Here is a 72089-nt window from a genome sequence, read left to right as displayed (position 1 = left end):
ATATTCAATCAAGAGAAATTTTTGTGTCTAGGGATGTTGTCTTTTATGAACATGTTTTTCCATACCAAAGGGTTCAAGATACTAACAATGAAACTAATAGTCCTAACATTAATGATCAAGTTTTGTTTGCTGAAGATCAATCAAGCCATCCATCGCAAGCCATTCTTGCACCTTGTGATAATACACCTTGTGATAATGTTGAAAATATCAGTGATAATAATTGTGAGTCACAAATTGAGGTTTCAGAAGAAGATTGTTCCCATATAAACCAAAACCTCAATGAAAATCATGATATAGAACAAAGTTCTGAATCAGATCCATCTGTCCGAATAAGCACAAGAATGAAAAAACCACCTGAGTATTTAAAGGATTATCATTGTAATCTTAATGTTTCTAGTACATCTTCAAGAGTTAAATATCCTTTGAATTATGTTTTTTCTTATAGCAATTTATCACCTTCTTACAAATCTTTGGTTATGTCTCTTTCTTCACATGTTGAGCCAAACACTTATTCTGAAGTCATGAAACATGACTGTTGGAGAAAGGCTATACAATGTGAGATATCTGCTTTAGAGTCAAATCAAACTTGGGAGACCGCTCTTCTGCCTAAGAACAAAGTTTCGATAGGTTGCAAATAGGTATTCAAAATAAAATATAAGGCTGATGGGACAATTGAAAGGTATAAAGCAAGGTTAGTGGCAAAGGGATATACACAAACAAAAGGCATTGACTACCTTGATACTTTCTCTCCAGTAGCAAAGATGCCCACCATAAGGTTGCTTCTATCCTTAACTTCTATTTATAATTGGGAATTGAAACAATTAGACATAAACAATGTCTTTTTACATGGAGATTTGAACGAAGATGTATACATGGTTGCTTCTCCTGGATTGACTTCTATGTTGATCAAGAGTGATCAAGTGCTTTGAAGAATTCAAATTGTGCTTTGAAGAATCCAAATCCTTTGTGCTTGATGCAAGGTTGTGTTGCTGTTGTGTTTTTGGAGGGATCTGGGTAGTTTTATATGTAATCCACTTCTTTGTTGAATCTAAAGCTGATGTGTTTTAAATCCTTTTTAAATAAAGTGTTTTTCAAACTAAGTGAAAAACAACCTGTTGTTTTGTCGAATCAACCGGTTGTTTTACTCTTAGGAGTTTTTGAAAAGGTTGAAAACTGTCTAAGTTTGGTTGACTTAACTGCCAAACCAAACAATCGGTTGTTTCGTGATTTCAGCCGATTGTTTCTTTGAAAATCATAACAGAATTTTGTGTTGATGGTTGAATGAGCTTTAAATGATTTCCAACTGAATACGCTCCTTCATTAAATTCTTTGACCAATCTTTGGAAAATATAAATAGTTTGTTTATGTTTTCAAACAAGTAAGAAAACAAATTTGAGTTTTTCAGTTGTGAAATAGTTGATTCAAGATTTGAACATTCACATCAATGCTTTGGGTTTTTCTAAGAGAGTGGAATAGGATTGCATTTGTATTGATTTCAGATTGTTCTGTAAACAAGTGTAATCTCTTCTCAACCTTCTGTATTTCTGGTGTTGTGTTGCCAATGAGTGTTGTGTGCTCTTGAGGTGGTCAAGATCAATACTCTTGGTGTGTGAATTGCCAAAGTGAGTGTGTTTCTTGAAGGGTTCAAGGTCACTGCTTTGGTGGATTGTGTGTTGTAATCTGGTTTGATTACTTAGTGGAATACCCAGTGGTTTTCTGGGGACTGGATGTAGCTCTTGGTTTAAGAATGAACCAGTATAAACTGTTGGTGTATCTTTCTCTTATCCTTAAACTCATTTACATTATGTTTTTAGTTTTTACTGGTATAAACAACCGATTGTTTCGCAGAAACAACCGATTATTTTTTTGCTGCTTTGCTGTTTTATTGATCTTGTTCTTGGCTAACCTGATTTCTGTTATGGATTCATACAAAGAATTTTGTTAAAGCCTAAAATTTTTCAAAAACCCCTCTTAAACAATTCACCCCCCTCTCGTTTAAGGCCATATATTCTAACAATTGGCATCAAGAGCTTGGTACTTGAAATATATTCAAGTTTGATCCTAAAATCTTTTTTCTATGGCTGGAAAACTACTTTTTGAGGAGGGTGCTTCAATTAAAAAACCACATTTGTTTTGTGGTTTGAATTATAAGTATTGGGAAGTTAGAATGAAAATCTTTGTTGAATCTATTGATCAAGGAATTTGGGATGCAATTGAAAATGACCTTTCATTCCTAAGATTAAAAAGAGTGGATCTTTTATTAAGAAACCTTGGTCCTAATGGACTAATGAAGAAAGTGAAAAGGCCAAGTTTGATTGCATTGCCAAGAATATCATAACCTCTACTTTGGATTCTAAAGAATTTTTTCAGGATCTCAAAATGTGAATCTGCTAAGGAGATGTGGGATACACTTAAGGCAACTCATGAGAGTATCACTGAAATAAAGAAAGCAAAGATAAGAAGTCAAGCAAGAAGAAAAAGGAGGCAAAATCAAATTTGTGTTTTATGGTAAAAAAGGAGGATGATTCAACAGTGAAAGTAGTGTAAGTTCTTTTGTTTCTTTAAATGCTGAAAACTATAGTCAATTACTTCAAGCCTTTAAAGAAACTCATGAAGAAACTAACCGATTGGCTCTCTTGAATAATCGGTTGAAGGGAATGAACAACTGGCTTGAAGACAGAGTTAAATCACTGGAAGAAGAGTTGGAAAATTCAAAAACAGATTTTGAAAATCTTGAAATTCTTTACAAAAAATCTTCTTGCAAGTGTGACTCTTTTGTTTGTGAACATTGTGAAAACCTTGAAAATAAAGTTCATTATCTTGTTAGAACTGTGGATAAGCTTTCAAAGGGTAAATCCAACTTTGAGAATGTCTTGACATCTCAAAATTGTGTTTTTGTAAAAACAGGATTAGGTTTTAATCCACAGAACAAGCAAGATAAGTTTTCAAAGTCTTTTTCAAAACTGCCAGGAAAACAACCGATTGTTAAGTCGAAACAACCGGTTGTTACATGCTTTTATTGCATGAAAAGAGGCCACTTAGTTAGATTCTTAAAATCAGGAAATATTTAGTTCCTAAAGGTATTTTACAATGGATTCCCAAAGGTTGTGAGGTTTCAAATGATAAAGATAAATCAAAAGGACCCACATTTGTAAGGGGACCAAATCTTGTTGCTTGAATTCATTTTAATGCAGGGATAATAGAGAAACATGAAGTCCTGAGTTATCTGATCAAGTCCTTGGAAGAAAATAAGTGTGACTGGAACTGAATTAAGGGTGTGTACCAGTACAAGATGTCTTGAAAGGCAAAAAGAAGCATTCTTGATCACAAACAATGACTCATTGAAGGAACTTCATAAAAGGATAAGACCTTCCATATCTCTGTTTTTCAATTTATAAATTCATATCAAATTCTTCATCTACATAAGAGAAATTCATCTGTTTTAAACTCTTTTCAGTTTCTGTTTAAAATACAAATATTGTTGTTGCTGCAGAAAAACAACCGATTGTTTCCTTGAAACAACCGATTGTTTCTTCTCTGACAGCACTGTGAAGAATTGATTTAACTTCTTCATGCATTCTATCTTTTGTAGATTCAAATCTTAATGAGTCTTTAAGTCAATAAAGCAGTCTTGAAAGCCTGATTTGGTTCTGAAGGAAGTTACATCTTATCATAAAGGAATATATTCCATATCTTGGAAATTCAAGATCCTTTATGTCTAGTCAAAAGTCACATGTGTTGACCATGTGTTTTTCTGCTCTATGCTGACGTTTTCTGTGCAAGGCTTGGACCAGTTTTCTACCTTGAAGATTGAAACCCACTACCACCAAAGGATCAAAGAGGGATTCTGCTTTGCTATAAAATCTGTTGCAGCTGTTTTCTTTCACAAAAATAACCCATTGGTTCATCTCTTGTTACATCTCTTTCTCTCCTTGTGTGTGTTCCTTTTTCTCATTCTGCTTCCATGGATTCCACTCCACCTACATAAAAAGGATTAAAACTAGGGTTGTTAGAACAGGAGGACGTCTTGAGGGCTGGTTTTCAGGAGATAATGAATTGATTGAGAGGTATCGCTTTGAAACAAGTATAAAAGTGATAAACAACCTAAAAGTTGTCTCCTTTGATTGGTTGAAAAGCCAAAAGCTGGACAATGTGAGGAGGCTTCTCAAAGAACAATTGTTGAAGAGGTTCTTGGAGATGAAGGGGAACATATATCCGGATCTATCTTTAACTTCTATTTATAATTGGGAATTGAAACAATTAGACATAAACAATGCCTTTTTACATGGAGATTTGAAAGAAGATGTATACATGGTTGCTTCTTCTGGATTGACTTCTATGTTGATCAAGAGTGATCAAGTGCTTTGAAGAATTCAAATTGTGCTTTGAAGAATCCAAATCCTTTGTGTTTGATGCAAGGCTGTGTTGTTGTTGTGTTTTGGGAGGGATCTGGGTAGTTTTATATGTAATCCACTCCTTTGTTGAATTTAAAGCTGATGCGTTTTAAATCCTTTTTAAATAAAGTGTTTTTCAAACTAAGTGAAAAACAACCTGTTGTTTTGTCGAATCAACCGGTTGTTTTACTCTTAGGAGTTTTTGAAAAGGTTGAAAACTGTTTAAGTTTGGTTGACTTAACTGCCAAACCAAACAATCGGTTGTTTCGTGGTTTCAACCGATTGTTTCTTTGAAAATCCTAACAGAATTTTGTTTTGATGGTTGAATGAGCTTTAAATGATTTCCAACTGAATACGCTCCTTCATTAAATGCTTTAACCAATCTTTGGAAAATATAAATAGTTTGTTTATGTTTTCAAACAAGTAAGAAAACAAATTTGAGTTTTTCAGTTGTGAAATAGTTGATTCAAGATTTGAACATTCACATCAATGCTTTGGGTTTTCTAAGAGAGTGGAATAGGATTGCATTTGTATTGATTTCAGATTGTTCTGTAAACAAGTGTAATCTCTTCTCAACCTTCTGTATTTTTGGTGTTGTGTTGCCAATGAGTGTTGTGTGCTCTTGAGGTGGTCAAGATCAATACTCTTGGTGTGTGAATTGCCAAAGTGAGTGTGTTTCTTGAAGGGTTCAAGGTCACTGCTTTGGGTGGATTGTGTGTTGTAATCTGGTTTGATTACTTAGTGGAATACCCAGTGGTTTCTTGGGACTGGATGTTGCTCTTGGTTTAAGAGTGAACCAGTATAAATTGTTGGTGTATCTTTCTCTTATCCTTAAACTCATTTACATTCTGTTTTTAGTTTTTACTGGTATAAACAACCGATTGTTTCGCAGAAACAACCGATTGTTTTTCTGCTGCTTTGCTGTTTTATTGATCTTGTTCTTGGCTAACCTGATTTCTGTTATGGATTCATACAAAGAATTTTGTTAAAGCCTAAAAAGTTTCTAAAAACCCTCTTAAACAATTCACCCCCATCTCGTTTAAGGCCATATATTCTAACATTCTATTCCACCAGGAAAAGTTTGTAAACTAAAAAACGCTTTATATGGCCTTAAGCAAGCCAAGAGAGAGTGGTTTGCCAAACTGTCATCATTTTTACTTTCTATGGGATATACTCAATCTATGAATGATCATTGCTTGTTCATTAATTCTTTTGAATGATCTTTTACAACATTATTGGTATATGTGGATGATATAATATTGGCAGGAAATGGTAAAGAAGAGATTGCTCGAATCAAACAAGCCTTGAATCAAACATTCAAGATTAAAGATTTTGGGAATTTAAGATATTTTCTTGGTCTAGAAGTAGCAAGAAGCAAGACAAGAATAATGGTAAATCAAAGAAAATATGCATTGGGATTATTAATAGATGCAGATCTTTTAGCCTGCAAACCTGCACCCATTCCTATTGATAATCATGAGAAATTCTCTTCTACTGGAAGTGTTCCTTTCATAGATATTCAAGCCTACAGAAGATTGATTGGAAGACTTATGTATCTCACTAATACCCGACCTGGCATAACATTTTCTGTGCAACAACTTTCTCAGTTTCTTGTTAAGCCTACAATTGCTCATTATAATGCAGCGATTAGAATTCTCAGATATATCAAAGGGGCTCCAAGTCTTGGTCTATTTTTCTCTTCCACTACCTTTGTTCATCTCAAAGCCTTTTATGATAGTGATTGGGGCACCTGCAGTGATTCAAGATAACCAGTGACTGGTTTTAGTGTGTATCTTTGGAATTCTCTCATATCTTGGAAATCAAAGAAGCAAGGAATAATATCAAAGAGTTCTTGTGAAGCTGAATACAGGGCAATGGCGACTGTTACATGTGAAATTCAATGGATAACTTATCTTCTTCAAGTTTTCAAAGTTCCTTTTGAGCAACCATCTCTTTTATACTATGACAATGACTCAGCAAGATACATTGCAGCAAATCCAGTGTTTCACGAGCGTACAAAACATATAAAAATAAATCGTCACGTGGTCCAGGAAAAATTAAAGAAGGGTCTCATCCATTTGCTTCCCATTTCCACCACAGAGCAACTGACTGATATTTATACCAAAGCTTTAAGTCCTCAATCTTTTAAGAATATTTGTTCCAAGCTGGGTCTCGTCAATATTTGCTCCCCAGCTTGTGGCGGGGTATTAAAGGATACAAATACCAAAGTTATAGAAAGATCCTAATATTAATTGGGTGTCTTTTAATTATTGATTATTTCCCTCTTTAGTTAAACCTAGAATGAATGTACTACTTGTATATATTCAGATCATTTGTTTTGATTTAAATAAAAAGAAAAAAGAGATATTCATTCTCATATCCTTTACCTTCTTTTTATTCTTTTGTTCATCTTTGTTCTCTTTTATTCATCTCTGTTCTATTTCATAATATGGTATCAGAGCTCTAATTAGAGCTCTGGTTGCTACATTTATCTATGGGTGAAGTTATTGATCCCTCACAAGATCTTTGTTCACCTTACCATGTTAGTTCATCATATAATTCATCCTTGAATAGAGTTTACTCTCTCATTACACAACAAGAGAGGCAAGTTTTTGGTGATCAATCCAAAGCAATGATTGCTACTAGCAAAGGAGGTTATAAAAACAATGCTACGACCTATGGCATGGTTGATGGATATGGAAGAGGATATACTTCCAAAATTTGCAGTTATTGTGGAAAGACAGGGCATACCATTGATACATGCTATAAAAAACGTGGTTTTTCACCTCATTTCAAATTTAAAAATCAAAACCATCATCAGAGTCATGCAGCCTTTCACAATACAAATTTTAACAATAATGAGCAGAATCATGAAGGTTCAAAGTCAGAAGTGGAGTCTCAACAAATTGGTTTTACTCCTGAGCAGTATCAAACATTGTTAGTTCTTTTACAATAGGTCAAATCCAGTGACAATGTTTCTAGTCAAGTCTTTGTTATTCATTCCAACATGACAACACAAACTGGTAATAACTTTATTTCTTCTTTTAGTTCTTGGATTATTGATAGTGGTGTTACTGATCACATTTGTTCATCCTTAACTTACTTTACTTCATATCATCAAATTGATCCTATTTATCTCAAATTACCAAATGGAAATCAAGTCATTGCCAATTGTTCTGGAAGTGTTTTTCTCAATCAAAATCATGTCATAAACAATGTTTTGTATATTCCTTGATTCACTTTTAATCTTCTTTCAGTAACAAAATTGATTGATAGACTATCTTGTGTTCTTACCTTTGATTCTAATGGTTGTCACATTCAAGACAAAAACTCCTTGAAAATAATTGGTTATGCTAAGATGCAAGATAGACTTTATATACTCAGGATCCCATCTTACCAGAAATTTCAAATTAAACCCCTTGAATCAACATATGTTCGATTTCAACGTGCTCAAGTTTTTTGGTATTAACACTCGTATTGGTAAAGTTTTGCGTCCTCTTCCTGTTAGATGGGAGTTTCCTTCACCAGGCTGGATTAAAATTAACACTAATGGGGCTGCTAGGGGAGATCCTAGTTTTGCTACTTGTGGAGGTATTTTCCGTTGAAGTATGGGAGAATTTATTGGAGTTTTTTTATGCGTTTCTTGAAGTTCAGACTGCTCTGGTTGTTGAGTTTCATGGTGTTATACATGATATGGAGGAATCTCAAAAGATGGGGCTTAATAATGTCTGGCTGAAATGTGATTCTACTTTGGTTTGTGTTGCGTTCACTACTCCTTGGATGCTTCATAATCAATGGAATATTTGTCTTAATTACTGTGGGAAAATAAAATTAGATTCAAGATTACTCATATTTTTCGTGAAGAGAATGCGTGTGTTGATATGCTTCGTAATCAATGGAATACTTATCTTAATTACCGTGGGAAAATTAGGTTTAAGGTTACTCATATTTTTTGTGAAAAGTTGACTAATTTTGGATTTATTCATAGAGAATCTTTTCATTGGTATAATAGACTTCCATTTATTCTGTTCTTAGAGTTCTTTATGAATAGGTAAAGTCTACCTATGTATCGTTTTTGTTAACATGAGTTTTAGTCTAATCCTCCATATCTTTTGTATTTTCTTTTTTTTTTTAATAATATTTTTTTCATGTGATGGCAAATGATTATTGTTACTTGAGGTGTCAGGCTAACTGAGATCTAAAGTTGCATAATGATGCCCAACATGAAAGCTTTTATTTTTATTTTTAAAGTTATTTTGAATAAAAGAGAAAATATTTTTTTTTAGAAATTAATGAGATGCAGTTTGATAGTAGATTGAGCATTTGATAATTTCACCTATGAAAAAAAAAAAAACCTCTGATAGGTGCAGGAAGACACATCCCTCAGATTCTTCGTGAATGGAAATGGTCACAACATCTTCATTATTTTATACCTCTACTATCAAGGTTTTTTTTTTCATGTATCTTCACGTGGTATTAAAAAAAACAATTCTAAAATATTCACATTTTAGATTTTTAAAGTCAAGAAGTTTGAAAATATATTTTGGATGCAACAATATAGAATATACTTCTAAATTTAAAATATTCTCGATATATACTTATGAATCTATAAATATATTTTACATTAATTTAAAATATATCTTTAGATTGTTTAATTTGAAAATATATTTGAGATTCTATAATCTATAATTTATTTTAAAGTTATACTAGAATATATTTTTTAATTAGGCAATCTAATTCAAAATGTATTTTTGAATTAAACAATGTAGAGTGTATTTTTAAATTATGCAAAATAATCCAAAATAATTTTTAATTACACAATAAAAAATATATTTTAGATTATTAAATTTAAAATGCATTTTCTAATTATGCAACCTTATTACAAATTTTAAATCTAAAATATTTTTATAGATTCGTAATCTGAAAATATATTTCAAATTTAATAATCCAGAGACATATTTGATATTGTAAAATACAAAATGTTTCTTAATTATATAATTTAAAATATATTTTCAGATTTATAAATATATTTGAGAATATATTTTTTGAATTATTGATTACACCTATGAACAACAATTTTGACCTTTTCCGTATCCATGGAAAAAATGTATGATAGTGATGAAAGAAATTGCTTCGTGACTGGGTCGCACCTGAGAATGAGGATATAAGATCATAAAGCAATGGCAGCAACCAATAAAATAAGATATTTTCTAATATATTTTTATTAGGACAGCATCTTAGCAAAGATAACATATTTAAGATCTAATAGTGTGACTATTCGTCCAATATGATCTTTAGTGAAAATAAACTTTAATCAAATTCTACTTATTTTTAATTTAATTGACAGTTTGAGCTGAATTTTTGGACAGTGGTAAATTATATCATTAAAAAAAACTATATACAGTTGAAAATTTTAAATTAATAAATGATTGAAAACTTTTCATAAATTAAATTTAATAAAGTTAGTGTTATAGTGATGTATTAAAACAAAAGTATAAAAAAAGTATTAGAAGTAATATAACATAGTGGAACTCAAAAGAATAATTAAAATAATAACTTTTCCATTAAAAATATTAAGGAGAAACGATGGCACAAGGATCCCAATTGAAAACAATCTATCTTTCTTTTACTTTCCTAATTTGAATGATCTCACTTCTTCATTTTATTATCATTACTTCTCTCTTTAGTTTCTGGAATTGGGCAAAATGACTTTAATACATTCAGGTCCTTTTGATCTTATTCTAATTAGGTTTGTTAGTATGAATTTGTTCCTAATATATTTCAAATTAGAATATAAAAGAAGATCAGAAAGTTAAGCGAAAATGTTAGAACTATAATATGAACATAGGATACAAAACTAAATGAGTCTAATTGAATATATTTATCACATAAGTAGAAGTTAATTCAATTAGAGAATATTTGTATCTTGAAAAGGAATCTAAATTAGAATAAGATATTTCATTCTCAACAAAATTTAATTTAGCATGTGATTAGTTATCTTGAAAAGTTTTCTTGATGTTAATTTTTTCCAATCTTCGTTAGTATTGTGTTCTTGTTCTTTGTCTTAATTCTTGCTATTCTCTTCCTCGGTTAAATAAAATTATTTTAGAAATGATAAATCTGAAATAAATTATTTTAATTTCTTTTTCCATTTTTTTCTATCTATTCCAATTTACCCTGGTTGCCCAACTTTTTGAGTTCTAATCCACCATTGTTGCATCTGAACCACAATATCATGAGTTTTGAGCCTCGTTTAACTTTTCTTTTTAAAACAATTTTGTAGGAATAGAACTAAGTATTTTCCTCTCCGTAATGGATGATGGTGGCCTCTAAGTGAGTTTCAATCGAGAAGGTTGGACAATAACAAGAGGAATTCGTGGCATTGATATTTGATTTTGAAGGGAGAAATAATTGTGAATGAGAAACCTCATCTCACCATTTCAGACATGATAAAAAAAAACTTGGATTTCCAAAGAGGAGTAATAGGGTTTTACTTCTTGCACTCCAATAATTACAAACTGTACCCAAACTACACTACACCCTAGGGGTCATGAATTGGGTTTTTCAAAATCCAGTTTAGATCCAGATCCAATAAAATTGATTGGATTTAAAATTCATATCTATTTTAACAAGATTAAATTTATTTTGATTTTTTTAAATCTACTTAAAATAAATTAAATCCACTTTGTCAATTACATTAAATCCATTTCGATTTGGACATAGGTTGACTTGGCTCGACCTAACTAGATCTGGACCCAGATTGACTCGGCTAGACTTGGACCTGGGACGACTCAGCTCGACTTGGACCAGGGCCAACTCAACTCGACCTGGATCTGGGCCGACTACGTTTGAGTTCATACTAGGCCAACTCACTTTAACCTGAACTCGAGCCAACTTGACTTGATATGGGTCCATGCCAACTCAACTCATTATGGGCTCAAGCCGACTCGACTCAACCTGACTCGACTTGACCTGTACCTGGGCCCGAGCTGACTCAACTCGACCTGGACCCGAGTCAGCTCGACCTAGACCCGAGTCGACTCATCTTGATACCAAGCCATCTCGGCTCGACATGGGCCTAAGTCAAGTTGGCTTGACATAGGTCCAGGTTGACTCAGCTCAACCTAAACTAAGGGCTAACTCGACTCAATCTAAGCTCGAATTGGTGTCCCTAACAAGTTGGGTAGAGATTTTTCTTATTCCATAATAGTTTAGAAAATTTGAATAAAAGTGTTGGATAGATACGAAACATCTATAGCCTCGTGGAGAATACAAAATATTTGCCTAAGACTGCTTTGGAAGAAATGCTACATGCTCTGCCCAAAAGTAACGAAAATTAATGAGACAAAATCATGTTAGAGGTGTTTTGCCCAGCCAAACATCATGATGATATTGAGAAGAATAAAAAAAAATTAGAAAAATTTGGCATCAAAAAAGACAACAAACAACCAAATTAAGGCAAGGAAAGAAAGAAAAAAGTATCCACCCTTTCAATATTGGGGCAAAAAGGACCAACCACCTTTCATAAGACATGACATGAGTTGTTAATCAAAGAGGAGGAAGACATACCATTTGTGACCACTTGTTTCTTCAACGGTAAATTAAGTAAAAGTTAGTGGCTTCGTAGTGGTTGTACCAATCGCATGCGTTTTGACAAGGCAGTCTTCATATATTTAAGGCCAAAGTTAAAATTGACAATGGTGACTATATCTTAGTCAAAGGAAAGGAGACAATTACAATCACAAGTTATTTTTTATTTTCTTTTTTTCATGAAATTGACCAAAAACTTGTTATGTTTCAGTCAACTTATTAAACAGCAATTTAAAGTTGTCTTTAGAAACAAATATTGCTTGAATGAAGATGAAACTAAGCAATAAATCTTTAAGGTGAAAATTAAAGAAAAAAGTTTTGCTCTAAATCATTGGAGGAGGAGCAAGTTGTTTTCTCACTCAAACAAATGGCACAATGGATCAGGCATTATCATCATCAAGGGGTGTTGCAGTTGAGAGAAAAAAGGTTGACAGTTGATGTCTCTAAGCTTGAAGATCAAATTTCCAACTGCAAAGGCTGTCAATTTGGCAAGCAAAACAAAAATATCTTTTCCAAAGACAACATGAAGAGCATCAACAAAGTTGTAATCAATTCATACAGATGTTGCATAGCCTCAAATAATACCTTCATTAAAGGAAAACAGTTCAAGGCTAGCGAAGATATTCAAGAAAGAGATGATGATGGGGTTTGAGATGACCGATCTCAGTTTAGTAACCTTCTTTCTTGTTGGATCATAAATCAAATAAGCAGAACATAGAGTCTTCATTTCTAAAAAAAATATATGATAAGGAGATTTTGGCCCCGTCATGAAGCCCTATTTACTTTTTCAATGCTCTCCAGTCTCGATGAAAAGAACAAAAATATTTTAGGTTCAGCAGCTTCTGTGCATCCCCGCGTCACAAAAACACTCTCCTGACAGTTCTTGCAGCAGCACGAGATATTAACTGTCTAACCAAGTTGGCTGGCAATTGAAGCAATTGCTGCTGGGATTCTGGTGGGAGCTGGCAACGACATATATAGTCATGCTTCAGCAGTTACATATGTATATTGAAGAAATGGCTTGTTTGTTTCAGATTAAAAGAAGTAATTCAAATATAAATAACCTAATGATTATTTTTTTAAAATTTTAAAAAAGCAGAAGTTGATTCGTGTTTGTTCACAATAACAGATTTCGAGAAGTTATGAAATTACTTTTGATTATACCCCAGATTTATGACTCTTTTCCGTTCACGTTATTTTGAAAAAACGCAACACAAAAAACTAGAAAAAAAGTGAATATTTTTTAAAATGAAGTGATAATGTGAAGAAAAAAACCTTCAACAAACCAGCCAATATTAAGGGGCAAAATTGCTTGACCCGTGACTTGTCCCGGTTAATGAAAAAATGGGTAAGTGGCTATAATTCTTAAATAAAATGCTAATGGTTAGGTTTACCTCGAGAATGATAGAAAGAACAGGAAGAATGTCTTGAACGGATTCAACTTGATTTAAGACTGAAGAAAGCTCCTCCATGTACAATATTTGATTCTTGTCAGGACTGGCCTGTCTGCTTCTCTACATGTCATTCAAAAAAAGTACAAAAAAAATTCACAAGATAAACAACACAAGGAAACGATTATCCATTTAGCATTCCAAGTCTAATAATTTATTGCTGAAAGATTGACTTACTTCATGTTTCAACATTTCACAAGAAATACATGTTTAGTCCCTAGTTTATTCTTTGCGAGGTAACTAAAACACAAGGAGGCAATACAATTTATAAAAATGTATTACCACTTACTCTATGTTGCAAGTGGTATCAATTGTCCCGTGAGGCTAGGTGGGTTATTACGCTCTTAAGTAAAAACAATTACATCCCGTGAGGCTAGGTGGGTTATTATGCTCTTAAGTAAAAACAATTACATCCCGTGAGGCTAGGTGGGTTATTATGCTCTTAAGTAAAAACAATTACATCCTAACTATTAGTTATAACTTTTGGTCTAATGGTAAACACTCGATCAAACACTCTAAACTTTAACTTTGTAGCACTTTACTCTAAACTTTAAGAAAGAAAAATTTAAATATTGTCAACATTTAACATAATTATTAAATCCCAAACCAAATTTTTAACAAAAACCTATATTTACCAGTCTACTAGCATTGTCTTTAAAGGGAAGTCGATAGTAAAAGAACAGTAATTTTATAATTAGGACTTTAATTTGAAATAAATTTTGGCTTAGTGGCAAAAGAAGGCTTGGTTGTTGTATTTTTTATTTTTTACACATTTTTTTCTTTGTAGGGAAGAGAATTAGTTTCTAGATTTGGTATGATATAATGTGACGCAAAGACCAAAGGGTTTTGACATGAAACATCCTGAGGTCCTTGCTTCCTAAGTTTAAAAATTCAGGTAAAATGTCAAGTGTCCCTCCAAATGAAATAATACATGATTATAAAATCCAAAGATATTGTTCTCTTTAAATAAAATAAAAATCTTACAGTATGGAACTCTTCTTTTCTTCTAGCTCCTAACAGCAATAGCATAAGGCGTCGGAAGGTTCTCAAGTTGGTTATATCTTCATCAGTCAATATAGGGGAATAAAAGAGAGCACTGAAAGGAACTCTGGCAGCAGCTGTCTCCAAGGTTGCTAGCCCAAGTGCATCTAAACCCTGAATATGGGTTTAAAAGCAAATTAGAAAACTCGCAGTAGGGGTGAAAAATAGAAATAAGAATAAAGGATCTAATGATGTCAAAAAGATTAAACTAATTTACCTAAAATGTATGAAGAGACAAATTTAAGCTTGTGCTAACTTGACAAACTGATAAAAACCATGATCAGATGGTATTAAACCATCATTATTGTTTCTTTTCAAGAATCTAGACAACATACTGATAAGCTGAAAGTAAAGCAACAAAATACAAGAACAAAACATAAAGCTCAATGCTGTAGTTGAAATTCTATTTAGCTTCAACATGTTCATACAAACCTTACAATAACAACAAAATTTTATCCCTCTAGGTGAGGTCAGCTACATTGGACGCTATTTGGCATGGTTAAAAACCAAAGCCTCAATCAAATCCTATAATAGAAAATTAATACTTAACTGATATTATAGGTGAGTTCAGTGACACCGTGATATGGACATTGTTAGTAATATGTCGAGTATCTTTAAAATAATCATGGAATGCAGGAGTTTGCAATCAAATAAGCAAATGATAACAGTAATGATTATTAAATACACTATAAAATCATCAATCAATCAATTTTGACACTGTATATCCAATGTTTCATATACCTCACTGCTATTTAGTGCTGTAAAAAAATAAGAAGAAACTTACTTTAGCAAATTCTTGAACAATTATTTCCCTCACAAATTCACCCTGCAAAGATTTTTGCAAAATCCAATTTAGTGGGGAAAAGGTAAAGGTGGCCAAAAATATAATGTTAATCCATAATGAACAATATGCACCTTTTCTGTCAGTGTAAAAGAAAGAATTTCCTTCATAGCCATTCTCGAATCAGTGCCTTCAGTTTGTTTTACTATGGCCTTTTCTGTTTTGGCACGGAGAGACTGTCATGAAACTATATCAGGATAGTTTGAACAAATAAAATTCAAGAAACAAGATGAAGAAATATATTGCCAAAAATGCACAAGGTACCTTGAAGCATTCAGTGATACTAACATCTACCTAATATAGCTTGATTTAACTCAGTACATTTTTAATTAAATGCTAGAACCAACACTATATAATACTAAATTGGAAATAAATGACAAAATTAAGAAGTGAACTTTAAGTTTAACTCAACGTTATAAATCCGGCTTATAAGGTGAGGTTTGCACCCACTTATATATTATGAAATGTCCTAATCTCTAGTCAATGTTAGATCTCCAACACACCTCCCTCACACTGAGACCTGCAAACTCGTGCGTGAGACTACATATTATGGGTGGTCCAATCGGCCTGATAGTGGGTGGTTTGATAAGCCCAACAAACTGCTAGGATAGACTCTGATACCATATTAAGAAGTGGACTTTAAGTTCAACTCAACCTTATAAAACTGACTCTTGTACTATGAAATATCTTAATCTTTAGTCGATGTGAGATCTCCAACAAAGTTAATAGAAAAGTTTCAATATATAGTCTTTTTAATTATTAAATCCTCAGAAAAACTAAGAACTAGCAGGACACCTTGGCAGATTTCTCAAAAAAACCTAACTATAACAATCAAGTACTTTCTTTAAACAGACCATTGAATGGATTAAAATCCAGCTCCAAGATCAGAACTTAAAAATATAACTAATAATAAAAGATTGACTTCATACCAAAAATAGTAAAAAAAGAGTAAAGAAAATTAAGATAATTTTACCTCTGTCAGCAAAGACTCTAGACGGTCTATTCTAAAAACTCCATCCTGGAAAAAAGATTATAATCAAAATTATGTGAAAGTTGTTTAGAAAATATTCCAACACTAATTATGGCAATGAGAATCAAAATCGTATGTATTGATCATCAAGATGTCAGGTGAGGTACCATAGAGAAATCTTGGACTTCACTCTTTTATGTTTACCTTATAAAGAAGATTTTCCAAAGAAGATTTGAGCTGAGGAGAGCTATCAGTAAGTACTTTTCGTGCAATCCAAGGGTATGTACTACCCAAAACTTTGTACTCAGGATTAAAGCTGATTGCAATTCCTTCCAATACAGCAAGGCTAAAAGAAATAAATTATTGTTTAGAAATTTTAACAGACATTATTGGTTGTGTTGTAGTAACTTGTGGAAAGAAAAGAACTACCTTCTAATCACAAGCGAGAAGTATGAAGGTATCCTAAATTTGAATTTATACCTGGAGACAAAGAGAACAAAAAAATGACAGTTTGTCAAAGTGAAATATAGAGTAGACAACCAACATCGGGAAGACTAAAGCAGCAGGGAATAAAAATGACATTATTTAATATACAAAGAATGTACAAGTAGTATAGAAGGAGAAGTTATAGCTACATGAGGTGACAACGGTGACAGTTATAACCACCTAATTGAAAGGACCAGCTAAAATAATAGATCTAACCAAAATAAGTAAAGATATTCTCTTTTATTCTCCTATAGTCATTAATTATGGTTTTCCAAATTCAAAATATTTACTTATATTTAGAATTTAGTGCATGGCATGTTGGACTTTAGTTAAAAAAAATTGTTGAACCCTAAAAAGTGGATCACTCCAATGTATAGCAAGTTAATTAGTTGAAAACATTGTTATGTATATGTGTAATGCATTAATTGGTAGTATAAAGTATAATAAAACAAATATCAGTTTCTTGCATTAAATAACTGGCGTTTGCAAATTTTTAGAGTGCATTAAATCATCGTCGTTTGCAAGTTGGGGTAGAATGGTTTTGTAATAAATTACATTGTTTTGTCATTTCAATTTAAGGACAGTGTAAAACTTCATTTACCTTCTGCACGTTCTTTCTCCTTTCTTCTCAAATTTGCTCACCATTTTTGTTCCTTCTTCTCTCTTTTGCTTCTTTCTTTATTTTTCTTTTTGCCACTCAACATAACAAAGGTTTTTCTTTTCTTTTTTCTTCCCTCTTCTATAATTTCTGTGTAATTTATAAAGTGTATAAGCACTCGATCTTCCTCCTAAAACGGGATGTTAAGATTACTTGATCTTCCTGCTAAAACGGCATGTTAAGATTACAAATATATTATTTGTTCCTCATTTTTCTATTTGTTTTAATTAGAATGGATGATTTTTGTGAGACATGTCCAGAAACAGGGTCGTATCTGGCCCACATAGGTGTATCTGACACCGCGTCATTCACACATCTGCTGCATGTCTGTGTCAGTGATGTGTCCGAAGTGCGAAAACATAGCCTCCACGCCGTGTCCGAGCTTCATAGGTCAAGACCATATATTTGTGTGCATCCTTCGAAAACTATTATGGCTTTAAGACAATCAATTTGACCATTGGGCCTAACTACAATGACATAAACTCAATTGCATCAAATTATCTTATTTCTAGCTAGACGAGGCATAAGCTCCCATCTCTGATTTTGGTCAACTTCCTTCATTTCAACAATCATGGTTTGTCGCCATCCAGGATGATTAAGTGTTTGCTATACATTTTTGGTGATAGTAATAGAGCACACTATTGGAGATCCCATATCGACTAGTTATAAGGACATCTCATAGTATATAAGTGAGTACAAATCTCACGTTATAAGTCGATTTTATAGGGTTGAGTTAGGCTTAAAGTCCACTTCTTAATATGGTATCAGATCCATTTAGAGCCTATTCTAACAAGAATTTGTTAGGCTTATTAGACCACTCATTATTGGGCTATTATCAAACCACCTATAAATATACAATTCCACACACGAGTTGACAGGTCTTCGTGTGAGGGGTGTGTTGGAGATCCCAAATCGACTAGTGATAAGGACATCTTGTAGTATATAAGTTGATGCAAACTTCACCTTATAAGTCGCTTTTGTAAGGTTGAGTTAGACATAAAGTCCATTTCTTAATAAGCTTAAAATCCACTTCTTAATATGGTATCCAGAGTCATTTAGACTCTATCCTAGCAAGAGTTTGGTGGGTTAGCAGGCTATCCGATCCCACATCGACTAGTGATAAGAACGTTTCATAGTATACAAGTGGGTGCAAATCTCACTTTATAAGCCAATTTTATAAGTTTGAGTTAGGCTTAAAGTTCACTTCTTAATAAACACAAATGAGATGGAGAAAAGATAAGAAGATAGTCTATGATAGCTTAGAAAATTACAAACACGATGAGGATTTTATGTAAAGCGAGTGTTGAAGATCTCACATCGACTAGAGATAAAGACATTTCATAACATATAAGTGGGTGCAAACCTCACCTTATAAGCCGGTTTTATAAGATTGAGTTAGGTCTAAACTTCACTTCTTTATATGGTATCAGAGTCATTTAGAGTCTATCTTAGCGAAATTTGTAAGGCTTATCAGGCCACCCGCTATCAGGCCGCTATTGAACGACCCATTATATAGTCTCACGTACGAGTTGGCCTCAACGTGATGGAGGTGTGTTGGAGATCCCACATCGACTAGAGATAAAAACATTTCATATTATATAAATATGTGCAAACCTCACCTTATAAACCGGTTTTATAAGGTTGAGTTAGACTTAAATTGCACTTCTTAATAGCGAGTAACTTTTCAAACAGCTATTAGTCAACTAGGATCTTCATTTATAGGTAGATGGTAATGAAAGACTTGGAAAAAAGGACTAATAGGGTAACATTGGACCAATCTTGTGTGTTCTACGTTGATAAATGATCAGAGGAGGGGATGATGGTTCAGGTGGAATTGAAAGAGGCAGGGAACCTTGAGAAGTGATTTGATTTGAAGTGTCATGAGGAGAAAGAGACAATGGTTGAATGAATGAGATACACGAAATAAAGGTTCATTAAAAAATAGGATAAAATAGGGGAATGTGATTGTCAAGAGAGGAAGAGGGCATTTTATTTATGAGGCAACATGCAATAAGAATAGCATCACCTCAAGTAATGAACAAGCACATTAGCTCAAAGTAATATGGTATGAGTAATTTCAACTAATTGTTTGCTTTTCCTTTCGATTATACCATTTTGATGACGTGCATGGTACGGGTGGACTGATTGGTGGAGGACATGCTAGTGGACTCTACTATCTTGGAATCAAATCTTATGTGTTCTATTTTGCATCTTATCTCCAAAACATTTGCATGATAGCTTGGGTCGTCCACACTTATCAAAATTGAAGAAAATGGTTCCTCGACTTAACAAACTTAATGTCTTAAACATATGTTAGATCTTCTTTTCCAAAAAGACCTTAAACACGGTGTAATTCGTCTTTTCTATATTTCACTTTTACATTTGTGGACCAAGCCAAGTACCACTTTTGGGTTTCGATATTTTGTTACATTCATCGATGAGTATTCTCATTTTACTTGAGTTTATTAATGAAAGATTTAAAGGTTATGGAACAATTGAATGACTAAGTTAATTGACTCAGAGGAATGAGATAAAAGGACTAGTAGGGACAAGGACAAATTTAGATTCAAAGAAGACTGGAAACTTGAACAACTTCTTGGAAAAACAACTTTGGAACCATTGGCTAAAGTGATAAAATGAGGAACTCTAAAAGAAGAGAATCCAAAAGAGAAAGAGAGAATTAGTTAAGAGGTCGCACACATTACTGAGTTTGCAGAAAGAATTCTGTTAAAATATTTTTTTTGCAGCATGCTTTAATAGGACATTAGGGGAATGAGAGAAGGCAGAAAAGAATATTGTACAAGGGTGGTTAGACTCTGGTTTATCTTTTTTATTGGTTGCAATAATTCTACTAGATTCTCTTTTTCATCAAATAATACAGTTGCAGTGTAATCCTTGTTGGGGTTTCTATCAAATCCCATATTTCCAAAAATACAAGGCCGAAAATGTTGGGACCAAAACCAATTTTGACCCAATCTTAAAGAGGTCTAAAACACATTTTTACCCCATGTTCATTTACCCTAGAATAGGATGAGTATATAATTCTCTTTGCTCTAATTGTTTTAGGGGCCCTCTTGTTTGATGTACTCTTCCATTATGTCTTTAATCTTTATGCCCTCGACATCTAAAATCATGAAATTTTAATCAAGAGAAAATGTAAATATAATTTGTTTCTCTTTATCTCTTTATGCGCCTCTATTTCCTTGTAGTCTTGTTTTCAAAACATTTAACTTCACCTAAGGTCTCATAGTTGTTCCCAACTATGGGTAAAGGAGGAGACTGTTATGCCCTCAATAACCAACATTAAACTTGTCAAAATCTCAAACGTGAATCATGTTTCAAAACATTTGCCAAATTTTTTGTAACATATGAATATAATAAATCAGCAATGACTTTGGCGTTCTGCAGCACATAATCTTGTAAGATATACAGATCTTCTATATTGTATTTCATATGCCATTTTTTTCTTACCATACAAAAAAGAAATTTCCAATATATTGTAGGTTCAACAATTATATATCTAATGCATCAACCATTAGCAAAGAGCTTACATGGTGGTTCCTAAGTTTCCTAAAAGGTCTCCAAAGCTGATATTACTAACTCCTTTGGCAACAGCATTTTGGAAGACCCCTATCAAGAAACAAACGCAAGTGCCAAAATTAACAATTAAAATCTCTAAAAATGAGGAACACTACCTACAACATAACCACAGCTGTTTAAAATTCAACTAAACACAATAAAGTAAAAACCTGTCAAAGCCTTTGTAACAGCTTCTTTGTCTGCAGTTGCTGGAAGAAGCCTATAAAAAATACAAGCAGTGATATCTTATTTCAATAACAATAGTCACTTTAATAACTGCAAGGGAACATAAATAAATATAAATACCCAAGAGTGACAAAGTCCTTAGCCAATGCATCAAAATCACGGTTTACAAGATGTAAACAAGCTTCCATGAATCCATCACGTAATTCTTGCTTGAACTCACCTGTCATACCAAAATCTAGTGCAGAAGAAGGGAAAAGAATGCATCATTGAATCAAAGAAATGACCAATTGATTCCAAGAGTTTAGCTTATTTCTATCATTAAATTCTTGAAACAAGACATATTTGTTTAAATATTAACCAAAAAGCCAAAGAATTTAAAATATTAAATATTAAACTTCAATTACCCAAATAAGCTAATTTGCCGTCATATGTTCGAAGAAGATTTCCAGGGTGTGGATCTGCATGATAGAACCCACACTCAAGAAGTTGATTGAATGAGCAATAAACTCCTACCTAATCATCAACAGGAAATACAAAACTTGATTAGCACGATGCAAAATCTAAGAATTTTACTGATTAAAAATATAGAATAACGTGCTTTTTATGCTAGTTTCACAAATGACCTCAATCAGGTAGAGATCCTTCACTTCAGACAACTTTTCCCCCTACACCATATAGATAATAAGTTAGAGGAAGTCTAAATTCTTTCATCAGTGCGCAACAAAAGAGAATATGTAAAGACAAATTTGCCCCATGCGCCTTAACTTGTTTTCAAGGAAGAGACACTTGAGGCATATTTCCAAGAACTAAATGTCAAAACTTGAAATGCACATCACATAATTTAGGAAGGTGTTGACAATATTTAACCATTTCTCTAGGTACATATCAGGTGTTCATCTCCAAATCATCACAAGGGATATTTAGGATATTTCCTAATTGCAAACTTGCTTATCTCATTCACAGATATATATAATAAACTTACTATGAGTTGAAAGAAGAAAATTGAATATATTTCTGAATGTGTTTACAAATGTGATTATAGTCTAAATTTATAGACTATTTACAACCTAATTAAGGAAAGAAACAATAGGTAACTAAAGCAAGAAATAATAGGTAATTAAAACTATAGAAATCAAATCAAATCACCAAAAGATACTAAATCTATCCTAATAAATAGAAAACAGAATTTGCACTAATTATCAAATAATTATCTCCTAATTATGCAATACTATGTATCTTATTTATACAAATACTGAACTATTCTAGCCAAGATACTGAGCAGACAACAAATCATAAAATACCTCAATCCACTCCATAACTAGGACCTTGCGCGTTGTGTATTCCGTATACATTAAAGGAACCACCACATCTTGTATGGAACCATATAAATTCCTGTTCACACAAAACAAATAAGAAAACAATAACCATTAATAATTAATGGATAAATAAAAGACCACAAGGTACATCGAATTTGCATCCCTAGGAGAGACTTCCATTGGGAAAAACTAAGTCTCATGCTGACTAGAAATAGTACCAAGTTAGTGTATATTAAGAAAAACTCAGGTTTCACGACTATAGATAATGCCAACACAATGAATATAAGAGGAGGCAACCTTTATCTTAAGGGCTAGCTTTTTAGGGTTTGGCTAGGCCCAACCCCACAATCTAATAGCTTATGTAGTTTTGCTAAAACCAAACTCTTGCAAATAAGCCATACTTTTACAATGCTTTTGTTCATTTCATCTCCCAAAACCAGAAGTCTTAAGAATAAAATAAAGAGAGAGTTTACTTGAGATAAATAAAAGAGACAATATATTTTAGAAGGCCAATCACACCTATTTATAATGATAGAATTTTGATAAAATGAGTAGAGGGAAGAGCAAAGATTAAAAGCCTGAAATAGATTCCTATATACAAAGATAGGTGCAACATGAAGTAATTTTCCAATAAAACTACTTTCTACCTACAAGCAATTCCTGTTCTAACACTCCCCCTCAAGCTGGAGTATACAAATTATATGTACTAAGCTTGGAACGAATAAATTCAATATGGGGTCCCTTTAAGGACTTTATTAACACATCTACAAGTTGATCATTGGATCCCACAAGCTCAAGTACAAATTTCCTTGGACAACAATATTTCTCGAATAAAATGATCATTAATTTCAATGTATTTAGTTCTCTCATGGAATACTAGATTGGAAGCAATGTGGATAGCAACTTGGTCATCAAAAACATTTTCATTAACTGAATCTCACAAATGTTTAGTTCTTGAAGGAATTGTTTCACCTGTCAGTGAGAGACGCCACTCTATTCAACTTCAGCATTTTATCGAGCCACTACACTTTGTTTCTTAATTTTTCAAAAAATAATATTTCCTCTAAGGAAAACACAATATCTTGTAGTAGTGCATATGTTAATAGAAGATCCTATCCAATCAGCATCACAATACCCAAAGATTTGGATGTTTCCTTTATCTTTATATAGTAGACCTTGTCTTGGAGCCTTTTTGAGGTACCCTAGGATACAAATGACAGCATTCCAATGGCCAATACAAGGAACCTGCATGAACTAACTAACAACACCAACTGCAAAAGACACATTTTTCAAGATGTCTAGAGTATACTTCCTTTGAAAAATTACAACACCTTTTTTTGACCGAGCTACTTCAATACCCAAGAAGTATTTGAGGCTCCCAAGATCCTTGGTTTGAAAATGTTTACACAAGTGTTCCTTTAGCTAAAATTTTCTAGCAACATCATTTCCTATAATGACTATATCATCAACATATACTATTAAACAAACACATTTTCCAAGAGAGATATGACAAAAAAAAATTGAATGATCTACTTCAATACATTTCAGCCCAAAGGTTTGAACAATGTAGCTAACTTCCCAACCGAGCACGTGATGATTGTTTAAGGCCACAGAGAGAGCAACATAACATACAAACCAAACTCCCCTTAAGCAACACACCCAAGTGGTTGTTCCATGTAGACTTCCTTTTCTAGATATCCATGAAGAAAGGCATTTTTCATATCCAGATTATGAAATGACAAATAACAACCATGGCAAAGAAAAGACAAACAATAGTCATTTTGGCCACTGAAAAAAACGTATCACTATAATCAAGGCCTTAAATTTGAGTGTATCCTTTGGCAATTAATTGTTGCCTTGAGACAATCAACTTCATCGTTGGAGCCAACTTTAAAGGCATAAACCCATCGCCATCCAACTATTTTCTTCCTAGGTGGAAAGGGAACTAACTCCCATGTGTCATTCTAGTCAAGAGTCTGCATCTCTGCAGTCATGACTTGTCCCCATCTAGGATTATCAAGTGCTTCATTCCCATTTTTTGGAATAGTTATAAAAGACACTGAGGATAGAAAAGAACAATAAGAAGTAGATAACTTGTGATAATTAAGAAAATTATAAATAAAATGTAAAGATAACAATAGTTCAAAGAACAATCTTTCTAAGAGAAAGCCAAGTACGTCTAAAATATTCATCAATGATAAAAGAGTAAAGAGGGTGAGAGAAAGGATTAGGAAGAAGAGAGAGAGAGAGATTGAGAGAACTTTAGTATTTTAGATTCTGATTTACATGTAGAGCAGCCTGGGTATTAATAGTACCCAGTGCAGTATGGAATACAAGTGACAGTTAGGACTGTTATAAACAGTTATTACTGTTATACCTAATATCCCCCCCTTAAATTGATGGTTTAGGATACACCATTAATTTATGTGAGAAGGCTGAAAAAGGGCCAGCACTTAAGGGTTTCGTGAAAACATCCGCGATATGTAAAGTGGCAGGGACATGTAGAAGGTGCAGTTGCTTTTGTTGAATAGCATCACGAACAAAATGGAGGTCAAGCTCAAAATGCTTGGTCTTGGAGTGCATAATAGGATTGGATGCAAGAAGAACAGCGCCAAGGTTATCCGATCGAATGGTGGGTAGCGTAGGAGGAAGACGAAGTTCAGTGAGCAGATTCTGGATTCATTTGAGTTCAGCAAGCGTAGCAGCAATGCTGCGAAATTCTACTTCAGTGGAGCTGCGAGAAACAACCTTTTGTTTCTTTGAAAGCCAAGCAATAGGGTTCGAGCCGAGAAAGACAACAAGGCCGGAGGTGGATTTCCTGTCATCAGGATCAGAACCCCAATCAGCATCAGCAAAGGCATTGAGAGTGAGTTGAGAAGGGCGCCGAAGATGAAGACCATGAGTGGTAGTGCCAGCTAGGTAACGAAGAATACGTTTAACAGCATTCCAGTGGTGATGTTGAGGGTTGTTCATGAACTGGCATGCTTTGTTGACGCTATAGGCGAGTTCAGGACGAGTGATGAGGATATATTGAAGAGAGCCTACCACTGAGCGATAGAATGAAGGATCATCTACAGCAGTGGTAGCGTCTATTGTTAGACGAGTAGTGGAGAGCATAGGTGTTGGTTGAGGCTTGGAAGAGAGCATGTTGGTTTTACGTAGGAGATCCTGAATGTATTTAGTTTGAGATAGATGTAAGCCGCCATCCAACGTCCAAGTGGCTTCAATCCCGAGAAAGTAATGAAGAGTCCCAAGGTCCTTTAGGGCAAAGTGCTGACTGAGAGAGTGAATAAGACGCTGAATGGCACTGTTAGAGTTCCCTGTGATTAGTATGTCATCAACATAGATTAGGACAAAGAGAGTAATATTGTTGTGGAAGTGAAGGAAAAGAGAGGTGTCACTTTTAGTAGGATGAAAACCAACCAAGAGAAAGCAAAGTGGTACTTAGCTTGTGAAACCAGGATCTAGGTGCTTGCTTCAACCCATAGAGAGCTTTGGTAAGTTTGCAGACAGTGTTGGAGTCACCAATTTCAAAACCAGGAGGTTGACTCATGTAGACAGATTCCTCAAGGTCACCATACAAAAAGGCGTTATTAATATCAATTTGATTGACAGACCAGTTTAGTTGAAGGGCTAGAGTAAGGATAATACGGATGGTGACAGGCTTTATCACAGGACTGAATGTTTCAAAATAGTCAAAACCATATTGCTGATGAAAACCTTTGGCGACGAGGCGAGCTTTATTGCGCTGAAAAGAGCCATCTGCATTGTATTTTATTTTGAAAATCCATTTGCAGCCAATGGGTTGTATTAAGAAAGTGGACTTTAAGCCTAACTCAACCCCATAAAACCGGCTCATAGGGTTGAGGTTTGCACCCACTTATATACAATGAAAGGCTCTAATCTCTAGTCGATGTGGGATCTCCAACACACCCCCCTCACGCCGAGACTGCCAACTCGTGCGTGGGACTATATATTATGGGTGGTCCGATAGCGGCCCGATAACGGGTGGCACGATAGGCCCAACACAAATACTCGCTAGGATAGGCTCGAAATGGCTCTGATACCATATTAAGAAAGTGGACTTTAAGCCTAACTCAACCCCATAAAACCGGCTCATAGGGTTGAGGTTTGCACCCACTTATATACAATGAAAGGCTCTAATCTCTAGTCGATGTGGGATCTCCAACACACCCCCCTCACGCCGAGACTGCCAACTCGTGCGTGGGACTATATATTATGGGTGGTCCGATAGCGGCCCGATAACGGGTGGCACGATAGGCCCAACAGGTTGAACTCCAGGAGGAAGGGTAGTGAGAATCCAAGTGTTGTTTGTGTTTAGAGCAGCAAGTTCTTCTTGCATGGCAGCAAGCCATTGGGGAAGCTGTAAGGCCTCTTTGGTGGATTTTGGGAGAGGCAACACAGGGACAGCAGTGAAAGCACTTGGGCCAAGTAAGGTAGCCTTCGCACGTGTAAGCATAGGGTGAGTGTTGTGAGGAGCAGAATGTTGTGGGGGTGAAACCGTGGAAGACAAATCAGAGTGAGAAGATGTGGATGCAGAGGAAGCAGGTTGGTCATGTGAAGAGGCAGGGGCGATGGGTTGTGAGGCAGGAAGAGCTGGTTGTGACACAGAGAAAGTTGGTTGTTGAAAAACAGTTAAACTAGGTGAAGCATCAGAGAGGCTATTTGTGGGTGGGAGACAAAAGAAAAAGGGTTAGAAGAATCAGCATAGGGAAAAACAGATTCATTAAAGGTAACATGGCGAGTAATATACATACGCCCAGAGGGAGAGAGACACATGTAGCCTTTGTGATTGGATGCATAGCCAAGAAACACACACAAAGATGAACGAAAACTCATTTTATGTTTATTATATGGGCGAAGCAAAGGATAACAAGCACATCCAAAGGTTTTATAAAAAACATAATCAGGGTGTGTGTTAAACAACAAATAGTATGGGCTTTGATTATTTAAAACAGGTGTGGGTAAAACATTGATAATGGATACAGCAGCAGTGAAAGCATAGCCCCAGAAATGCATGGGTAATTTAGAGCAAGCAAGTAAAGTTAAACCAATATCAACAATATGTCTATGCTTGCGTTCCACAGAACCATTCTGTTCATGAGTGTGAGGGCAAGTTAGACGATGAGATATGCCATTGGATAGCAAAAAGGATTTAAAACAGAGAAATTCTTTTGCATTATCAGTCTGAATGCTTAACAAAGGAAAACCAGTCTGTTTTTCAACATATATTTTGAAAGATTTAAAAACAGTGAGAGCTTGTGATTTAGCATGAATTAAATAGAACCAAACATATCTAGTGTAAGCATCCACAAAAGAGATATAATAAGGAGCACCATTAGTGGCAGGGGTAGCCGATGGCCCCCAAATGTCAATGAAAACAAGTTGTAAAGGTTTAGAGTATATAGTTTGAGAGGCTTTAAAAGGAAGCTGATGGGACTTGCCAACAACACAGGATTCACAAAATTCATGTTTAGCAGTAAAGGGTATATTACACATCTTCATTATTTGATGAATCACTCTTGGTTGGGCATGACCAAACCGGGAGTGCCACAAATGATAAGCAGAAGAGCCAGCAGAGAGTGCAGTATTGTAAGCAGAGTATGATGCATTTTGAACTAGATTGGGAAACACATAAAGACCATCTTTAAGCTTGCCTTGGAGCAGGATTTTGTTGGTTCCCTGACGTTTAACAAGGCAAACATCAGCATGAAACTCAAAGAAAACATTATTATCACGGGCGAACCTGGAAACACTTAATAGATTTTTAGAAATAGTAGGAACATGCAGAAGGTGGTGTAAAGAGAAGGTATGATGAGTATTAATATCTGTAAAAGTTGCAGAACCAATAGAAGTAATAGGAAGCTGGAAACCATTACCTACAGCCACCTTTTCCGAACCTGTGTAGGGAGTTGTTGTGGAAAGATTGGTGCCATGAGCAGTGAGATGATGGGAAGCACCGCTATCAGGGTACCAAAGGGGATCATGGAGATTTTTGGGAGTCCCGAGGATCGAAGGTTCATCATCACCAAAAGATGAAGGAAAATGAGCAGTATTAGCAGTAACTTGAGATGGAGTGGAAGAATCAAACCTATGCCAACAGTGAAGGGCAGTATGCCCATATTTTCCACAAATTTGACATTGAACCCGAGAAGAGGAAGCAGTAGAAGATATCTTGGGGAAGTTCTTGGATGACTGAAAGCGGGGTTTAGAGTAGAACCGTTGTTTGGCGTGACCAGAGGGGCGGAAAAAGGAGGAAGAATGTGTAGAACTGGAGTTGTAGGGAGAGAAGGAGGATGGGACAGAAGCAACATTTGCCTGCAGAATGTGATCAACAGATTGTTTGTTTCGTTCAATACGATTTTCTTGAGCAAGAAGCAGTGCTTCAATGTCTGCAACCGTGTAAGGGTCAAGACGGGATGTGATAGAGGTTATAAAGGAGTCGTATTCTTCAGACAGCCCATCAAGAACAACTTCAATGTGATCTTCGGTAGAGATGGGACAACCCACAGCAGCCAATTGATCTACAGTTTTCTTGATATCAAGAAGGTAGGTAGAGATGGAGCGGTCCTTCTTGGGTGTACGCAGCTGCTGCTTGTGCTTCTTGATTTGAGCACGGGTTTGGGACGCATAATGGGTTTGGAGCTTTTCCCAGACTTGGGCTGACGTGTCCATGCCAACCATCTGGGTGAGGACACCTGCGGTCATTGATGCCAGTAACCAGGCCAAGATTGCTTGATCTTGACGATCATACTGGATGTATTTGGAATTCACAATTGGAGAAGCGTCTTCTTCGATAGAAATGAGACGTGGAGGAATGCAAGACCCATCCAGAAAATAAAGAAGATCTAAACTGCGAAGAGTGGCATTAACTTGCTGCCGCCAGACAAGGAAGTTTTCTGAGTCCAGTTTTAGAGGAATTGGCGTATGAAAGATATGAGGGGGAAGGGCTTCGGGCTTGGCAGAAAAAGTTTCAGAATTGGGTTCAGTGGTAGATGATGAGGCCATTTTTGGCTCTGGATACCATAAAAGAGTAAAGAGGGTGAGAGAAAGGATTAGGAAGAAGAGAGAGAGAGATTGAGAGAACTTTAGTATTTTAGATTCTGATTTACATGTAGAGCAGCCTGGGTATTAATAGTACCCAGTGCAGTATGGAATACAAGTGAACAGTTAGGACTGTTATAAACAGTTATTACTGTTATACCTAATAAATGAAGTAACAAAATATCTAAAACCAAAAGATAAGACACGACTCAGTCCCCAAATATCATAAATGAATAATAGAAAAAACAGAATTTCATATTGATTCAAACCTTTTAGAAAAAGAAGATCTAACATGTTTTCCTAGTTGACATGACTCACATTCTAATGACTAGAGACTACCAAGATTTGGGACCATTTTTTTTTTTAATTTGACAGGTGAAGATGTCCCAAACGATCATGTAGAAGTTTAGGAGATGAGATGCAAAACAAGATACATGTGGACTAGTTCCAAGATAGTATAAACCTCTCAATTCATGTCCTTCTCCAATCAGTAGACTCATACGGTCTTGTATAACAAAGTAATTGACATCAAAGGTTATTGAACAGTTTAAAGACTTGGTTAATTGACTTAATGAAATAAGATTGGAAGGACAAACAGGAACAAAAAGAAAAGATTTTAGATTTAAGTAAGGAGAAAAGGGAAACTTGACCAACCCCCTTTGAGGAAACTTTAGAACTGTTAGATATTATTAGATATAATTAGATATTATTTGATATTATGAGATATTATAGATATTGTTAGATATCTCATATTTATGTAATGGGCTTAGCCCATATGTTTCTTTTTCCTATATAAACATAACCCTATGTGTTCAATATACACAAGGGATTTACCCTATTCTTTCTTTTCCTTTAATATGGTATCTAGAGCATAAGGTTAGAGTTTAGGGTTTAGGGTTCAATTTTTATTGGTGAATCCACTATTTACTGGAATTTTCCAGCCACCACCCCCACTGTCTCGCCGGACCTTCACCGGACCTTCGCCGGACCTTCACCGGACCTTCGCCGGACCTTCACCGGACCTTCGCCGGACCTTCACCGGACCTTCGCCGGACCTTCACCGGACCTTCGCGGACCTTCACCGGACCTTCACCGGACCTCCGCCGGACCTTCACCGGAACTTCGCCGGACCTTCGCCGGAGACGCCGCCGGAATCTCGCCGGAATCGCTGTCGGAGCCTTCATCTTTGTTGCTCCCGCCAATTAACCGGTGACTGGATTTGTCCTTATCTTTTATGGCTTCTTCCGCTTCCGCTGCCACTATGGCTTCTTCTTCAGTCATTATGCCGGATTCATCTATTTATACTAATTACGTCAATGTTCATCTTTCCATTGACAAATTGGATGGAACCAATTATGACACTTGGGCATCAGATATTAAATTATGGCTTAAGAGTCAAGGTTATGTTGATCATCTTACTCATCCTACTCTTGCTGAAAATGAGGTTGTTCGTTGGTCGAAAATTGATGCTCAATTATGCATTGTTATCAAATCGACCATTCACTCATCTTTAAAACAAATTTTTCGTACCTATGAAACATGTTCAGAAGTTTGGGAACAAGCAAAATTATTATACACCAATGATACTCAACGTCTTTATAGTGTGTGTCAAAATCTTCTCACAATTGTTGCTCCCAAACGTCTTGATGGTACAATGGCAGAATATCTAGGTAAACTTCATGCTCTTCTTCATGATTTTAATGAGTTATTACCTCCTGCCTCTACTCCTTCTCAAGAACTAGAACAAAGATCCAAGTTCTTCATGTTATTGGGTTTACATGGTCTTCCTGATGATTATTCTCACGTTCGTGATCAAATTTTGGGATCTCCTATTGTGCCCAATTTTACTTCCACTTGTTCTACCCTTTTGCGCGTGCCAGGTAAACACACCGCTGATATAACGTCTCATGTTGATGACTCTTCTGCTTTAGTATCTCAGCATAATGATCGTACTCGCCTTCACAAGCCGGGCAAAGGGCGTCACAAGTGTGACCATTGTGGCAAACTTGGCCACAAAATTGACAGATGTTATGCCTTACATGGTCGTCCTCCTAGATCTGTTGCGGTTGCTCAAATTGCCCCTGTGCAACCTTCTACCATGGACCATACTTCAATTGATACCCCAAGCCAGCCTGCTATTTTCAATGAATTTCTTAAATGGTATGAGGATCGTCAGAACCCTAGTTCCACGGCTTCTGTTGCACATTCAGGTACATCTTTTGTTGGCCTCACTCACTCCACTTCCCATGGCCCTTGGGTTCTAGATTCAGGTGCCACTGATCACATTACTGGTAATAAATCTTTTTTCTCTTCCCTATCTACTACGGGTTATTTACCTTCAGTTACCATGGCCAATGGATATAGGGTACCATCACATGGTGTTGGTACTATTAATCTTTTTTCATCTTTATCTATTGATAATGTTCTTTATGTCCCTGGGTCTCCATTTAACTTATTATCCATTAGTCGTCTCACTCGTTCCCTTGACTGTGTTATTTCTTTTACCAAAGATTCTGTTACTTTACAGGACCGGAGTTCGGGACGGATGATTGGCACCGGATGTGAGTCTCATGGACTTTATCAACTACAGATCTCTGCACATGTTGGCGCAATTATGGATTCTCCATCTCTCATTCATGCTCGGTTGGGTCATCCTAGTCTTGCCAAGATGCAACAGCTTGTTCCAAGTTTGTCTAATGTGTCTACTTTATCGTGTGAGTCGTGTCAGTTAGGGAAACACATTCGTAGTTCTTTTCCTCGTAGTGTCTCACAACGTGCTTCATCTCCTTTTGCCTTAGTTCACTCTGACATTTGGGGACCAAGTCGTATTAAGTCTAATTTAGGATTTCAGTATTTTGTTACTTTTATTGATGATTATTCAAGATGTACTTGGGTATTTTTAATGAAAAACCGTTCTGAGTTGTTTTCTATATTTCAAATATTTTACAATGAAATTAAAAATCAATTTGGAATTTCCATCCGAATTTTGCGCAGTGATAATGGACGTGAGTATCTTTCTCATTCTTTTAAAAATTTTATGGCTTCTCATGGTATTCTTCATCAAACTTCATGTGCTTATACACCTCAACAAAATGGGGTAGCTGAGCGCAAGAATAGACATCTTGTTGAAACAACTCGTACTATTTTAATCCATGGTGATGTTCCTCAGCGTTTTTGGGGTGATGCTGTTCTTAGTGCATGTTATCTCATTAATCGCATGCCATCTTCAGTTTTAGATAACAAAATTCCTCATTCTATTTTATTTCCACATGACCCTCTCCACTCTTTACCTCCCAAAGTTTTTGGGTCCACATGTTTTGTTCATAATTTTAGTCCTGGTCTTGATAAATTATCTCCTAAGTCACACAAATGTGTCTTTTTAGGATTCACTAGATCACAAAAAGGATATAAATGTTTCTCACCGTCTTTAAACCGTTATTTTATTTCAGCAGACGTCACCTTCAGTGAATCTTCCCTTTACTTTAAGTCTTGTCCTTCTCCTTCAATTTCTTCATCTAATCAAGTTAATATTCCTCTTGTTGTGCCTAGTGCACCTAACAATTCACCACCGCCGCCAACTCTTCAGGTGTATAGTCGTCGTCAACCGTCTCATCGTCCATCAGCAGACTCTATTCTGGTGCCAACACCTCATCCCCCTCCGGCTCCTATAGTTGAACCTCCGACTGTTGAACCTGCTCTTCCTATTGCTATCCGTAAAGGTATACGTTCTACTCGTAATCCCTCTCCACATTATACTGCTTTGAGTTACCATAGACTATCTCAACCCTTTTATACCTGCCTTTCGTCTATTTCTTCTGTATCCATTCCAAAATCTGTAGGTGATGCCTTAGCCCATCCTGGTTGGCGTCAGGCCATGCTTGATGAAATGAATGCGCTTCAGAATAATGGAACTTGGGAACTTGTTCCTTTACCATCTAGGAAATCTGTTGTTGGTTGCAGGTGGATTTTTGCTATCAAAGTTGGTCCTGATGGTACTATTGATCGTCTCAAAGCTCGTCTTGTGGCTAAGGGTTATACCCAAATTTTTGGTTTAGACTATGGTGATACTTTTTCTCCAGTAGCAAAGATGGCCTCTGTTCGCTTATTCATAGCTATGGCTGCTCTTCAACAATGGCCTCTTTATCAACTGGATGTTAAAAATGCTTTTCTTAATGGGGATTTGCAGGAAGAAATTTATATGGAGCAACCTCCCGGTTTTGTTGCTCAGGGGGAGTCTTCTGGATTGGTATGTCGTCTTCGCAAATCCTTATATGGCCTCAAGCAGTCTCCTAGGGCTTGGTTTGGAAAATTTAGCAATGTTGTTCAACAATTTGGTATGACTCGCAGTGAAGGCGATCATTCAGTTTTTTATCGTCACTCGAGTGCTGGGTGTATCTATCTTGTAGTATATGTTGATGACATTGTTCTTACAGGCAGTGATCACCATGGCATCTCACAAGTAAAACAACACCTTTGTCAACACTTTCAGACCAAAGATCTTGGCAAACTCAGATATTTCTTGGGGATTGAGGTAGCACAATCCAATACTGGTATTGTTATCTCTCAAAGAAATACGCATTAGATATTTTGGAGGAAATTGGGTTGATGAATTCGAAATCTGTTGATACTCCCATGGATCCCAACGTCAAGCTTCTACCCAATCAGGGGGAGCCTCTTTCAGATCCTGAGAAGTACAGGAGATTAGTTGGAAGATTGAACTATCTCACTGTTACTCGTCCTGATATTTCCTTTGCAGTCAGTGTGGTGAGTCAATTTCTTAATTCTCCATGTGAAGATCATTGGAATACAGTCATTCGTATAGTGAAGTACATTAAAGGCTCTCCTGGAAAAGGTTTGTTATATGGTCATAATAACCATACTAAAGTCGTTTGTTATTCAGATGCTGATTGGGCAGGATCTCCATCTGATAGAAGGTCAACTTCTGGTTATTGTGTCTCCATTGGTGATAACTTGATCTCTTGGAAGAGCAAGAAACAAAGTGTTGTGGCAAGATCTAGTGCAGAAGCAGAATATAGAGCTATGGCCTCGGCTACTTGTGAGCTTATTTGGCTTAAACAGTTACTTAAAGAATTGCAATTTGGAGAGGTTAGTCAAATGACACTGATATGTGATAATCAGGCTGCTCTTCATATTAGCTCAAATCCAGTTTTTCATGAAAGGACAAAACATATTGAGATTGATTGTCATTTCATTCGAGAAAAGATTATATCAGGAGATATCAAGACTGAGTTTGTTAATTCAAATAATCAATTAGCAGATATTTTTACTAAACCCTTACGAGGACCTAGGATTGATTACATTTGTAACAAGCTGGGTACATATGATCTATATGCACCAGCTTGAGGGGGAGTGTTAGATATTATTAGATATAATTAGATATTATTTGATATTATGAGATATTATAGATATTGTTAGATATCTCATATTTATGTAATGGGCTTAGCCCATATGTTTCTTTTTCCTATATAAACATAACCCTATGTGTTCAATATACACAAGGGATTTACCCTATTCTTTCTTTTCCTTTAATAAGAACCATTGGCTAAAGTTATGAATGAGGATATTTTGGTAAAGAAAGTTATGAGAACAAAGAGGTATTACCGAAACATCTAAGTCAACTATCTGTTGGCTTTGACTCTTCATGAATTGTGAGATGCAAGCTGGGATATGTAGATGATTGTGCCAAGTTATTAGATTTCAACCTCATATATCCTTGGTATTCTTTAGAGAATTTAGGCTCAGCAACTACAACTTTAGATATACTCATCTGGTCAGGAAAGTCATGCAAAGTGAAGTAGTTAACGTGACCCATTCTCTTAAAGTACGTGCATTGAGGATGTCTCCAACCTCCACGTCCTCCTCTAGCATTGTGTCCTCTTTTTCTACATGTGGAAACCATGACAGAAGATTCCATAGGTTCTTGAACATTCCTACTTTTAAGTGTTGGAACCCGAAGGAACCGCATGGTCAAGCTTTCCATGGAGGGACTATCAAAAGTTGATCTCTAACATGTTCAAAGTCTGGATTTACAGAATAGAGGACTATCACCATGTAGAATTTGTTCAGTTTTTTCTTGATTAGGTCTAATGACTCAACTTCCAAGAACATCTTTAATTCTTCAAAAGCAGATTGAGCTTCACTCATGAAAGACATCACGTCATGATCTATTTGTTTAAGAGAGGCAAGCCTATTGACAGAGTCATAGAGGCGTTGAATATGATTTGCAAAAATATTTTAAGCCTTTTCCAAAAAAGAGTTGCAAGTTTTAAATGATCTAAGAGTACCCAATAATTTGGGTTCCACAAATTGTCATAATAAGGCACAAAGTTGAAAATCAGTTTGATTTCACTTTTGAACTTGATCAAATGGCATGTTAGTCTCATCTTGTTCAAGGTGATCGTGGAAACCTTGGCCAAGGAACCATAGTTCAACTGAGGCAGACCAAGAGAGACAATTTTTTCAATTTAGTTTTTCAGAGGTAATGGTCGGGGTAGGGGTTCCAGAGGAGACACTAGGTCCAGAACACACAGTTGCGGAGTTTGAGGAGACCAACCGAGAGAAAGAAATAACCAATAATAACTACAAATTGAAAACCCTAGGTTTAACTTTCAACCATGCCGGAAAAGAAGAATCAATGGTCAGAACGACAACGAGGAAGTCCAACGAGTGCAGGGAAGGAGGCGCAACGTTGCTCCAGTGAGAGGAAGACGATGCATGACCAACATGCATAGAGCAGTGGCAAATGGAAAGTGTGTGCGTGGCGGCACATGCAACATAATCTATTTCCGGGACCAACAAGGTTGGTCGTCACCCAAAGAGACACTCTAGATTTGATAGTCACCTAAGAAATTTGTGACAGCAATCGACGGACGAGGGATGACGATAGAAACTATGTCGGAGAACATAGAGACCAGTAGACCAGGATCAACCCGCTCTGGTACCAAATTGAGATAAATAAAAGAGAGAATATATTTTAAAAGGGCTTAATCACACCTTTCTTACCATCTCATATTTATAATGATAGAATTCTAATACAACGAGTAGAGGGATGAGCAAAGATCAAAAGCCTGAACTAGATTCCTAGATACAGAGATAGGTACAACATCAAGCAATTTTCCAATACAACTACTTTCTACCTACATTTCATACATATTCTAACATGTTTCAACTTTTGACACCAAATTTGTGTTGAATATGCTTTACGTTTATAATTATAATGAGAACCAAACCTTAAACACATGTTTTCATACCATACATCAACATAGAATTCATGAAATAGGATTAGAGTGAAGAGAAGATTATCAGGCCATTTATTAAGAGATAGAATAGAAGAGAGCCAACTTTTGTAGTTGTTAGTCTAACGCATTGTTGAGTTAGCAAAGTAATTGTAACATAATAGAATTACACTCAAAAGTAAAGTCAGCTATTATCTCAAATAATACAAATTTAGGCAATAAGTAATCTTGTTTCAAAAATCTCATTAACATGCACTTACCTGAACCTAATACCATTGCTTGCTTCGTTATTGTAGTCCATCTCCTGCATTCAAGGTGATTTACCTGTATTCAATTTGAATTTCTAAGAGTTTTAATTTTGAAACATTATGTATGAAAATTATAGGTTGATATCATCTTTCCTTACAACACATTGATCAATATTAGAAATATCTAAAAATATTATCTTATAATATTTTAAAGTAATTAGATGAACTCTTAGGATTTATTTTTTCAGTCATAAGCTAGCAATAAACATAAAAAAAACATGGGCAAATTTCCAAATGTGGATTCATGGTGATGTCCATAACTAAGATGTTTTGTGGTTATGCCTAACATGAGTTTTATAAAACAAAATCCAACTTTGGATTCATCATAGAAGACTTCAATGCCTGTCATTCAACCTTGTCAAATTCTTGTTCCTTGTCTATTGAGTCTTTCAAATGTGATATTTGTCAATTACCAAAGCATCATTGTGCATCCTATCCCATCTATGGTAAAAAGAGTAATTTTTCATTTGTCTTTATTCACTTTGATGTATAGAAACTTATTTTAGAATTTATTTCTGGACCAAATTGGTTTGTTATTTTATTAGCGATTGTGCCTATGTCACGTGGACATACATTATGAAAAGTAAATTTGAGATCTTTCAAATCTTTGTTAATATTTTCATCTTGTTCAAAATCAATTTGGAAAAAGCATCAAAAGGATTAGGTCTAATGATAGTACTAAATATGTGAATCATGAATTCTACAATTTTTTTTCTTATAATGATATTATTCATGAATTCTACAATTTTTTTCTTATAATGATATTATTCATGAATTAATTTGTGTAAGCCCTCGACAGCAGAACAAGGTTGCAAAAAGGAAGAATCATTATCGTCTAGAAGTAGCCAGAGCCTTCTTTTCCCAAATGTCTATTTGCAAAACCTATTGGGGAGAAGTTATGTTATCTGTCACATACCGCATCAACAAGTTACTCACTTGTGTCTTAAATGACATTAGTCCTATTGAGTCTCGACAATCTTTGCTCCCTCTTCTCCCCTAGTTTCAAAATCTATCTTGTTGAGTATTTGGATGTGTTGTTTTTGTTCACTCTCATAATCCTAATTGCAACAAACTATATCCTAGAGTTCCTAAATGTATACTTAATGGTTATCCTTCTAATAGAAAGTGGTACAAATGTTATCATCCTCATAGTCATTGTGTCTTTATCACCATGGATGTTACCTTTCATGAAACAAAATCTTTTTTTGTCAATCACCCACTTCAAGGGGAGAAAGCACATGCAATAGAAGAGTTTTCCTTCATGTCATTACCATATTTGTCTTTGCAGGTTGTTCAAGATCTAAATGATGAAGTCACCCCAATGGGATTGAACCAACCCATGGTGAGGAAACAACCCACTTTGACTCTGGAGCCAGAAGAGTTGTTTGACTCGAAAGTGAGGATAACTGAAGATAATAGTGAGGACGTTAGTGTTATTGAGAATTTAATTGTTGCATTGAGAAAGTGAAAAACATCGTATTTCTCAACATGTCTGCATTACAATCTCTCTAATAAACATAAAAACTGTATTGTTGTCATTGAAGGATGGGGTGCAGATGGATATTTACAAAGAAATATAAGACACTAGACAAAATATAAAGCCAAATTGCTTACAAAGGGATCCACTCAAATTATGGAATTGACTGTAGAGAAACATTTGCTCCAGTAGCAAAGATGAATATAGTTCGAGTTGTTCTTGATATGGTAACTCATTTTGGTCAAGACTTACACCAATTGGATATGAAGAATGTCTTTCTTCATGGCAATTTAGAAAAAGAAATGTACATGGAGATTCTTTTAAGGTTTGAAATACATAGTGGAAGGAATATGGTATGCTTCTTAAAGAAGGCCTTAAATGGTCTTGAACAGTCTCCAAGAGCATAGTTTGAATACAAAAGCAATTATTTCCTTAGGATACAAGCAAAGCCAAGGTGATCTTACTTTATTTATAAAATACTCTATTACAGGTTAACTCATTATTTTATTGATCTATGTGAATAATATGATTATTGCAAGAGATGATCAAACAAAGAAATTGACTTTGAAGAAAAAAAAGCAACCCAGTTTGAAATGAAAGATCTAAGTATTTCCTTACAATAGAAATTGATTACTTGGGATGAAGAACCTCATGAATTCCTATTTGAACAAAATCATAAAATTGGAGGTGAAGGGAGTCTCTAGTAGAAAAGATTCATTATCAGATATTGGTAGGAAATTTCATTTATCTATCACACACACAATACCATACATTTCTTATGTAGTTAGTGTGGTAAGACAATTTATGCATGATCCAAGAAAAAGACATATCCAAGTAGTTGACAAAATTCTTAAGTACTTGAAGTCAAGTCCATTCAGGAGAGAAGACATTGTGACCATAAAGATCTATAGTGAAGCAAACTATAAAGTTTTGTTACTGACAAAAAATCTAACTCCTCTAGATACTATATGTTTCTTGGGGAAAGCCTGATAACCTGGAGAAGCAAAAAGCATGAGTATTTCATTCTAGGGTAGAAGTCGAATTTCAAGCCCTTGATCAAGGTGTGTAAAGAACTTTAAATGTAAATCATACTAAATGACCTTAAAATAAAGGTTAACATCTTTATGCAATTATACTATGATAACAAGTCAACCATGAGTGTTGTCCATAATCCAATACAACATGATAATATCAAACATATTAAAATTGACCAGAAAAAAATGACAAAGGTCTTGTGGTTACAACTCATGTCCGTATAGAACTATAGATAGCAAATGAACATTTTTACAAAGGAACTTCCCCAAGGTAGATTCCAAGATTTTATAGGCAAGTTGAGAATGATTGATATTCATTTACCAACTTAAGGGAGACTATTGTATATAGAAAATGATTTAGGATAACAATATCTTCATAATGATTTGTATAATATATCTTTAGAATCTTCCTATTCACTTCAGCATATTTTCATTTTGTTATTTTAAAGAGTTTAATAGTTACAACTAGTGTTGATAATGTAATTGGTATGATTATATCAATATATAATTATTCATTTCCTTACATAGTTAAGTGAATACTAGATATTAGTTATAGGCATATCATTTTTGTATCAATAAGTTTGTAAAATGAATAGTGAAAACAATTTTATATTGTTGCATAATCAGGAGAATTATGTTGTAATTAAGTGCAGATTCCATCTGTTAGTGATTTGGTTTTATTTGATTTGTACAGCTTTAAACAACCATTATAATTGTCTTTCATTACCTATTATTTATTTCCGTAATTAGGTTGTAAAACAGTCTATAAATAGAGACTGTAATCACATTTGTAATACACATTAGAAATACATTCCATCTATTTCTTTCTATTCCTTTCAACTTGGTATCAGAGTCATTTCGAGCCTATCCTAGCAAGTGTTTGTGTTGGGCCTATCGTGCCACCCGCTATCGGGCCGCTATCGGACCAACCATAATATATAGTCCCACGCACGAGTTGACAGTCTCGGCGTGAGGGGGGTGTGTTGGAGATCTCACATCGACTAGAGATTAGAGCCCTTTCATTGTATATAAGTGGGTGCAAACCTCAACCTCATGAGCCGGTTTTATGGGGTTAAGTTAGGCTTAAAGTCCAGTTTTTCCTTTGTTGCAGGATTTCGTTCTTAGGGGGAATGACAAAGACCCTATGCCAATATCATTACCAGAGAAGAATAATGATGACAGATACTTTGGGAAACAATACCAACGAAGGCAACAAGAACCCGTCCTGATCGAACAACAACTTCAATTGTCCTGGAGGTAAGAACTCATACTTATGAGACTTTTAAGGACACCTTAAATGAAACTAACCTAGATGATTTACCTATTGCCTTGAGAAAAGAAAAAAGATCTTGTGCCAAATATCCTATATCTCAATTTGTGTCTACAGAAAAACTTTCTATGCAGCTCCAGAGTTTTCTTTTAGCTATTAATTCTATTAGAATCCCTACATCAGTACAAGAAGCCTTAAAGGATGAGAACTGGGTTCGAGCCATGAATGAAGAAATGAAGGCATTAGAAAAGAATGAGACTTGGGAGATTGTAGAGAGACCAAAGGATAAGAAGGCAGTGGGTTGTCAGGTGGATATACACAATGAAGTATCACTAATGGCACGTTGGATCGATATAAAGCAAGGTTGGTTGCAAAAGGGTACACTCAAACCTATGGGATCGATTATGAGGAAACTTTTGCTCCAGTAGCGAAAATGAATACAGTCAGAATTATTCTCTCCTTGGCAGCGCACTTTGATTGGGAGATGCATCAGTTTGATGTTAAGAATGTCTTCTTGCATGGAAGCTTGGAGGAAGAAGTATACATGGAGATTCCACCTGGCTATGGTAATGTTAATGAAGAAAATAAGGTGTGCAGACTTAAAAAGGCCCTGTATGGTCTTAAACAATCACCTCGTGCTTGGTTTGGAAGGTTTACTCAAGCTATGGTATCTTTGGGGTACCGACAAAGCCAAGGTGACCATACTCTGTTTATAAAACATTCTCAGAATGGTAAACTCACTCTACTTTTGGTGTATGTAGATGATATGATTATTACAGGTGATGATGAGATTGAAAAACAAAATTTGAAGGAGAGACTAGCTGCTCAATTTGAGATGAAGGATCTAGGGAAGCTGAAGTACTTTCTTGGGATAAAGGTTGCTTACTCGAGACAGGACATCTTTATTTCTCAAAGGAAATACATCCTTGATCTTCTCAAAGAGACTGGTAAGTTGGGGTTGTAAGACCACTGAATAGAGCAAAATCATAGGATTGGGAATGATGAGGAAAACCCAAAAGTGGAGAAGACACAATATCAAAGACTTGTGGGAAAACTCATTTATCTATCACACACTAGGCCAGACATAGCCTATGCAGTTAGTGTGGTTAGCCAATTTATGCATAACCCAAGGGAAAGACACTTACAGGCAGTAGATAGAATTCTTCAGTACTTAAAAGCCTCTCTAGGAAAAGGATTGTTATTCAAAAAGGGGGAAAACTTATCCATGAAAGTATATACTGATGCTGACTATGCAGGATCAATTGTTGATAGGAGATCCACCACAAGCTACTGCATGTTCTTGGGTGGAAATCTGGTGACATGGAAGAGCAAGAAGCAAAATGTAGTTGCAAGATCAAGTGCAGAGGCAGAATTTAGAGCCATGGCTCAAGGGGTGTGTGAACTATTATGGATGAAGATCATACTTGATGACCTTAAAATAAAATATGAAGCTCTTATGGGCTTGGCGTGTGATAATAAGTCCGCTATCAGTATTGCACACAATCCGGTTCAACATGATCGAACGAAGCACGTATAGATAGACCGACACTTTATTAAGGAGAAGTTGGATAATGGTCTTATAGCCACTGAGTACATCCCGTCAAGACTACAATTGCCAAATATGTTTACTAAAGGACTTCCCACAAAACAATTCGAAGATCTTACTTGCACGCTGGGAATGATAAATATACATTCACCAACTTGAGGGGGAGTGTTGCATAATCAGGAGGATTATGCTGTAATTAAGTGCAGATTCCATTTTATATTTATTAGGACAGATCTGTTAGTGATTTAATTTTATTTGATTTGTACAGCTTTAAACAACCATTATAATTGTCTTTCATTACCTATTATTTCTTTCCTTAATTATGTTATAAAACAGTCTATAAATAGAGACTGTAATCACATTTGTAATACACATCAGAAATACATTCCATCTATTTCTTTCTATTCCTTTCAACTTATATTATTGTGTAATATAGTGATAGAGACCTAAGAAGAACATGATAGAGGCCCGGTAAGACTAAAGAAGAAAGGACTTCCTAGATTAAGGAAGCCTGATTAGCAACAAAACATACTTCTTTGATCCAGAAAGTCCTTTCCTCTTTAGACTTTCTCGTCCTCATTCATGTTCTTCTTAGTTCTCTATCAAATGTAATCACACATACTCTATGTACAACATCATTATGGTGAAAATACAAGAAAACAATGCATACCCGGAAAAGACTTGATGCCCACTCATCAACAACGGCCTGCATATATAGGAATCCATGCTTAATAAACCAATGCAATATAGAACTTCAAAATATAACATGCACATGTAGATAGATACAAGATTGAAGGATACAATATAGGCAACATGTACTATGCCTCACTCCCCCTAAAACTGAGTTCATAGAAAAATAAATAATTACATATCAACTAGTCTTGAAGTTATGAGGCATAGGTAACAATCATAATCATTTTCGTGTTAATATAATTAAAATTCTTATGTTCCATAAATTAAACTTAGTCATATATTACAACTTCACCTGAAGATCTGTATTAAATTTGCCAGCTCTTCGAATCAATCCTGCCATAAAGCGCAGGATTAATATGTCAAGGGAAATTGCTGCTTGAACTCCTGGTCTTTGCACTTTAACAGCAACAACCTGTCCTGTTTTGGAAAGCCTAGCTTGATAAACCTATGCTTCAGAGACAGAAATTCCAAGTTTAAGGGGATAAGATCTAAAATTAAGAAATACATACATGTTCTCTCAGAATCTCTGCAAACGTTACAAAATTTTTTTGCAAAAATGCCCAAATAAATGAACCTGCCCAAGGGATGCCGCAGCTACAGGCTCAGGTGAAATCTCTGAGAAAAGTTCTACCAAAGATAAACCAAGTTCTTGTTCTATCATACTAAAAGCAACTTCAGAGGAAAATGGACTTATTCGATCTTGTAGCAATGAGAGTTCATCTAGATATGATGGTGGTATCAAATCCTACAAGAAAAATTTCTTTCAAATTGCATATCTTAATTACAGTCACTGTAAATTAAAGTGTGTGATCCTAACAGAAAATTAGCACAAAGTTACATTTCAATATAACAGATCCCAGTATTTCCTCCATCTGTACACACTACAAACTGCATTTTGAATACTAAATCTTAATTGGTAAACAAATTCAGAATACAATATTCAAATAATTGACAGAACATCACACCTGTTCAAATCACAAACCTGTAAATCAACCACATCTAACACGATCAGATCATCATATGTAATATTTCCAGGAATTTGTGTTTAGGACATTTGATTCAAGATGGAGAAGGTTTGAAGTGCATAAATTTATATATACTGCATTCTAAATGTTTAATTAACTTTCACTTAATGATGTTACATTTCATCAGTGATAAAAATTAATTGGAATCTTGACTTCTGGTTATGCTGTAGATAATTTTAATAGTTTTAAACAGCATAATGACGATGGAAATGTAAAGCTTTATCTCCAACAAGTAAATCACAGTTTTCATTGAATTCCTTCACCAATAGTCTTCTTTACGTGGCAATTGACATATAATAACAGGAAAGAGTTAGAAGAAGTATCACAGAGATGAGGAAAAACAAAAGAACATGGGCACCAGTTTTAATGTGACAGATAAAACAAAACTTACAGCACGAGATGATATAGCCTGGGCAATTTTGATATATGCCTGCAAGAAAGTAGTATAAAATAGCAATTAAGAAATAAGATATTTTGGCTTATGATCATGCTAATTTAACAAAAAACGCTACTTAACTAAATTATTATTCATCTTATGCATTAATATGGTTCTAGGATAAAAAAAGGTTCATGTTTATCAGATTTAACTAAACACGGTTCAAATGACATTATTAGAAAGACCTCCAAGTTTAAAGGAACAATATCTAGGAATTGGAACATTTTATTCATTCTGTCCCACTATTGAACAAGTTACAAGAAAATAAAATAAGATTCAGATGAAAAATATAAGATAAAAGTAGGGACAGAGAGGGGAAAAAATGATGTGGGAAATTATGGTAAGGAACAATTTGGTAACCAAAAAAACAGAGGATAAAAGTTTTAAGAGCTATTTTTCTGTTTAAAATTTAAAATTCTGAACTGCCCCTTTTCCATTTTAAGTGGAGAAATCAAACTTACCCTAAATGTTCAAAGTCAAATCAATTTGTTGTTCATACAGGGACTGAAACCCAACAAATTCATTACAACAAAAAATCCATGAGAAAAAAAAAATTAAAACAGATAGCAACAAATTTACAAACTGTTGTCACAAAATTTATCAATCTGGAAGAATGAATAGGTCAATAACATCAATGCCCTTGCCATTACGCCATTACTCAATCCAGAAATGCCAAAGTTCAAAGACAAAAATGCACAAGTTAATGAAAAAAGTTCAAACCTACTAAAACAATAACCAGCTTTACATACCGGCCCAAGCTCTACCAATATTTTCCTTAGATCTGCAGCTCTAACCTGCAAAACAAAAGAACAAATAAATATATATATATATATAGATTCTTTGCAATACAAATTACAAGTAAAAGATATCAAGAATCTTCACTTAGGCCATATTTGAATAAACTTCTTTGTAAACACTTACAAGAAAAGAAAATAAAAAGATACAATGAAATAAATTTTGACCATAAACTAAAATCAACTTATGCTCTCAACATTTATAAAAGCTCTACTATAACTTATTACGAGAGAAGTTCAATTCATTTTAAATTGTTCCTACTCTATAAGTGCATATGAAAAGTTTATCTAGACATAGTCTTATTATTCCATAGGTTTCAAAAAATACTCTCCCCCCTAACAACGATCATTCCCTTCAAAAGTTTCAAAAATTCTCAATTCCAGCTATACAAACCATGTCCTACAAATTCCGACTTGCTAACTAATAACAACACAACATTTCCAACAAAATGTTCAAAATTCACTACTCCAATAACACAAAATCACCTCCTCCGAACGTGAATTCACAAGCAAAATAAAAAGAGCGTTATGAAAACCTGAAACATTGACTCGGAGCGGTCCAAGAGAGTGTCGAGGTAGCGAAGACCAAACCACTTCCCGAACGCGAACCCGGTCTGGACTAACCGGCGAGCCACGAGCAAAGGCTTCCGCCAATAAATGGCCGCGATTTTCGGAATCCTGTACTCCGCCAGCGAATCCGCCTCTGTGGCGCTCAGCTCGAACAGGTACCCCGACTTCGCGGTGAAATCATCGCCGCCGGAGGCCGAGGCAGCGCACTGGACGGCGCGACGGGGAGCGAAGTGCCTCCGACGAGGACGAAATCGGAGCGAACGGTTCGAAACGAGAGAGGGAAAGGGAGAGAGAGAAAGCACGGGATGGAGTAGCATGTTTTCTCTCGTTTGGATTCTTTTTTGTATTCACAGTTCAGAGTTGGAGAGGTTTGGCTGTTCTGGTTGGAGTGAAGAGTGGAGGAAAATTTTGCATGCAAATTTGGTTTGATGATTGATAGTGCCAATGTGTTATGGTGTTGTGATATGCGGTTTTGGGATTTTGGTGACCTCAAAGTTTTTTTTAATTTTTTATTGGTGGCAAGTTAACGTCTCCTTGTGGTCCTTATGTTATCGTCGCGTTAATCGTTGTTTATCCATACACACCGAAATATCATAAAATATTCTAACTATTTCATCATTTTTGCGGAAGAAAAGAAAAACATAGTGTGACATCCAAAGTGTTTGATCAACTATCTAAGCTGTTTTTTATTTTATTTTCTTGTCACGTTTTTCTATTGAGACTCAAATCAAAATCTTACTTAAGAAAGATGGGAAGAATTCAAAAATAACTGAAGATTAAAACTACGAAAATGATTGTTTCACAACTGGAGCCATTTGAAAACCTAATAACTTTATTTTAATAATATAACAGTATAGTAAATTATATCATACTTAAATTAAAAAAATTAAAAATACAATTAAAATTTTGATATTATTGATTGTTAAGAAATTAAGTTTTTTAAATATTAAAGTCTTTTTATTTAATTTAGACGAGATAGATGTTTGATAAATAGAAAAAAAATAACTTTTCAAAAAAATTAAAATTAAAAAATAAGTCTCATGTTTGCTATATTTAAGAAAAAGTAACATTTTCAAGAACTAATATTTCAAAACTATGATTGTGGAAAAAATCATTTATATAGGCATATGAAAAACTAATTTTTCTAAAAATAAAATGAAAATTTGAATAATAAGTAATGTATTATTACAATAATATATTTTATCAATTTAAAAAAGTTATTTATTTATTTATAATTTTGTGATACTTATAATTTTTAAGCATAAAAAAAATCACATATCTAATGTTTCTTTAAAATAATTCAGAAATTTAAAACTTTCAATAAAAGTTATAAACTTGTGAAACATATATTAATCATATAAAACTTAATAGTATATTTTATTGATCATTTATATCCTTATTTATTTTTTTAGAATGTTAACTGAACATTTTTAGAAGCTTTTCCTAAATTGTGAGAAGTAAACTTTTTTTACTTTGTAACCTAATTAATAAAGTGCATAGCACAATAATTCAATGATTATGTGCAATATAGAAAAATATTATCATTAAAAGAATTAAAAAATTTACAAAAATAAAATATGTATTAAAAAAAAGAAAATGATGATATGTATTACGAATTTCATAATCATTTAATCAAAAGGGTATGTGTGTAAAGTGACCTAAATGGAGGACACTAAGCTACAATTATCTAATTTTAGTGTCAATGTAATTAGTTAGAGTAAGTGGTGACCTATGTAGAAATTAGCGGTGACCCCTGTTACCAACTTTCTGCACTGTTCATTACTTTTAGAAAATTTGAGGTTTGTGTTGTTCTTGGATAGGGTGGTGCAGTGCATGAGGTATGTGTAAAGTCAACTCAGTAGAGGACACGAAGGTCAAGTTCTCTAATATGAATATGAATATTAATATAGTTAGTGATAGCCACATTAAGTGGCGACATGTGTAGAAATAAGTGGTGACCTACTACCAATTCTGCACAGTTAAGTAATTTTAGAAGTTTTAAGCTTTGTATTGTTCTTGTGTGGGGTGATGCATGAGGTGTGTGTAAAGTGAAATCAGTGTAGGACACCAAGGTCAATTCTCTAATCTTGCATCAATGTTGTTAGTCATAATAAGTGGTGACCTATGTAGGAGAAAATGGTTACCCGCTACCATTTCACAATGATGTAATTTTATAAATTTTGAGTTTGTTGTTGTTCTTGGGTGAGATGGCACATGAGTTGTGTGTAAAGTAACCTTAATGAAGGACACCAAGATCAAGTTTTGTAATCTCACTATCAATGTAGTTAGTGACACAATAAGTGGTGATCTCGGTAGGAATAATTGGTGACCTCAGTAAGAATAATTGGTGACCTGCTACCACGTTTTTGCACAGTGAAGTAGTTTAATAAAATGTGAGCTTTGTGTTGTTATTGAGGGGGTGCATGGTGTGTGTAAAGTGATCTCAGTGGAGGACACCGAGATAAAGTTCTCTAATCTCAATATCAATATAAGTGGTGACCTGTTATTAATTTTGTGCACACTAAACAAATTTTCAACATTTTTTGAGCTTACTATTGTTGGTGGTGGGGTGGTGCATGAGATATGTCTGAAGTGACCTGAGCGAAGGACACTAAGGTGAATTTTTTTAAATGTCATTGTTATTAGTGTACAGTTATTATAGTGGACCATTCAAATTTATATTTGTGTACAATATTTATAATTTATGTTTTAGATTGGAGAATTTTATTAGTCAATGGGTATGTGTTACCAATGTTTTCAAAATGTTTAAAATAATTGATTTCATTTTTCATGTGATAATAAATTTCACGTGTGATAAACAAACTCAATTCACCTCATTTATCATCCTCCCTGGCCCACTCTGCAAATCTTAGATCAGGTCACCACTTTTTAAACTATTTTTGTGACCATACTATCCAATTGGTCAGTACTTCAATAAATGAAACCCTTCATACTAAAGCTAATCACAATTTGCATTTAAGCCTATAAAAAATCACTTTGAATAAAATTATAGCGATGATGTCAAGAAAATTCAATTCAAAAATATGTTTGTAATAAATATTTATTTTATTCAACAACATATTTGACTAGGCTAAATTGAGTTTGTAAGAGTATAAAATTAAATATATAGCACTAACTAAGTTGGAAAAATATTATTATAATTATTATTGATATTATTAATATTAAAATTATTATTATTAAAATTAAAATTATTATTATTATTAATATTATTGTAATTGTTAATATTAAAATTATTATTGATATTATTATTATTAATATGGAGGAAAAACAAGCCGTATACTGTATAAGAAAAACTTTGCAATTGCAAACAACAAAAATTATAAGAAAAAAATTAGAAAGATTTTCCAAAAGTTCCAAAATAAGAAAAACTTTGCAATTGCAGACAACAAAAATTATAAGCAAAAATATTAGAAAGATTTTCCAAAAGTTCCAAAATAAATCATGCAGTCCACAAACAATTAAAAATAATAATATTTGTGGAAGTTGTATTCTGGTGCTCGTTTTCAAATATCGGGATCTTAAAATTATGATGAGAAAAAAGTCGATGTATTATCACTGTAAAAAAAAAATAAGTTTAGTTAAATTTTAAGTTATCATAAATTTAGATATTTTTATTAAAATTAATTTCATTAAATACTTAATTTTTTTAATTATCTGTTCTTTAATTTTATTGTTGGTTTTTAATTATCTGTTCTTTAATTTTATTATTAGTGGAGTAACGTGGTTAATATTTTACGTAATCATTATATATATAAAATAAATATTTTACAAATTTAAATATCTTTAATTAAGTATACCAGAAGCAGTGGGCCATTGTTATCAAAGAAAAACTATTTATAGAAGTCACCAACTTCTGCCAAACGAAACAATGCCATATATTGACCGTCAAATTCAAATGCATCCTATGGCCAGGGATGAGTGACGTTTCAAATGAATGTTTACAATAATCATCACGCACACGAATCAATGCAATCTTTCATACAAAAAGTCATTTAATACAAAATATACCATAATAACAAAAATGGTAACATTATCAAAAATAAAAAATTATGAGAATTCGTGTTGGCATTTCGTCATTCTAAATCATGCTTAGGGGAAATAGTGTATTGGATTGGCCGGAGGTCGAGGGGTAGTAAGGCCATTGTTGTATTAAAGATAAATAAAATTAAAAAAATATAAAAAAATACTAATATAATCGATATTGTATCAAAATCCAATGAATAAATTTAAAACATTCATAATAGATTTAGTAATTATATGGTGTAAAAAGTAAAAACTCAATAAAATTAATAAAAGTTAAAAAATAGCATTATTAATAGGTGATCTGATTAACACGTAAGTAAAATATTTTTTTTGAAATTAAAACTTAATCAAACTTGTTCTTGCCGGCTGACCGAAAACTTCTTCGTGCGTCTACGACAATCTCACGTCCAAGAATCCCTGCATTCCCTCGTGTTTTTCTTTCGATTGAACACCTGAAAACACAAAGACAAAAGACACCCTCGATGTCGTTTGCACTCCGGCGCTCAAGTCAATCTTAGGGCTAAGGAAACACCAAAACTGTTAAGCGTAAAAGCTCTGTGTAACTGAGTGTGTGTTAAAGCGACGCAAAATGAATAGCGTACCTTACTAGATTTATCCTTACCCTTATATAACCCAGGGTTTCCGCTGTTTCCAATACCTAAAATAGACTTTCTGAGGGTGGGCCCTAGCGCCACTATTACTCGCTCTTAGGATAACCTAGTGCGTAGGGCTCCCTAACTGGAGTGCGACCTTTGACGGGATGACCACCTGGATGCCACCTCGTGCACTTGATCTCTAGGGTCACCCGTCCTAGGAGTGCCCTAGCTGTTCACGTGCCATTCCCACTACAGGCATGGACTCTCGCGGCCTAGGCTTCTCCCTCACTAATAACTGGTGTGCGGTCTAGGGTCCACCTTTTATGACCCAGCCCTACTGTTTGAGTCACCGATGTCCGATCTCTCATCCCCTCACTGTACTGCCGAGGATACATCAACACATCCTGGTGATCGAGGCCCCACGAACGAGACACTGGCCCACGTCGCTCGTGGGACCCAGCTTACGTGGCCCCATCAGTACTAGTGGTCAACGACGACTGAGGACTAACCGGTACACAAGCTCCTCAGTCTCGAGCTGTAACTTTTTCAGCAAAGAGACTAAGTCCTCGCCCCTGGCGACCTACGTGGCTATGTGTGACAAGACGTGAACAGTGCACCAAAGTGACTCGTCTCTGTGCCTATTTTAATATGTGCACACGTGTATTGATCAACGACCAGGGCTTAACGTCGTTTGCACTTCTTAGTTTACATTAAGTATTCGAAAACACGCACTCCCCAAACACTGTTCCATCATTCTCATAAACACCTTTGATCGCTTCGTCTTCTTCCTCAAGCGCCCTCGCGTTTCCCTCTACAAAGTCCAGGTCTTTCACCCTATTTTGATCAAAGGTACTAACTTTACCCATTGATCATCCTCACTTATTGATTTTGATGCTTGATAACTGTCTGAGACTGTTTAAATTCCTTGCATTTTAAGCTTTCTCTGTTTTTTCTCCGTTCCTCTATTTTTCTGGGTTTTCTTCGAGTTTGGGGTTTTTCTGGGTTTTCGCTGAGTTACGCCATAGCCCCTTTCTGAACCTTCGTTTCCTTCTTTTCCTTGTTTTTCTAGCTTTCTTAGACATGGCTCGAACGAAAACGACATTCAACCCTCCACCCCAAGCAGATTACAAAGCCTTATACCCTTGGGCCTCTGCGGAGCTTCTCGCTGAGACCTCTACCCTCACCTCTAGCGAGGATGTGAGGAAACACAGGGACGATGAGCCTGACTATGTAGGGAGTGTCTTTGGGCAAGAGAGCGATGCTTACGTCTCTGTCCGGCCCTGCGCTAAGGGCGAACCTGTGTGCTCTGACGAACGGACCAACGACGGAGAGCCCTACTTTTTCCTATACCAAATCGTCTTCAAATGGATTAAGTTGCGTCTTCCTCTGACCGGCTTTGAGAGGGCATTATTGACAAAAATCAATGTGGCCCCCGCCCAGCTGCATCCCAACAACTGGGCCTTCACGAGGGCCTTCTAAATTCTGTGCAACCACTTTGGGCACCCTTCTTCGGTGGATGTCTTCCTCCACTTCTTCGAGGCTAAGAGCCCTGGGAAGAATCTTTGGGTGAGTTTCAATGGCGTGGCAGGGAGAGTTCTCCTCACGCTGTTCCAACAATCATACAAGGGCTTTAAAGGAAAGTTCTTCAGAGTGTGTTGCACCGACCACGACCGCACCCTCCTAGATGGCTTCCCACTCTATTGGGTGAAGAAATTAGAGTTCAAGAAACCGAGGACTCTTGAGGAACTAACTCCCCATGATCGCGAGCTCTGCCAGGTCCTTGCTAGTTTAGGGGCAGTGTTCAACACTGTTCAACTGATCAAGCACGAGTATGATGCTGAGGCCCTTAAGGGCTACATTGGTACCGACTTCACCCTATCTTGCTTGGTTATGCTTGTTACCATACTATTGTGCTTGTACATTCTGCCTCTTCATACTCGTATGTTTACCCTTGTGTTATGGATTACTTTCTAACATCTTGTATTCTGAATTTTGGTAAAGGTATGGTGTTGAATGAGGAGAAGCGGGCCAAGCTGGTTGGCGCCCTTGCTCGCTGCAAAGGGGCATCCGGGGCTCAGGCACCTCTGCTGCTGCGCCTTCCCCCACTCCTTCCACTCCTATTGTCGCGGTCCCTCTTGTTGTCGCCCAAGCATCACTCGCTCCGCCTCCCCTTGAGGAAGACAAAGGGGTGGTGGAGATTGAATCTGACGAGGACTCTGCAGAGGGCCCCGTCTTCAAGAGGCGTAAGCCTACGATGGCGACGACTTGCCACTCCTCCACTGTTGGACGACCTAACACCAAGCGCTTCCTCGCCCCCTGGCCTCCTTGCGCTTGAAGGTGGCGGTGAGAGCGCCCCTGCAACCCCATTCGCCCCCGAACTGCCCGATGTCCTCCAATATGCCCTCAAAGGCTTCCAAACAGGGGTGATGGGGGACTCGGATGAGGCCACGACAAGGGAAAGGATGGGCCTCAACTTTGGTGCTCTCCTTGCTCAATCTGACGCCCTCATAAACAGGACTGAGGTTAAGGAACAAGTGGCACTGACAGAGGCCAAAGCTAAAGGAAATGGCCCTACTGGCTCGTGCGTTCACCACCCGCGAGACTGCCTTAAAGCAGGAGTTGGGCAGTCTCCGCCAAGCTAAAAAGGACCTCTCCAAACGGCTTCATGACAAGAGTCAAGAGGTCATGGAGCTGGAGGCCAAAATCCTGCCCCTACAAACCCGCGCCATCGAGTTAGAGGAGGCGGCTAAAACAATTAAGGCCAAGATGGCGAGGCTTGAAGAAAGATCCACCAATCAAGAAGTGCAGTTGGGTCGTGCGGAGGCCGAGCTCCTTCAACAGGCTGAAAAATTCAAGAAAGCTGAGGCTGAGCTGACCGAGGACGCTATTGATGCTTACGCCGCGGGGTTCGAGGACGCCCTTGCTCAGGTTGCCTGCGCACACCCCGAGATGGACGCCTCGCCTTTTGTAACATCGAACTGTGTTGTAGACGGGTAGATTGTGCCAATGGTTCTTCCCTCTTAGCTTGTACTTGGTTACCAAACGAACAGTTTCTTTTTTTAATACATTATTTGCTTGCAACTTACTTGTTCGGATGCCTCAGATTGTTAGTTGCTTTAACCTCCTTGATTTTGATTTGACTGAAACTGCTCTTCTATCTTGCTCGATTATCAACTATTGTACCTCCCGCCATGATGCTTCTAGCAACGCTTTCGACAACGCCCGAGCTTTAGGTAGCGCGCTTCCTCGCCCCATCCTACCGTATACTCCGTTAGGCAGGGGGGTTCGCCTACTAACCTGAGTTGACCCCGCCCTTGCTGTATAAAGTCAAGGGAGGGTTTAATTGTAAACTGGGTTGTTCAGCCTTGGTGTTCTCACTCGAGGTGTTCTCTACGAACCTACCTTCCCACTCTCGAGACTTTTAACCCAAGGGACAACTTACAACTAACCTCATTCTAGCTCAAAGACGAGGAGGATTTATCTGGTAAACTATTTTGTTCAACCTTGGCGTTCTCACTCGAGGGGGGAGGTGTTCTCTACGAACCTACCTTTCCACTCTCGAGACCTCTAACGCAAGGGAAACAAGTTCGTAACTGCATTGTACAAAATTTGAGAAAATATTTCAATCAAAATTTATTGGGTGACCTCATTAAAAAGCCCTTATAAGGGAAAAAGAGCGTCCCCTAAGACGATGTATAATGTTATTGTTTAACTGAAATAAAACTTGAGATTGGCCGCATTCCATGTGCGAAGAATCGTGCCTCCCTCCAGCATCTCCAGCCTGTATGCTTCATTCCCAAGGGCCTCTATCACTCTGAAAGGACCAGTCCACTTGGGGGAGAGCTTGTTCTTTAGCTGATATGGGTGGGTGTTCCGCATTACCAGGTCGGCGACCTGGAACTGGCGAGCTGTGTTTATACTCCACCCTTCTCTTTAATGCTTCAACTTTGATTCTTGCTTCCTCCCTGACTTCATCCAGTAGGTCTAGGTTCACCTTTCTTTCTTTGTTGGACTCTTCAGCCACGAAGTTTAGGAAACGCGATGAGCTCTCCTGAATCTCCACTAGAATCATCGCGTCCGACCCATACACCAAGCTGAAGGGTGTCTCTCTGGTGGTGGACTGGGGAGTGGTGTGGTAAGCCCACACAATTCTAGGAACCTCCTCTGCCCAGGTTCCTTTGGCCTTCTCAAGCCTTCTCTTCAGACCTCTGAGCAGGATTCTATTGACAGACTCGACTTGCCCATTCGTTTGGGGGTGCTCGACTGATGCGAACAACTGCTTTATTCCAACCTCTGAGCATAGCTTACCCAACTGTTGGCTTGCAAATTGTGTGCCATTGTTAGACACGAAGCGTTTCGGTACCCCGAAGCGACACACTATGTTCTTCCACACAAAGTGTGTGATCTTGTGAGCCGTGATCTGCGCCACTTGCTCAGCCTTTATCCACTTCGTGAAGTACTCTATCGCGACCACGAGGTACTTCATCTGCCTTACCGCCAAAGGGAAGGGTCCCAGGATATCGATCCCCCATGTATGGAATGGCCAAAGGCTGTAGATCGACTTGAGCTCCTCTGGCGGTACCTTGTGCCAGTCAGCATGCTACTGACACTGTTTGCATTGCTGTGCGTACCTCGTGCAATCTTCCCTTACAGTTGGCCAATAGTATCCCGCACGAATGGCCTTTGATGCTAGAGATCATCCACCAATGTGACTCCCACATATCCCTTCGTGGAGCTCCATCATTATACGTGCGCATTGGTCTCCGCTTACACATACCAAGATTGGGTGCGTGAACCCGTGTCTAAACAACTCTTCATCAATGAGAGTGTACTTGGTAGAGTTTTTCTTGATTTTTCTGGTCCCTTGCCCGAGCTGGCGAGCTTAGCCAACAAGTCAACTCGGGCATTCTCTCTCTTGGGACGTGCACCAACTCAAACACTGCGAAATACCCATTCAAAATTTGAACATACCCTAAGTTGGCAGCCATCTGAGGGTCCTTGGCCTGATATTCACCAGTCACCTGACCTGTGACTAGTAGGGAGTCGCTCTTTGCTCAAACTCCACGCTCCCATCTCCTTTGCCAACAACATACCTACAATGAGGGCTTCGTACTCCGTCTGGTTGTTGCTGGCCTTGAAGGCGAATCGTAGGGCCTGCTCGATCAACAGCCCGTTCGGTCCTTCTAAGATGATACCTACCCCGCTGCCTTGTTGGTTAGAGGAACCATCTACAAAGAGCACCCATCGAAAGTTGGCTTCTTCTTGGTGTGCATTTGCCGAGGAGAGCTCTACCACAAAGTCAACGTAAACCTGGCCTTTGATAGGGCCTCTAGGCTCATATCGAATATCGAACTCAAAAAGTTCCACCGCCCAGTGCACCATTCTACCTGCCACATTCGGCTTCTGTAGGACCTTGTGAATGGGCAGATCTGTCATCACTATCACAATGAAACTCTGGAAGTAATGACGAAGCCTTCTCGCCGAGAATACCACCGCTAGGGCTGCCTTCTCCAGTGCCTGGTATCTTACCTCAAGCCCTTGCAATACTTTTCTCACGAAGTATATGGGTTTCTGAACCTGATCCTGTTCCTGAACAAGGACTGAACTGATCGCTCGGTCAGTCATCGCAAAATACAGGCGAAGCGGTGTGCTTGGCTGCGGTTTGCACAGGACTGGAGGACTGACTAGGTACTCCTTCAGCCTGAGGAACGCCTATGTACACTCTTGGGTCCATACGAACCTGCTGTTCATTCTTAGGCGCTGGAAGTAAGGGTGGCCTTTGTCTCCTCCAGCTGATACAAACCTGGACAGGGCAACCATGCGCCTTGTCAACTGCTGTACCTCCTTCACTGAACTTGGGCTTCTCATCACCAAAATTGCAGCGCACTTCTCTGGGTTTGCTTCTATCCCACGCTCGGTGAGCAAGAAACCCAAAAACTTCCCTGCTTCTAGTCTGAACACGCACTTCTCGGGGTTCAGCTTCAGTTTGTACTTAGCTATTGTCGTAAATAGCTATTCGAAGTCAGCAAAGTGCTGTTCTTTCGCCTGTGAGGTCACGACCATGTCATCCACGTAGGCTTGCACGTTTCGTCCTATCATGGGTGCGAGCACTCTGTCCATCAACATCTGGTAGGTGGTGCCTGCATTCTTTAGCCCGAAGGGCATAACCGTGTAGCAGTAGCAAGACCGCTCAGTCATGAACGTTGTCTTGCATTTGTCCCTGGGATGCATCTTAATCTGGTTATACCCAGAAAAGGCATCCAGGAAGCTGAGCATCTTGTTGAATCAAGAGTGATCAAAGGCTTTGAAGAATCCAAATCCAAAGTGTTTGATGCAAGGCTGAAGTTGCTGCTGTGTTTAGGATAGGATCTGGGTAATCCACTCTTTGTTGAATCTAAAGCTAAAGTGTTTTCAAATCTTTTAAGATTAAAGTGTTTTTCAAACTAAGTGAAAAACAACCTGTTGTTTTGTCGAAACAACCGATTGTTTTACTCTTAGGTGTTTTTGAAAAGGTTGAAAACTGTTTTGGTTGGTTGACTTGCTGTCAAACCAAAACAATCGATTGTTTGTTTGAAAATCCTAACAGAAATTTTGTTTTGTTAATTGAGTGTGCTTTAAATGTTTTTCAACTGAATACGCTCCTCTATTAAATGCTTAAATAGTTTGTTTATGTTTTATAAAAAAACAATAAAAATAGATTTGAGTTTTTCAGTTGTGAGAAATTGCTTTCAAGTTTTGAACATTCACTTTTCAGCTTTGGTTTTCTTAAGAGAGAGTGGAATAAGATTACATCTGTATTGATTTCAGCTTATTCTGTAAACAAGTGTAATTTGTTCTGAATACTTTGTACTTTCTGGTGTTGTAAGCCAAGGAGTGTTGTGTGTTGTGCCAAAGGAAGTGTGTTTCTTGAAGGGTTCAAGGTCACTTCTTTGGTGGTTTTGGGTGTAATTTGTATTTGATTGCTTAGTGGAATGCCCAGTGGCTTCTGGGGACTGGATGTAGCTCTTGGTTTAAGAGTGAACCAGTATAAACTGTTTGTATATTTCTTTCTTCCCTTAAACTCATTTAAATTCAGTTGTTATTGCTTTGCTGGTATAAACAACCGATTGTTTTTCTGGTGCTTTCCTGTTTTGTGCTTTATATCTTGGCTAACTGAATTTCTGATTGAGTTTCATTCAAAGGATTTTGTTCTAGCTTAAAAAGTTTTCGAAAACCCCCTTTAAACAATTCACCCCCGCTCTCGTTTAAGGCCATATATTCTAACACATCTTGCAACCTGAGGCGTTGTCTACCAACGCGTCGATGCTTGGCAGAGGGTAAGAGTCCTTCGGGCATGCCTTGTTGAGGTCCGTGAAATCAACGCACATTCTCCACTTTCCATTGGCCTTTTTCACCAAGACCACGTTCGCCAACCACTCTAGGTACTTTATCTCCCTGATGTGGCCAACACCCAACAACTTCTACATCTCTTCCCTGATGACCTGATTCCTCTCTTCATTAAACTTCCTTCGTCTCTGGCGGACAGGTCGAACCTTGGGGTCCATGGTCAGGCGGTGAAACAGGAAGTCTGGGTCTATGCCAGGCATGTCCGAGGCAGACCATGCGAAGGCATCTAGGTGTCATGCTATGACCTCGGCAGTCCGATCCTATGCTATTTGGTCGAGAACGCGACCAAGCTTGAAGAACTTTCCTCCAATCTTTCTTTCCCTCACGTTACCGACCGGCTCAGGTCGCCTCTCTCGGGCGATCTCTGCTTTGGTAGCCCTCTCTTCACTTGGTTCCCGAATGGTGACCGCGGGTACCCCTCTCTGCACTCGCCCCTCTCAGGTGATCTCTGAGTGAATGATCTCGGTCCGAGCAACCTCTTCTGAGTGCGATGCACGTGTAGTGACCATGAATAGCCCCTCTTTGTTTTGAGGTTTTCTCATAACACCTCTTGGCCTCCTTCTGATCTGACTTGATGGTAATCACCTTTCCCGCCAAGTTAGGTAGCTTCATCTTCGCCTTGTCGTCGGTACCGCCCCCAGCCTGTTCAGCGTAGGTCTACCTAGCAGCATGTTATAAGCAGAGGGGGCATTGACAACGAGGTACCTAATGTTCTCCGTGCGGGACGTGGTACCATCCGTGAAGGGGGTCCTCAGCTCTAACTGCCTACGCACCTCCACCTGGTCTCCCGTGAAGCCGTACACATGTCAGGGGACAACTGTAGCTTGTTGAAAGTCGTCTAGAACATCACGTCCGCCGAACTTCCTTGATCCACCAGTACACGGTGCACCTTCCTCCCAACGGTTACTACTGAGATCACCACCGGATCATTGTCGTGGGGAACGACATCTCGGAGGTCGGCCTTGGTGAAGACAAGGTCAACGTCAAAGGCATCATCTGCCCTTTGTGCTTCTAACGACATCACCGCCCGTGCATACTTCTTCCACTGGGAAGCGGTGCAACCTCCTCCTGAAAAACCTCCCACAATGGTGTGAATTTCACCATGCACGGGAATTTCATGCCCCTGGTCACCCCTGTCACCGCCACATCCTCGACACCCTGTGTTTCCTGCAAGTAATCCCTCAGGAAGTCGTTCTTTACCAGCTCGTCTAGCTGGTGTCCCAGCGCCAAACAGTTGTGTATGGGGTGACCGAACTCTTGGTGGAACTCACACCAGACGTTCTTGTTGGGCCCAAGCTTCTTGTCGGTCTTAGGGGGTATCTTCAGCCTCTCCGCTATGTTGGGGATAGCGATGAGGTCCTTTAACTCTACCACAAAGTTGTGCCTTGGTGGTACGTTCTCCCTTGCACACCCCCTGCTTTGGGACTTTCTTGGTTGGTAGGACTGCTGCTTCGCGGGGGCCTTCTTCTCTGTTGTTGCCTCATGTACCCTTAGGGGTTGAGGTCGACTTGGTGCACGTGGGCGCGTGGGAACCACACACGTGCGCTTCTTGTTAACTTCCCCTTCCGCCGCAATGTGAGCCACCGTGCGGTGCCTTATCTCGGTGAAAGTTTTGAGGCGGTTCTTGATGAGTGACTCGCTGAAAAGTCCTGGAACGATGCCCTTTCTAAAGGCATGCACCATCATCGTTTCGTCCTTGGTGTTTAGCCTCACCACCTGTGCCCCAAAACGGTTGAGGAACTCCTTCAGGGACTCTTCCTGATACTGCCTTACGTCAAAAAGATCGTAAGAAATGGACGGGGAGCCCGATTCGCGATGTATTGTTCTTTGAACAACTTAGTGAGTTGTGAGAACGACGTCACGTGGCCATCAGGGAGACTGATGAACCAATCCATCGTTGTTCCCACCAAAGTGCTCATGAACAGCTTGTATCGCACCGCGTTAGAGCCTCCAACCAACATCATCTGCGTATGGAAAGCCGTCAGATGAGCTTTTGGGTCTTCCATACCGGTGAAAGTGACTTTGGGCCCTACGAACGTGGCTGGTATCACTGCATCCATGATCGCTTAGGAGAACGACATCGGGAACTCCTTGGGCGGCGGCGCAGGTTCTTGATCTTCCTCCTCACGTTCGCCTACCTGATTTTGTAGATCCCTGCGCAATTCCTCATTCGATCGGTGCAGTTCTTCATTTGTTGCCCACGACACAGCCAAATCAGCCTGGATGCGTTCTTGATTCGCTCTTGACGCAATCACCTCTTCTTGGAGGGTCTGCATCGTATCCATAATCTGTTGCAGAGTGAGGCTTTCGCCCCCGATTCGGTGCAACAGATCCTTGTCTCATATTTCTCATCTTCTTGATCTTTCTTGTTCTTGTTGGTGGAACAATGTTTTTGATCGTGCCCCACGGTGGGTGCCAAATGTTCCTGCCAGTTGACTGAAAATGTTTTCGTGCATCTACGACAATCTCACGTCCAAGAATCCTTGCGTTCCCTCGTGCTTTTCTTCCGATTGAACACCTGAAAACACAAAGACAAAGGGCGCCCTCGAGGCCGTTTGCACTCTGACGCTCAAGTCAATCTTAGGGCTAAGGAAACACCAAAACTGTTAAGCGTAAAAGCTCTGTGTAACTGAGTGTGTGTTAAGCGGCACAAAATGAATAACGTACCTTACTAGATTTATCCTTACCCTTTATAAAACCCAGGGTTTCCGCTGTTTCCAATACCTAAAATAGGCTTTCTGAGGGTTGGCACTGGCGCCACTATTACCCGCTCTTAGGATAACCTAACGCATAAGGCTCCCTAACTGGAGTGCGACCTCTGACGGGATGACCACCTGGATGCCACCTCGTGCACCTGATCTCTGGGGTCACCCGTCCTGGGAGTGCCCTAGCTGCTCACGTGCCATTCCCACTACAGGCATGGACTCTCGCGGCCTAGGCTTCTCCCTCACTGATAAGTGGTGTGCGGTCTGGGGTCCACCTTTTATGGCCCAGCCCTACTGTTTGAGTCACCAATGTCTGATCTCTTATCCCCTCACTGTACTGCTGAGGACACATCAACACATCTTGGTGATCGAGGCCCCACGAACGAGACACTGACCCACGCCGCTCGTGGGACCCAGCTTACGTGACCCCATCATTACTAGTGGTCAACGATGACCGAGGACTGGTCGGTACAAAACTAATTCTAACTTTATCATTGATGCACCTTGCAGGTACATCCACCCAACTGGGAGTGAGCCCATGTCTAGTAGTTGAGAGTGGGTCCAAAACCAGTAACTGAGAGTGAGCCCAAGTCCACCGAATTAAGAGAGTCCAAGCCCATCTAGACGAAAGAGTCAAAGACAACCAATCTAGTAACCAGAAACCGAAAGTTGTCATCAAGAGACCTAAGGCCGTGAGGAGGAGAAGAAGAAATATTTCCTTCAAAGACCCTTGTAAGAACATATTTTGATCCAAGGTAAATTTCAATATATGCTTTTCAATTTTTTTTGAAACTTGCTAAGTGAATTTGAATAAATTCATTGACGTACTAGTCTACTAAAATATTCTTAACTAAGTGAATATTTTAACTGGCTGATTTGTCGAATCAAGAGGTTGAAATTACTTGAGAATTTATGGTGTTTTGGAAAATGTTTTATAAGTAGTTACCTGTTTTTTTAGAAACTTAAATTTGGTTTTACAAAAGCTGTCAATTTTCAGAAACCTTGTTTTAAATTTATTGTTTTCATTTTAAGTGAAATAAACAGGTTATTTAAAGTTTTCATTAAAATTGTCAGTTTCTGTTTTAAATCAAAATTGTTTTTACAGTTTAAATACAACATTTTGAAAATATTTTCAATATAGGGAATTGAGAGAGAAAACAAACAATTTTGTTATATACTTTTGAGAGCAAGAAAATGTAAAACTCAAAACAGAAAAGTGATAGTAATAAGTTATCTCAACACACTGCTTAAATTATAAGACTATGAGATAATGAAGAAACATAAAGTGGCATATATAGATGGAAAGCTACCCTATATCAATCTGCTAATGAACAAGGCTTGTGGGGTTCCCCAAATCCTTATTTCCAGGTCAGTAATGGGCGAGAAGTTTTAGCATGATTTACTATGTTACCATCGGAATCATATATTATAACACCAGAGAAATCAGGGAGCTGGCACTTCCCTCCCATCAGTATCTTCTTCTGCCAAACTGAACCCTCTTCTTCCTCACCACAACTGCTCACAACCTCTTCATTGTTGAATTCTATGACAGGTTCTTCTTCAAAGGCATAGCAAGAGACCCACTTGCGCCATTTGCGTGAATGAGAAGCACACATGAGCAATGCAATGGCACACACCATAAGGGTCATGACAGTGAAGCCAATATGTGAAATACTTGGTAGAGGGTGGATCAGTAAAAGTGGGCGAGCCATGGCAAAGTCAAATAAGAAACAAAGTCAATCAAGAAGGTGATATGTTTGAAATATGAAGTTGGAATATGATGAGTTGATGAGTAACTACATCTATATATAAGGTCGTGTGCTTTAATTTTGAATTCTCAAGTAGAAAGTGTAGTTGGTGCTTTAGTTTGTTAGGATTTGGTTTTTGAGGTTTCGGTATTTTCTGATGTTGTCAAGAGTGTAGCAGTTGAGATGTTGTGTAAGAGTGGGTTCACTAGTCCTCTTGATCAGTGCACAAAAAAGTTTCACTCCAAATCAAACTTTGAGAGAAAAATGAAAAAAACTAGGATTGTAATTTTCCATTGATAAATAAAGTTAACTCCTTTTATTTTCTGGATTCATGTTAAATAAGATTTTATAAATTTTAGCATTAAAACCTGCGACAATTATTAAGTAAAATTGTTAATTTATTTTATAAATAGTATGTTTGCATTTTCTATTTTGACATCATAGCAGATTTTACCACGGCCACAAGTTTTTCTTATAATCCCTCAAACATCTCTTTCTAATAATAATAATAATAATAATAATAATAATAATAATAATAATAAATTATTATTATTATTTAATCTTCTTTCTAATACATCAGCAAATAGTTATTATTATTTAACTTTCTTTTTAATTTTATTATTTTTAAAATATTGCGAAATTAATGAAGTTATTGTTTTTTAATATAAAAAATTAAATAATAACTAATTTTAAAGATACAAAATAATTAGTTATTATATATATTGATTAAGTTAGATATTATTTTATAAACTAAAAAACCAATGTAGAAATTAGTTTACAATTTTTTATTAATAATAAAAATTATAATAATTTTTTAATTTATAAAATAGTATCTTAATAAATATAAAAATTAATTAATTTTTTTAAAATTAATTATTATTTAATAATTTTCTATCAATAAGATATGAGAAATTTCACACATTCAAATATACTAATAATATGACGATTAAATATAAACGTAACTAATAGAACAAAATATCCCGATTGATTAATCAAATAGCATCAATTAAATTTTCATATTGTAACCACACTTTAAGTAAGAAATAACATTAAGCAAGAAACACCATGTTTCGTACTCACTAGTACAAAATTTGAAAACAACGACCATTTATTTAGTGCGGCTTTGCGTTTAAACGCATTTGTAAAAAACGCGGTGGCATTTTTGTAATTAAATTGATTTACAAATGCGGTCTTACCCTAGAACCGCATTTGTAAATCAATTTTACCCTAAAAATAGAAGCGCGCCACTGGTTTTCACTTTCACTTTCGTCTTCTCCGCTCTTCGTTTCAACGTTCTCAGCTCTCTCCGCTTTGCATTGTAAGTTTCAGCTCTCTCTGCTTCAACGTTTGTTTTCGTTTTCGTTTTTGTCATTGTCATTATTCACTTCCTTGACATTGTCATTTCGTTTCCTTACTCGTTTTCTGCATATAGGTGGTTACTGTTCTATTGGTTCGCTGGTTTTTTCTGCTCCGCCACCGCCACTGCTTCCGCCACCGCCACTGCTTCCGCCACCGCCTTCGCCTACGCCTTCGTCTTCGTCTCCGATCACCATCAACCTAAAGGTTGGTGTTGTATTTATTTAATATTTTGAATTTATATTTAAAATTTTGAATTCATATTTAATATTTTGAATTTTTATTTTTCTGTATTATAATATATATTTAATTAATAACTAATACAACTTGGAATGTATAACTAATAACTAATAATTTATATATTTGTGTGTATTTTGAATTTTTGTATTATATAATTTCTATTTTCTTAAATTTATATTATATATAAATTCTATTTTTGTAATTATTTTTATTTTTTGCACTTTCTCTTTGCATATCTTTCTTTTTTTTCCCTGGCATCATTTATTTTTTATAATTGTCACTTTAAACTACTTTTACTTAAATAAAAATGAATATGATATTAATCTTTATGGAATTATAATTCTATAGTGTATTAAACTTTGTTCTAGAATTTTAATTTTAGAAGTGAAATATTTAGTTAGTTGTTAATTACATTTTAATAAAAGTTTTATGTTATGTTAGTTATTGTTACTTTTAGAATAGAAATATCGTGTTTGGATTGAGTCCGGGGGTGTTCGACCCTCGGCAAATGTGTGAGATTGAAGAGAATACTAATTATTAGAAAATCCTAACTATATTCCAGAATATATAATGGATCGAAGTTGGATTAATGCTGTTCGTATAAGTGATGAGTACGAAAGGGGAGTAGAGGAATTTATACAATTTGCGCAGCGTAACGCGATTATTAGTGGTCATGATGGAGCAAAGATCAGGTGTCCGTGCGTTAACTGTTTGAATGGAAGGATACTGGATGTGAATATCATGAGGGAACACCTGCTATGTGATGGGTTTCTTAGATCTTATACAACTTGGACATGGCATGGTGAATTATTAAATTTACCACGTGTTTCCGTAACTGAAGAATATGTGGGTTCTACCATGGATGAAGCAGTACACGATGATGGAGATGATGATCGATTGGAGGACATGATTCGTGATGTGGGAGCTGAGTGTTTTGCAAAAGCGCATGGATATGAAAGTATGTCAAAAGATGCAGAGACTCCTTTGTATCCTGGATCAACTAACTTCACACGGTTGTCGGCGGTGTTAAGATTGATGAATTTGAAGGCAATAAACGGATGGACTGATAAAAGCTTCACGGAATTGCTCCAGCTGTTGAAGGATATGCTTCCAGAGGGAAATAGTCTACCTAATCGTAATTACGAGGCAAAAAAGATTCTTTGTCCAATGGGTATGGAGTACAAAAAGATACATGCATGTCCTAATGATTGTATATTATACCGGAAAGATTTTGAATTGTTGAAAAGTTGTCCGAGGTGTGGGTTATCACGTTATAAGTTGAAACAAAAAGATGATGATTCTATTGATGACATGGAAAAGCATGGACCCCCAATGAAGGTTATGTGGTATCTTCCCATCATTCCAAGGATGAAGCGTTTGTTTGCAAACCCAGACGATGCTAAGAATCTTAGATGGCATGCAGATGAGAGGAAATGCGATGGCATGTACCGACATCCAGCTGATTCTACTCAATGGAAGAAATTTGATGATGACTTTCCAGAATTTGGTAAAGAATCAAGAAATATCCGACTTGGTTTAGCTACAGACGGAATGAATCCGTTTGGTAATATGAGTACAAATCACAGTTCATGGCCTGTATTACTAGTTATTTACAACTTACCTCCTGGATTGTGCATGAAGCGAAAATACATGATGTTGTCTATGATGATATCCGGTCCGAAACAACCAGGGAATGATATTGATGTTTATCTAAGTCCCCTAATTGAAGATTTGAAGTTAATGTGGGACCAGGGTGTCGAAGTATTTGACGGATTTGCTAATGAAACTTTCAAGCTTCATGCCATGTTATTTTGCACCATCAATGACTTTCTGGCATATGGTAACTTATCAGGTTATAGTGTTAAGGGTCACAAAGCGTGTCCAATATGCGAAGAAGACACTGCTTCTCAACAATTGAAACATGGAAGGAAAACAGTATATCTTCGGCATCGGAGGTTTCTTAGAAGTCATCATCCTTACCGGAGGTTGAAAAAAGCCTTTAATGGACACCAAGAGGGTAGTGGTCCACCAACTCCATTAACCGGTGTTGAGGTTTACGAAAAGGTAAATAACATAGACCACACCTTCGGCAAGTCCAAAAAAAAGTCATCTGTGACAAATATTTGGAAGAAGAAATCAATCTTCTTTGATCTTCCGTACTGGTCGAGGTTAGAAGTCAGACATTGTATAGATGTAATGCATGTTGAGAAGAATGTGTGTGATAGCTTAATTGGTACACTTCTTAACATTAACGGGAAGACGAAGGATGGTCTAAATGCTCGTTTAGATTTGATTGAGATGAACATACGCGGCGAGTTGGCACCCATACAAATGGGTAAGCGTACATATTTGCCCCCAGCCTGTTACACAATGTCAAAAGATGAAAAAATTAGTTTTTGTCAATGTCTAAAGGGTGTGAAAGTGCCACAAGGACATTCCTCAAATGTGAAGAGTCTAGTGTCAATGCAAGATTTGAAGTTAATTGGGTTGAAGTCTCATGATTGTCACATCTTGATACAACAATTGTTGCCGGTAGCTATCCGTGGGATCTTACCAAAAAATGTTAGACACACCATAACCCGTTTGTGCTCATTCTTCTCTTCCATCTGTTGTAAAGTCATTGATCCCTCAAAACTAGATGAACTTCAAAATGAAATTGTTGTTATCTTGTGTGAATTGGAAATGTTTTTTCCTCCGTCTTTTTTTGACATCATGGTTCATCTAGTGGTGCATCTGGTAAGAGAGGTTAGATTGTGTGGACCAGTGTACTTAAGATGGATGTATCCTGTTGAGCGGTATATGAAAATTTTGAAAGGTTATGTGAAAAATCATTATCGTCCAGAGGCTTCAATGATTGAAAGGTACATAGCTGAAGAAAGTATTGAATTTTGTTCAGAGTACATGACAAAAGCAAATCCAATAGGTGTTCCAGCTAATTCATGGCACCACAGGCGTTCTACAAGTAAATGTTTACGTGGTGTGAATATTGTAAGCAAATCTAGATCAGAAGTCTTGCAAGCACATTTGTACATATTGAATAACACAGATGAAGTTGTACCTTACATAGAAGCTCATAAAGCCATTGTGAAGGCAAATAACCCAAGACAAGCAGAGAAATGGGTCTTGATAGAACATAATAGAACTTTCATGCCTTGGTTTAAAGATGAGGTGTTCAAGGATTCAACGGCATCAGAGACCTTGACTTGGTTGGCTGCTAGATTGAAGTTTGATGTCATTTCATGTACAGTGTACGAAGTGAATAATTGTATATTTTACACGAAGTCCCTGGATGAAAAGAGTACAGTTCAAAATTCTGGTGTTACTCTTGAAGCCGAGTCAATGCAGTTTTCGACTTCGAAAGATACAAATCCAGTACTTGGATCAATGGCATACTATGGGTTTATAGAAGAGATATGGGAGATTGACTACACTAAGTTTTCCGTTCCAGTTTTCAAGTGTAAATGGGTTGATAATAAAAGTGGGGTTAAAATTGATGAATCAGGATTCACACTAGTGGACTTTCGAAAGATAGGGTATCGAGATGAGCCATTTATAATGGTTCAACAAGCATCTCAGGTTTTCTATGTGAAAGATCCTACGTCAGAACATTGGTATGTCGTCTTACACGGGAAAAAACAAGGGGAAGCCATAGATGATATTGAATATGGCGAAACTCGTTCATTCACACCAATGATAACTAATAAAGATGACGATGTACTTGATGATGTACATGCAACCCGTAAAGACCACAGTGAAGGAATTTACATATAAACATTCAACCCACATGCAACATGTAAATAAACATTTATAATTTTATGTATTATTTTTATATGATTTTAATTCGATGCACATTAACTAATGTTTGTTACCTAATTTTTTTAACAGAGACATGGATGACGACCAGACTCCAGTCAGACCTCGATCTGGGCGAGGTAGTAGAGGACCTACTAGATTGAAGCGTCTTGCATTGAGACGTGCTGCTGGTGAGAAGACACATGTTGACATTGACGTCAACACTGGAGTGGCTTTTGGTCCTAAGGCAGATGAGTTTATGAGCTATCTTGGAGTTGTTTCTCGTGAGAGGCTCTCCATTTTGATTAATTCATGGGATGAGGTTTCAGAGGTTGATCGGAACATGCTATGGGAGGATGTTCTGGTAAGCTTTACATTATTATTGTTATCATATAATGCTTTTTAATATTGATTAATTAATTTTAATTTCATGATGTTATTTTGCAGGCAAACTTTGACATTCCTGATGTGGAACCGCTTCGATCAAAGATATTATCCAATATCGCACTTAAATTTCGTACCTTTAAGTCAAGACTGACATCGAGATACATTTTTGGCGACCTTAAAGACGAAAATCCATGTTTAAAGTACCAACATATTGATGAAGAGACATGGCGTCTTTTTAGAGAAAGCCGTGAAAATGAGGCTTGGATGGTAAGTGAAGTAACTTTTTTGTTTATATAACATTAATAAGTTTATCTTATTTACTTCAGTTTGTTTATTTCAATTATGACAGGATCGTCGGAAGAAAGCTCAAGAGATAGCTTTGAAGAATCTTACCCCGCATGTTATGTCTCGTTCGGGGTATAGAAAACTTGAGCAAACACTGATGGTGGAAAAGGAGAAATCTCAGCAAGGGACGTATTCTGAGAATGTGGAAACAGGGGTCACTTCTCCTCCACCACCTTTTCGCCATGGAAAATGGAAGAGGGCCCGAATTAAAAAGTCCGGTGTACCAAGTTCCGAGCAATCCGGGGTTATAATCGAAAAAATTGTAAGTTATTTTTGTTATTTTCAATTTTTTTAAAGCATTAATTATATTAATGATTGAAAATATGATTTTTGTGTACTCTTGCAGGATTCCTTGGAATCCGACGGTACATTTGTTGCTGAAGGTCGTCACGATATCTTGGTTGAAGCAATTGGACGACCTGAACACTCTGGTCGTGTTCGTGCCGCTGGACAAGGGGTCAGAATTAAACTTTATTTTGGAGTTTCAGAACGACAGCCATCCTCCTCCTCCAAGAAGGAAACTCAAATGAAGACTAAGTTACGTGAAGAAATAATGGAGGAGATGAGAAAGGAGACTGATTTGATGTGGCTGGAGATGAAAAAGGAGAATGATCGAATGCGACAAGAGTTTCTATCGCAACAAGTTTGTGTTGAGCCGATTGAACCCCTTGTTAGTCCCACTCCCAAGAGCACAAAGGGGAGTTGTGCGGCTCCTCCAACATCAGGGGATGATATCAATGGGCAGACAGAGGATTGTGAGCTACTGGTAGTGGGCGGCAAACTTCCTCGGGTGGTGGCACTTGGAAAAGTCTATAAAAACGCCACCACCTTACATAACGTTCCTCTCTCCCCTGATGTGGCGAAGGTAACTGTTGAAAAAGTACGATTTCCTGATGCTCGTGTTCCACTACCTTCAGATGAGGTAACCACTGTGGCCGATGCATTTCAGACATTCGTTGCCTGGCCCAGAGAGCTCATTCGATCTATGCCCGAACCTCATGTAATAATTTCGTTTCATTATATTATTTTTTATTTATATTTATATATTACATATAATTTAATACAAATGTTGTTTATCTTGTAGGAACCTTTTCAGCCACCAACTCCGAAAAAGAAGCGTGAGGTTCCAGTTGACGATCCTATGGCTTCCCTACGTCTCATTGCTAGTCAGATTGGCAATGATCCTTTTCCAGTTCCGTGGGATAATACATTTTTTCAAATCAACACTGAACTGCCACTGATGATTTACAACACAGATTTATCAGAATTTATATCTGGGAACCAGGAGCTCAATATAAGTATAATTCAATTTTTTATGATGTAAGTATCTTTACCTATTATTCAATTTACTTTATGTTAAATTATTATTGATTATGCTTTAACTAAAAACTTGTAGGTTTTTGCATAGAGTCTGTATCACTGAGGGGAAGGAAAATATGTATGGATTCGTAGATCCTGCATATACTAATCCCGTTGGACCAAACTCAACTGAGACTCAAGCATACATCACTAACATCCTGGAAAAAGAGGGAAAACAAATTTATTTATGCCCTTACATTAATGAGTAAGTTTAATTATATGTCATCAATTATTATTATTTCATGTTTTAAATATTTACTAACTCTTTTCAATGATCATATAGGCATCATTGGCAGTTACTTGTCTTATCAATGGTTGATAAGACTGCTGTGTGGTTCTGTTCCCTACACAAGAAGATGCCCACAAAATTTAAGGATATCATTGATACGTAAGTATAGTATAAACTTAACTTTGTATATGTTACTAATTAACCATCTACTAACGAGGTTTTTTGTATTAACCAGTTCATGGCGTGGATATAACATCCTAAAAGGTCGATCCAGTTCAAATAATTTGAACTACATAAGAGTAAAGGTTTGTAATTTTTTTCTTTCTCTATTATCATTGTTTATCAATATACTAACATATTACTTTTTATTGAATTATATAGTGTAATAAACAACCAGGAAGCTATGAGTGTGGCTATTACATTATGCAATGGATGATTACCATTATAAGACTAGGTGTTAAAACTGGTTGGAAGGAGGTATATGTTAAATCATTTTTATAATTCTTGAACATATATATATCTAGAAACTAATTTATGTCAACTTTGCAATGCAGTTATTCACAGAAGAAACACCAATGAGTGAGGAAGGCATTTCATATGTTAGAGATTCTTGGTCCACATACTTCATTAATTTTTATAACTCTAGCATAAGTAAACAACATTAGTGGTTTTATTATATGTAATTTGATCACTTGTAAATGTACATTTTGATGATTTCAATTGGTTACTACATTTTTGTATTTGTTTGGCTGGGTTTAATCATTATGCAGGTTATTTAAATATATGGTTTCTGCACAAAACAGGATGTACCAAAAAAAAAAAGCACTATTTACAAATGCGGTCATTTACCAAGACCGCATTTGTAAATAGTGAATTCGCATTTACAAATGCGGACTTAGTAAATGACCGCATTTGTAAATAGTGATTTATGAATGCGGTTTTTACCAAGACCGCATTCATAAATCCTAAACCCCAAACCCACTCCCTAATTCAGAATAATATACAAATGCGGTTACCTAAAATGACCGCATTTGTAAATGTGATTTATGAATGCGGTCATAGGACCGCATTTGTAAATTCCAGATTTACAAATGCGTGTTGATCAAATGCGGTTCTATGACCGCATTTGTAAATTTAAAATAGCCGCATTTGTTTAACTTATCTGCACTAGTGACTCTTCCATTTTCTAAAGGACAATTTTAGAATTCATAAGTTTATATTATTGCAAAGATTGAAATGATTTTATAGGACTAATACTCCTTTTCAATTTGTTTTTATATGATTATTTATGTTCACAATTCTTCAAATACGTTGAAATATTTTCTTTTACCTTCCTTTTTTTCTAAGGGTGATAGTGTATGCAAAGACACTTCTAAGACAGCAAAGAATATTAATGGCGTAATAAATGTAAAATAAATTAAGAGTGTTTATATAAAACATTTCAACATATTTATAGTATTTTAATGGTTTTTTTACCTAAAAAGAACATAGATTAACTTGATCTAATGACCTTATCAGTGCGTTATTAAGTAGGGATGACAAAGCGAGTCAGCCCACTCTGCACTTGGCTCGCAAAATGCGGGTTGGGTTGGCTCGTCCCGCAAAGTGAGTGCAGGATAGACTTCCCGACCCGTCTCGCATAAGGACTGATCCGCGGATTTACGAGCCAACCCACATTCAATTTTTATTTTTATTTTTTTAAAAAAAAATCAATGATTTTTCTTTTTTACTTTTTCTCTTGAAAAATTGTCATAAAAAACAAAGGCATTAGGATTAATACAACAATAAATATTAATTGAATGATACATAATCCAAGTATCAACCTTCCAATATTGTTGACTTATCCACTACCTAACATATCCACTATTATTTATTCCAAATTACATGAAAAATATCATATATGTATTTTCATCCCC

General features: G+C 36.7%; 5 protein-coding genes and 1 pseudogene across 14 annotated transcripts; 2 read left to right on the top strand and 4 right to left on the bottom strand.

Annotated features, from left to right (window-relative positions):
• Positions 1-12468: 12468 nt before the first annotated feature.
• Positions 12469-46503, bottom strand: LOC137837345 (Protein kinase superfamily protein). Of its 9 annotated transcripts, none has more exons than XR_016520359.1 (21): positions 45953-46482; positions 45372-45416; positions 44578-44616; positions 43736-43906; positions 43454-43606; positions 43139-43174; positions 37094-37137; positions 22498-22588; positions 21820-21861; positions 21601-21709; positions 21317-21431; positions 21181-21230; positions 20983-21061; positions 16717-16767; positions 16492-16633; positions 16291-16335; positions 15392-15474; positions 15261-15302; positions 14420-14590; positions 13379-13498; positions 12469-12946 (listed from the first exon to the last, which is right to left on the bottom strand). XR_016520359.1 is itself a non-coding variant. In XM_068646323.2 (21 exons), the coding sequence occupies exons 1-21, from the start codon at positions 46301-46303 to the stop codon at positions 12842-12844; spliced, it is 2103 nt and encodes a 700-aa protein (XP_068502424.1). In that variant the 5' UTR covers positions 46304-46503; the 3' UTR covers positions 12469-12841. The 9 variants fall into 9 exon arrangements, 7 of the variants coding, with proteins under 7 accessions (XP_068502424.1, XP_090157282.1, XP_090157283.1 ...); XR_016520360.1 differs by having other exon boundaries at positions 15392-15493; positions 21601-21705; XM_068646323.2 differs by having other exon boundaries at positions 15392-15493; positions 45953-46503.
• LOC150027965 (uncharacterized) lies at positions 35086-36603 on the bottom strand (annotated as a pseudogene).
• Positions 46504-55636: 9133 nt separating the features above from the next.
• On the bottom strand, positions 55637-56251 carry LOC137838326 (uncharacterized). Its single transcript, XM_068647574.1, has one exon. It carries the CDS (start codon positions 56249-56251, stop codon positions 55637-55639), a length of 615 nt encoding a protein of 204 aa, XP_068503675.1.
• A 5605-nt stretch (positions 56252-61856) lies between these two features.
• Positions 61857-62481, bottom strand: LOC137836440 (nucleolar protein). Its single transcript, XM_068645155.2, has one exon. The coding sequence runs from the start codon at positions 62427-62429 to the stop codon at positions 62076-62078; it is 354 nt and encodes a 117-aa protein (XP_068501256.1). The 5' UTR covers positions 62430-62481; the 3' UTR covers positions 61857-62075.
• Positions 62482-63870: 1389 nt separating this feature from the next.
• On the top strand, positions 63871-68623 carry LOC137838325 (uncharacterized). 2 transcript variants are annotated; one of them, XM_090301794.1, is made up of 3 exons: positions 63871-64028; positions 67947-68217; positions 68301-68623. In XM_090301794.1, the coding sequence occupies exons 2-3, from the start codon at positions 67951-67953 to the stop codon at positions 68535-68537; spliced, it is 504 nt and encodes a 167-aa protein (XP_090157920.1). In that variant the 5' UTR covers positions 63871-64028; positions 67947-67950; the 3' UTR covers positions 68538-68623. The 2 variants fall into 2 exon arrangements, with proteins under 2 accessions (XP_090157920.1, XP_090157921.1); XM_090301795.1 differs by lacking the exon at positions 63871-64028 and having other exon boundaries at positions 67711-68217.
• A 59-nt stretch (positions 68624-68682) lies between these two features.
• LOC137836439 (uncharacterized) lies at positions 68683-70153 on the top strand. The gene is made up of 4 exons (XM_068645154.2): positions 68683-68739; positions 68932-69585; positions 69670-69905; positions 69982-70153. The coding sequence occupies exons 1-4, from the start codon at positions 68683-68685 to the stop codon at positions 70151-70153; spliced, it is 1119 nt and encodes a 372-aa protein (XP_068501255.2).
• The last annotated feature ends 1936 nt before the right edge of the window (positions 70154-72089 follow it).

This window comes from Phaseolus vulgaris, chromosome 4 (genome assembly GCF_051622355.1).
Source record: "Phaseolus vulgaris cultivar YP4 chromosome 4, ASM5162235v1, whole genome shotgun sequence".
In the NCBI taxonomy this organism is placed as follows: domain Eukaryota; kingdom Viridiplantae; phylum Streptophyta; class Magnoliopsida; order Fabales; family Fabaceae; genus Phaseolus; species Phaseolus vulgaris.
Note: the sequence above shows the minus strand (reverse complement) of the source record. Positions and strands in the feature narration are given on the sequence as shown.

What these genes read in the sequence shown, in the direction of transcription:
- LOC137836440 (XM_068645155.2), bottom strand. Translation starts at nt 62,429, where the DNA reads ATGGCTCGCCCACTTTTACTGATCCACCCTCTACCAAGTATTTCACAT.
- LOC137838326 (XM_068647574.1), bottom strand. Translation starts at nt 56,251, where the DNA reads ATGACTGACCGAGCGATCAGTTCAGTCCTTGTTCAGGAACAGGATCAG.
- LOC137837345 (XM_068646323.2), bottom strand. Translation starts at nt 46,303, where the DNA reads ATGCTACTCCATCCCGTGCTTTCTCTCTCTCCCTTTCCCTCTCTCGTT. An exon ending in TGTTACAAAGGCTTTGACAG is followed by an intron (nt 21,062 to 21,180) that starts GTTTTTACTTTA and finishes GTTTCTTGATAG; the next exon opens with GGGTCTTCCAAAATGCTGTT. An exon ending in GAAAAGAAGAGTTCCATACT is followed by an intron (nt 13,499 to 14,419) that starts GTAAGATTTTTA and finishes AATGACATGTAG; the next exon opens with AGAAGCAGACAGGCCAGTCC.
- LOC137836439 (XM_068645154.2), top strand. Translation starts at nt 68,683, where the DNA reads ATGGTGGAAAAGGAGAAATCTCAGCAAGGGACGTATTCTGAGAATGTG. An exon ending in GATCTATGCCCGAACCTCAT is followed by an intron (nt 69,586 to 69,669) that starts GTAATAATTTCG and finishes TTTATCTTGTAG; the next exon opens with GAACCTTTTCAGCCACCAAC. An exon ending in ATAATTCAATTTTTTATGAT is followed by an intron (nt 69,906 to 69,981) that starts GTAAGTATCTTT and finishes AAAAACTTGTAG; the next exon opens with GTTTTTGCATAGAGTCTGTA.
- LOC137838325 (XM_090301794.1), top strand. Translation starts at nt 67,951, where the DNA reads ATGGATGACGACCAGACTCCAGTCAGACCTCGATCTGGGCGAGGTAGT. An exon ending in TGCTATGGGAGGATGTTCTG is followed by an intron (nt 68,218 to 68,300) that starts GTAAGCTTTACA and finishes GTTATTTTGCAG; the next exon opens with GCAAACTTTGACATTCCTGA.